Genomic DNA, 71461 nt, shown 5'->3' with positions numbered 1-71461 from the left:
ACCATATATAGTGTTGGATATATCTATCAGAGTAGATATATATCTATATCAGAGTAGAACAGAAGAGACAAATTCTCAGTTGCTTTTTATATATGAGTTTACTAACTATAAAGGGAGGGTTACATGGAGATAAAATAAATCCTTTCTTTCTGAAGTTGTCTACCTCGTGTCTCCTCTCTAGTGTCGTGTCTGCTCAAAGAAAGAAACAGAGTTAACTTTATAACTTCAGATGTACGTGCTCGCTAACATGAAAGCAATGTCTATATCACTGACCAATAGCTAATCAATAGAACAGGTCATAAACAGGGACTTCAGCTACTTGTTCACGTATGAACAGTTAACCCTTTTATAACTAAGTTGTGACAGGCACTTGCAAAATCCCAACACTTAGTGCCCTTGGACCCTCTTCCCCATGAGGCCCCCCATTTTTGATCCTTTTACATGTGTTCATCTTAGCTGGAGGCGAGCCATGAAGGATGGAGTCTACATCAAACTGATATCAAAATGACAGTGAATCACACTGAGGGTATGAAAGGAATGTCAAGGCAAGTACTCCATCAGTCATTGGAAAGCCCATCTCCAATGGCAGAGAACTGGAGGGCTTTTTCCCCAAGGAACCTGGAGCCTCCATCCTGATAATTCCATCTAATCCAACATGCTGAATATCCCAAAGAATGTACAACAGACCGATCCCATCTGTGTCCCTTGGGTGTTAATGGTTGGGAAGAAAGGTTTGAGGTCTGGCACTAGCCATCAGCACTAGCAATAGCTAACCCAAAATAATATTTCCAGTACTGCACTGCAAGTAAGGAAAACTCACCCCCACTATACTGACAGAGACTTTATTTTCAGACTAGCCCATCACCCACCTCCTAGCCTTTGTTAAGGACCATCAAGCAGTGCCCTTTCCTTCGTTAAACCCGGCCAAACTGGTATTCTGGGCAGGAGCATAACTGTTTCTGCACTACCAGGTAACTTTTCAGTGATTTCAGCTCCTGCTCCAGCTCTCGATAGCGCAGGGAAATGACCGGGGCTCAGACACAGCGAGTAAAATAGCAAAATTCTTTATTGAGATTCCAACCTAAGTGTCAGCACCTCCGTTTCACAGCAACTGCGCTGCCTAGCAGCTTTACAAGGCATTTTAAACACTTTTCTCCCACCAGGAAAACCGGGAGACCACAGTACAACCCACCACCATTCATTAACAAAAAGAAGAACCAATCACATTCCAGAGGGCAGTCCCTTCTTGAATTTCGCGGCAGATCCAGAGCGAGGCGCTGACGTAGGCACGGTCAAATCCAAGGCGGGAAAGACACAAAGGATTAGCTGGGTGAAGCGATCAGGAAAACGAAACCTAAGGGTGCAGCACCCCTTATCTGCTAGGTGATGAGATCAGGGCAGGCTGATGTCCGTCTTCCGGGGTTTCCTTTGTTGCAGAACTGGTCTCAGTTTGTGAATGAAAAGGGGATTACTAAGGTGGGGCAGGGCTGGGCTTTCGCCAGCATTTCTGCTTTGAGAGAGGGGAGTGTACACAAATACAGAACAAATCCTATCTTCTACATAATACAAACATTATTTCTATCTATAATTACAGAAAAATAAAATACAGTTTCATTTTATTTGTAAACAAAGATCAGAAATTGATTTCTTTATTTCTGACACCGCTATCATAATCACCCAGGTTGATATAATTATGCCCATTTTTGGAGTTTCTTCCTCCTCCCACTCCCCTTAAACACATCCCTTCCAGCAGTATTCAAAGTTTCTAGTTGGAAACCAATTCCATCACAGCAGAGACACTGTCCTTTTCTCAGTACAATTACAGGTGCATAAAAGCCACCTTTCAACTCACCTACCCAACCCAACCTTTGTAGTCAATTTAGGATCTGTCAAGTTACCCCAGCTTCTTGGTTGGCCTCTCTGCTTCTCTACCTGCTTTGCTGTGCTTTCTCCCACCTGGTCAGTCTCACTATTCACTAGCTCAGGGGTCAGCAACCTTTACCACCCAAAGAGCCATTTGGACCCGTTTTCCATGGCCCCGAAGATCAACCAAGCCGAAGAGGCGGCTCCACACGGAGCCACCTCCAGTTTGGCCCCTCCACTCACCTTTCCTTCCAGTGCTGCTCTGGAGGGACACGCCCACGCTACCCTCTGACCTCCAGGCCACGTGGAGCCACAGTATAAGGCTGAAAGAGCCGCATGCGGCTCCAGAGCTGTGGGTTGCAGACCCCTGCACTAGCTGCTGCTTCTCTGTCAAGGAACAGGCTTGTATGTTTTCAGTCTCTCCCCCCGCACGCCCCCCCTTCTTTTAGTTTTCCTCTATAGGCAGGTAACTTGTTAGAGAAAGCTTCAATTATTTTATTAGTACTTTTCTTTTTCCATTCTGTAAACTGCCACTTTACTCTGCAAACTGTTTCAACTTTTTAAACTCATTTCTTTTCTGTAGAGTAAATGAAAATCTCTTTTTACTTTGAAAAGCTTATTTCCCCCTCATTCTTTCAAGTGTTGGTCTGAATCTCATCCTCATTATGCACAGGGTTACGAACTTGAATATACATTTTTACCCCCAAATAGATGTGATTTGTAAGTGAGGGCACGCTTCTGCTAGTTACAGGGCCTGCACATTCATAGCAATTTGAGTAACACCCTGCAGTAACTGCAAGACTGTTGAAGCTGTGCTGCAAATGCAGTGTCACAGTCAGGGGAGTTGGCTTCTGTTTCCTGCACAGTCCATTTCACCTACACTGTTGCCAGGCCAATGAGAGAAAAATACTTCCTTCCTCATCTCACATTTCTTGTGATAGCAGCAATGTTGCTGTACTCTGCAACCCTGTAAGAGCAATATGTATGCGCTGCAGAGCATCTTGTGACCTTTCTGCAGATTGGAATTCCAGTTGGCATTTGCCCTCCAGTGACAGGAGGGTGCGTTCTCTCGAAAGCCAAACATAGAAGAATTACAGAAATCCTGAGATTGTTTATAAGTATATGATAGCTGCAACTGTCATTGAAGAGTAGAAGTACTTTCTTAAACCTTTTCCTTACAGCTGTTTGAAACAAAATATGTCAGGTGGGGCACGAACAAAAGACTTCACCTAGCATTTCTTTTTTGGTTATTAGGTCTGACTTATGGTGACCCCTGGTGGAGTTTTCAAGGCAAGAGACACTCAGAAGTGGTTTGCCATTGCCTGTCTCCATATCACAACCCTGGTATTTCTTGGAGGGGTCTCCTATCCAAATACTTGCCATGATTGACCTTGCTTTGCTTCTGAGATCTGATGTGATCAGACTAGCCCAGGGGTAGGGAACCTGCGGCTCTCCAGGTGTTCAGGAACTACAATTCCCATCAGCCCCTACCAGCATGGCCAATTTGGGGGGGGGGGGGGGTGTGGGGGGGGGGGGGTGGGGGGGGGGGGGGGTGGGGGGGGGGGGGGGTGGGGGGGGGGGGGGGTGGGGGGGGGGGGGGGTGGGGGGGGGGGGGGGTGGGGGGGGGGGGGGGTGGGGGGGGGGGGGGGTGGGGGGGGGGGGGGGTGGGGGGGGGGGGGGGTGGGGGGGGGGGGGGGTGGGGGGGGGGGGGGGTGGGGGGGGGGGGGGGTGGGGGGGGGGGGGGGTGGGGGGGGGGGGGGGTGGGGGGGGGGGGGGGTGGGGGGGGGGGGGGGTGGGGGGGGGGGGGGGTGGGGGGGGGGGGGGGTGGGGGGGGGGGGGGGTGGGGGGGGGGGGGGGTGGGGGGGGGGGGGGGTGGGGGGGGGGGGGGGTGGGGGGGGGGGGGGGTGGGGGGGGGGGGGGGTGGGGGGGGGGGGGGGTGGGGGGGGGGGGGGGTGGGGGGGGGGGGGGGTGGGGGGGGGGGGGGGTGGGGGGGGGGGGGGGTGGGGGGGGGGGGGGGTGGGGGGGGGGGGGGGTGGGGGGGGGGGGGGGTGGGGGGGGGGGGGGGTGGGGGGGGGGGGGGGTGGGGGGGGGGGGGGGTGGGGGGGGGGGGGGGTGGGGGGGGGGGGGGGTGGGGGGGGGGGGGGGTGGGGGGGGGGGGGGGTGGGGGGGGGGGGGGGTGGGGGGGGGGGGGGGTGGGGGGGGGGGGGGGTGGGGGGGGGGGGGGGTGGGGGGGGGGGGGGGTGGGGGGGGGGGGGGGTGGGGGGGGGGGGGGGTGGGGGGGGGGGGGGGTGGGGGGGGGGGGGGGTGGGGGGGGGGGGGGGTGGGGGGGGGGGGGGGTGGGGGGGGGGGGGGGTGGGGGGGGGGGGGGGTGGGGGGGGGGGGGGGTGGGGGGGGGGGGGGGTGGGGGGGGGGGGGGGTGGGGGGGGGGGGGGGTGGGGGGGGGGGGGGGTGGGGGGGGGGGGGGGTGGGGGGGGGGGGGGGTGGGGGGGGGGGGGGGTGGGGGGGGGGGGGGGTGGGGGGGGGGGGGGGTGGGGGGGGGGGGGGGTGGGGGGGGGGGGGGGTGGGGGGGGGGGGGGGTGGGGGGGGGGGGGGGTGGGGGGGGGGGGGGGTGGGGGGGGGGGGGGGTGGGGGGGGGGGGGGGTGGGGGGGGGGGGGGGTGGGGGGGGGGGGGGGTGGGGGGGGGGGGGGGTGGGGGGGGGGGGGGGTGGGGGGGGGGGGGGGTGGGGGGGGGGGGGGGTGGGGGGGGGGGGGGGTGGGGGGGGGGGGGGGTGGGGGGGGGGGGGGGTGGGGGGGGGGGGGGGTGGGGGGGGGGGGGGGTGGGGGGGGGGGGGGGTGGGGGGGGGGGGGGGTGGGGGGGGGGGGGGGTGGGGGGGGGGGGGGGTGGGGGGGGGGGGGGGTGGGGGGGGGGGGGGGTGGGGGGGGGGGGGGGTGGGGGGGGGGGGGGGTGGGGGGGGGGGGGGGTGGGGGGGGGGGGGGGTGGGGGGGGGGGGGGGTGGGGGGGGGGGGGGGTGGGGGGGGGGGGGGGTGGGGGGGGGGGGGGGTGGGGGGGGGGGGGGGTGGGGGGGGGGGGGGGTGGGGGGGGGGGGGGGTGGGGGGGGGGGGGGGTGGGGGGGGGGGGGGGTGGGGGGGGGGGGGGGTGGGGGGGGGGGGGGGTGGGGGGGGGGGGGGGTGGGGGGGGGGGGGGGTGGGGGGGGGGGGGGGTGGGGGGGGGGGGGGGTGGGGGGGGGGGGGGGTGGGGGGGGGGGGGGGTGGGGGGGGGGGGGGGTGGGGGGGGGGGGGGGTGGGGGGGGGGGGGGGTGGGGGGGGGGGGGGGTGGGGGGGGGGGGGGGTGGGGGGGGGGGGGGGTGGGGGGGGGGGGGGGTGGGGGGGGGGGGGGGTGGGGGGGGGGGGGGGTGGGGGGGGGGGGGGGTGGGGGGGGGGGGGGGTGGGGGGGGGGGGGGGTGGGGGGGGGGGGGGGTGGGGGGGGGGGGGGGTGGGGGGGGGGGGGGGTGGGGGGGGGGGGGGGTGGGGGGGGGGGGGGGTGGGGGGGGGGGGGGGTGGGGGGGGGGGGGGGTGGGGGGGGGGGGGGGTGGGGGGGGGGGGGGGTGGGGGGGGGGGGGGGTGGGGGGGGGGGGGGGTGGGGGGGGGGGGGGGTGGGGGGGGGGGGGGGTGGGGGGGGGGGGGGGTGGGGGGGGGGGGGGGTGGGGGGGGGGGGGGGTGGGGGGGGGGGGGGGTGGGGGGGGGGGGGGGTGGGGGGGGGGGGGGGTGGGGGGGGGGGGGGGTGGGGGGGGGGGGGGGTGGGGGGGGGGGGGGGTGGGGGGGGGGGGGGGTGGGGGGGGGGGGGGGTGGGGGGGGGGGGGGGTGGGGGGGGGGGGGGGTGGGGGGGGGGGGGGGTGGGGGGGGGGGGGGGTGGGGGGGGGGGGGGGTGGGGGGGGGGGGGGGTGGGGGGGGGGGGGGGTGGGGGGGGGGGGGGGTGGGGGGGGGGGGGGGTGGGGGGGGGGGGGGGTGGGGGGGGGGGGGGGTGGGGGGGGGGGGGGGTGGGGGGGGGGGGGGGTGGGGGGGGGGGGGGGTGGGGGGGGGGGGGGGTGGGGGGGGGGGGGGGTGGGGGGGGGGGGGGGTGGGGGGGGGGGGGGGTGGGGGGGGGGGGGGGTGGGGGGGGGGGGGGGTGGGGGGGGGGGGGGGTGGGGGGGGGGGGGGGTGGGGGGGGGGGGGGGTGGGGGGGGGGGGGGGTGGGGGGGGGGGGGGGTGGGGGGGGGGGGGGGTGGGGGGGGGGGGGGGTGGGGGGGGGGGGGGGTGGGGGGGGGGGGGGGTGGGGGGGGGGGGGGGTGGGGGGGGGGGGGGGTGGGGGGGGGGGGGGGTGGGGGGGGGGGGGGGTGGGGGGGGGGGGGGGTGGGGGGGGGGGGGGGTGGGGGGGGGGGGGGGTGGGGGGGGGGGGGGGTGGGGGGGGGGGGGGGTGGGGGGGGGGGGGGGTGGGGGGGGGGGGGGGTGGGGGGGGGGGGGGGTGGGGGGGGGGGGGGGTGGGGGGGGGGGGGGGTGGGGGGGGGGGGGGGTGGGGGGGGGGGGGGGTGGGGGGGGGGGGGGGTGGGGGGGGGGGGGGGTGGGGGGGGGGGGGGGTGGGGGGGGGGGGGGGTGGGGGGGGGGGGGGGTGGGGGGGGGGGGGGGTGGGGGGGGGGGGGGGTGGGGGGGGGGGGGGGTGGGGGGGGGGGGGGGTGGGGGGGGGGGGGGGTGGGGGGGGGGGGGGGTGGGGGGGGGGGGGGGTGGGGGGGGGGGGGGGTGGGGGGGGGGGGGGGTGGGGGGGGGGGGGGGTGGGGGGGGGGGGGGGTGGGGGGGGGGGGGGGTGGGGGGGGGGGGGGGTGGGGGGGGGGGGGGGTGGGGGGGGGGGGGGGTGGGGGGGGGGGGGGGTGGGGGGGGGGGGGGGTGGGGGGGGGGGGGGGTGGGGGGGGGGGGGGGTGGGGGGGGGGGGGGGTGGGGGGGGGGGGGGGTGGGGGGGGGGGGGGGTGGGGGGGGGGGGGGGTGGGGGGGGGGGGGGGTGGGGGGGGGGGGGGGTGGGGGGGGGGGGGGGTGGGGGGGGGGGGGGGTGGGGGGGGGGGGGGGTGGGGGGGGGGGGGGGTGGGGGGGGGGGGGGGTGGGGGGGGGGGGGGGTGGGGGGGGGGGGGGGTGGGGGGGGGGGGGGGTGGGGGGGGGGGGGGGTGGGGGGGGGGGGGGGTGGGGGGGGGGGGGGGTGGGGGGGGGGGGGGGTGGGGGGGGGGGGGGGTGGGGGGGGGGGGGGGTGGGGGGGGGGGGGGGTGGGGGGGGGGGGGGGTGGGGGGGGGGGGGGGTGGGGGGGGGGGGGGGTGGGGGGGGGGGGGGGTGGGGGGGGGGGGGGGTGGGGGGGGGGGGGGGTGGGGGGGGGGGGGGGTGGGGGGGGGGGGGGGTGGGGGGGGGGGGGGGTGGGGGGGGGGGGGGGTGGGGGGGGGGGGGGGTGGGGGGGGGGGGGGGTGGGGGGGGGGGGGGGTGGGGGGGGGGGGGGGTGGGGGGGGGGGGGGGTGGGGGGGGGGGGGGGTGGGGGGGGGGGGGGGTGGGGGGGGGGGGGGGTGGGGGGGGGGGGGGGTGGGGGGGGGGGGGGGTGGGGGGGGGGGGGGGTGGGGGGGGGGGGGGGTGGGGGGGGGGGGGGGTGGGGGGGGGGGGGGGTGGGGGGGGGGGGGGGTGGGGGGGGGGGGGGGTGGGGGGGGGGGGGGGTGGGGGGGGGGGGGGGTGGGGGGGGGGGGGGGTGGGGGGGGGGGGGGGTGGGGGGGGGGGGGGGTGGGGGGGGGGGGGGGTGGGGGGGGGGGGGGGTGGGGGGGGGGGGGGGTGGGGGGGGGGGGGGGTGGGGGGGGGGGGGGGTGGGGGGGGGGGGGGGTGGGGGGGGGGGGGGGTGGGGGGGGGGGGGGGTGGGGGGGGGGGGGGGTGGGGGGGGGGGGGGGTGGGGGGGGGGGGGGGTGGGGGGGGGGGGGGGTGGGGGGGGGGGGGGGTGGGGGGGGGGGGGGGTGGGGGGGGGGGGGGGTGGGGGGGGGGGGGGGTGGGGGGGGGGGGGGGTGGGGGGGGGGGGGGGTGGGGGGGGGGGGGGGTGGGGGGGGGGGGGGGTGGGGGGGGGGGGGGGTGGGGGGGGGGGGGGGTGGGGGGGGGGGGGGGTGGGGGGGGGGGGGGGTGGGGGGGGGGGGGGGTGGGGGGGGGGGGGGGTGGGGGGGGGGGGGGGTGGGGGGGGGGGGGGGTGGGGGGGGGGGGGGGTGGGGGGGGGGGGGGGTGGGGGGGGGGGGGGGTGGGGGGGGGGGGGGGTGGGGGGGGGGGGGGGTGGGGGGGGGGGGGGGTGGGGGGGGGGGGGGGTGGGGGGGGGGGGGGGTGGGGGGGGGGGGGGGTGGGGGGGGGGGGGGGTGGGGGGGGGGGGGGGTGGGGGGGGGGGGGGGTGGGGGGGGGGGGGGGTGGGGGGGGGGGGGGGTGGGGGGGGGGGGGGGTGGGGGGGGGGGGGGGTGGGGGGGGGGGGGGGTGGGGGGGGGGGGGGGTGGGGGGGGGGGGGGGTGGGGGGGGGGGGGGGTGGGGGGGGGGGGGGGTGGGGGGGGGGGGGGGTGGGGGGGGGGGGGGGTGGGGGGGGGGGGGGGTGGGGGGGGGGGGGGGTGGGGGGGGGGGGGGGTGGGGGGGGGGGGGGGTGGGGGGGGGGGGGGGTGGGGGGGGGGGGGGGTGGGGGGGGGGGGGGGTGGGGGGGGGGGGGGGTGGGGGGGGGGGGGGGTGGGGGGGGGGGGGGGTGGGGGGGGGGGGGGGTGGGGGGGGGGGGGGGTGGGGGGGGGGGGGGGTGGGGGGGGGGGGGGGTGGGGGGGGGGGGGGGTGGGGGGGGGGGGGGGTGGGGGGGGGGGGGGGTGGGGGGGGGGGGGGGTGGGGGGGGGGGGGGGTGGGGGGGGGGGGGGGTGGGGGGGGGGGGGGGTGGGGGGGGGGGGGGGTGGGGGGGGGGGGGGGTGGGGGGGGGGGGGGGTGGGGGGGGGGGGGGGTGGGGGGGGGGGGGGGTGGGGGGGGGGGGGGGTGGGGGGGGGGGGGGGTGGGGGGGGGGGGGGGTGGGGGGGGGGGGGGGTGGGGGGGGGGGGGGGTGGGGGGGGGGGGGGGTGGGGGGGGGGGGGGGTGGGGGGGGGGGGGGGTGGGGGGGGGGGGGGGTGGGGGGGGGGGGGGGTGGGGGGGGGGGGGGGTGGGGGGGGGGGGGGGTGGGGGGGGGGGGGGGTGGGGGGGGGGGGGGGTGGGGGGGGGGGGGGGTGGGGGGGGGGGGGGGTGGGGGGGGGGGGGGGTGGGGGGGGGGGGGGGTGGGGGGGGGGGGGGGTGGGGGGGGGGGGGGGTGGGGGGGGGGGGGGGTGGGGGGGGGGGGGGGTGGGGGGGGGGGGGGGTGGGGGGGGGGGGGGGTGGGGGGGGGGGGGGGTGGGGGGGGGGGGGGGTGGGGGGGGGGGGGGGTGGGGGGGGGGGGGGGTGGGGGGGGGGGGGGGTGGGGGGGGGGGGGGGTGGGGGGGGGGGGGGGTGGGGGGGGGGGGGGGTGGGGGGGGGGGGGGGTGGGGGGGGGGGGGGGTGGGGGGGGGGGGGGGTGGGGGGGGGGGGGGGTGGGGGGGGGGGGGGGTGGGGGGGGGGGGGGGTGGGGGGGGGGGGGGGTGGGGGGGGGGGGGGGTGGGGGGGGGGGGGGGTGGGGGGGGGGGGGGGTGGGGGGGGGGGGGGGTGGGGGGGGGGGGGGGTGGGGGGGGGGGGGGGTGGGGGGGGGGGGGGGTGGGGGGGGGGGGGGGTGGGGGGGGGGGGGGGTGGGGGGGGGGGGGGGTGGGGGGGGGGGGGGGTGGGGGGGGGGGGGGGTGGGGGGGGGGGGGGGTGGGGGGGGGGGGGGGTGGGGGGGGGGGGGGGTGGGGGGGGGGGGGGGTGGGGGGGGGGGGGGGTGGGGGGGGGGGGGGGTGGGGGGGGGGGGGGGTGGGGGGGGGGGGGGGTGGGGGGGGGGGGGGGTGGGGGGGGGGGGGGGTGGGGGGGGGGGGGGGTGGGGGGGGGGGGGGGTGGGGGGGGGGGGGGGTGGGGGGGGGGGGGGGTGGGGGGGGGGGGGGGTGGGGGGGGGGGGGGGTGGGGGGGGGGGGGGGTGGGGGGGGGGGGGGGTGGGGGGGGGGGGGGGTGGGGGGGGGGGGGGGTGGGGGGGGGGGGGGGTGGGGGGGGGGGGGGGTGGGGGGGGGGGGGGGTGGGGGGGGGGGGGGGTGGGGGGGGGGGGGGGTGGGGGGGGGGGGGGGTGGGGGGGGGGGGGGGTGGGGGGGGGGGGGGGTGGGGGGGGGGGGGGGTGGGGGGGGGGGGGGGTGGGGGGGGGGGGGGGTGGGGGGGGGGGGGGGTGGGGGGGGGGGGGGGTGGGGGGGGGGGGGGGTGGGGGGGGGGGGGGGTGGGGGGGGGGGGGGGTGGGGGGGGGGGGGGGTGGGGGGGGGGGGGGGTGGGGGGGGGGGGGGGTGGGGGGGGGGGGGGGTGGGGGGGGGGGGGGGTGGGGGGGGGGGGGGGTGGGGGGGGGGGGGGGTGGGGGGGGGGGGGGGTGGGGGGGGGGGGGGGTGGGGGGGGGGGGGGGTGGGGGGGGGGGGGGGTGGGGGGGGGGGGGGGTGGGGGGGGGGGGGGGTGGGGGGGGGGGGGGGTGGGGGGGGGGGGGGGTGGGGGGGGGGGGGGGTGGGGGGGGGGGGGGGTGGGGGGGGGGGGGGGTGGGGGGGGGGGGGGGTGGGGGGGGGGGGGGGTGGGGGGGGGGGGGGGTGGGGGGGGGGGGGGGTGGGGGGGGGGGGGGGTGGGGGGGGGGGGGGGTGGGGGGGGGGGGGGGTGGGGGGGGGGGGGGGTGGGGGGGGGGGGGGGTGGGGGGGGGGGGGGGTGGGGGGGGGGGGGGGTGGGGGGGGGGGGGGGTGGGGGGGGGGGGGGGTGGGGGGGGGGGGGGGTGGGGGGGGGGGGGGGTGGGGGGGGGGGGGGGTGGGGGGGGGGGGGGGTGGGGGGGGGGGGGGGTGGGGGGGGGGGGGGGTGGGGGGGGGGGGGGGTGGGGGGGGGGGGGGGTGGGGGGGGGGGGGGGTGGGGGGGGGGGGGGGTGGGGGGGGGGGGGGGTGGGGGGGGGGGGGGGTGGGGGGGGGGGGGGGTGGGGGGGGGGGGGGGTGGGGGGGGGGGGGGGTGGGGGGGGGGGGGGGTGGGGGGGGGGGGGGGTGGGGGGGGGGGGGGGTGGGGGGGGGGGGGGGTGGGGGGGGGGGGGGGTGGGGGGGGGGGGGGGTGGGGGGGGGGGGGGGTGGGGGGGGGGGGGGGTGGGGGGGGGGGGGGGTGGGGGGGGGGGGGGGTGGGGGGGGGGGGGGGTGGGGGGGGGGGGGGGTGGGGGGGGGGGGGGGTGGGGGGGGGGGGGGGTGGGGGGGGGGGGGGGTGGGGGGGGGGGGGGGTGGGGGGGGGGGGGGGTGGGGGGGGGGGGGGGTGGGGGGGGGGGGGGGTGGGGGGGGGGGGGGGTGGGGGGGGGGGGGGGTGGGGGGGGGGGGGGGTGGGGGGGGGGGGGGGTGGGGGGGGGGGGGGGTGGGGGGGGGGGGGGGTGGGGGGGGGGGGGGGTGGGGGGGGGGGGGGGTGGGGGGGGGGGGGGGTGGGGGGGGGGGGGGGTGGGGGGGGGGGGGGGTGGGGGGGGGGGGGGGTGGGGGGGGGGGGGGGTGGGGGGGGGGGGGGGTGGGGGGGGGGGGGGGTGGGGGGGGGGGGGGGTGGGGGGGGGGGGGGGTGGGGGGGGGGGGGGGTGGGGGGGGGGGGGGGTGGGGGGGGGGGGGGGTGGGGGGGGGGGGGGGTGGGGGGGGGGGGGGGTGGGGGGGGGGGGGGGTGGGGGGGGGGGGGGGTGGGGGGGGGGGGGGGTGGGGGGGGGGGGGGGTGGGGGGGGGGGGGGGTGGGGGGGGGGGGGGGTGGGGGGGGGGGGGGGTGGGGGGGGGGGGGGGTGGGGGGGGGGGGGGGTGGGGGGGGGGGGGGGTGGGGGGGGGGGGGGGTGGGGGGGGGGGGGGGTGGGGGGGGGGGGGGGTGGGGGGGGGGGGGGGTGGGGGGGGGGGGGGGTGGGGGGGGGGGGGGGTGGGGGGGGGGGGGGGTGGGGGGGGGGGGGGGTGGGGGGGGGGGGGGGTGGGGGGGGGGGGGGGTGGGGGGGGGGGGGGGTGGGGGGGGGGGGGGGTGGGGGGGGGGGGGGGTGGGGGGGGGGGGGGGTGGGGGGGGGGGGGGGTGGGGGGGGGGGGGGGTGGGGGGGGGGGGGGGTGGGGGGGGGGGGGGGTGGGGGGGGGGGGGGGTGGGGGGGGGGGGGGGTGGGGGGGGGGGGGGGTGGGGGGGGGGGGGGGTGGGGGGGGGGGGGGGTGGGGGGGGGGGGGGGTGGGGGGGGGGGGGGGTGGGGGGGGGGGGGGGTGGGGGGGGGGGGGGGTGGGGGGGGGGGGGGGTGGGGGGGGGGGGGGGTGGGGGGGGGGGGGGGTGGGGGGGGGGGGGGGTGGGGGGGGGGGGGGGTGGGGGGGGGGGGGGGTGGGGGGGGGGGGGGGTGGGGGGGGGGGGGGGTGGGGGGGGGGGGGGGTGGGGGGGGGGGGGGGTGGGGGGGGGGGGGGGTGGGGGGGGGGGGGGGTGGGGGGGGGGGGGGGTGGGGGGGGGGGGGGGTGGGGGGGGGGGGGGGTGGGGGGGGGGGGGGGTGGGGGGGGGGGGGGGTGGGGGGGGGGGGGGGTGGGGGGGGGGGGGGGTGGGGGGGGGGGGGGGTGGGGGGGGGGGGGGGTGGGGGGGGGGGGGGGTGGGGGGGGGGGGGGGTGGGGGGGGGGGGGGGTGGGGGGGGGGGGGGGTGGGGGGGGGGGGGGGTGGGGGGGGGGGGGGGTGGGGGGGGGGGGGGGTGGGGGGGGGGGGGGGTGGGGGGGGGGGGGGGTGGGGGGGGGGGGGGGTGGGGGGGGGGGGGGGTGGGGGGGGGGGGGGGTGGGGGGGGGGGGGGGTGGGGGGGGGGGGGGGTGGGGGGGGGGGGGGGTGGGGGGGGGGGGGGGTGGGGGGGGGGGGGGGTGGGGGGGGGGGGGGGTGGGGGGGGGGGGGGGTGGGGGGGGGGGGGGGTGGGGGGGGGGGGGGGTGGGGGGGGGGGGGGGTGGGGGGGGGGGGGGGTGGGGGGGGGGGGGGGTGGGGGGGGGGGGGGGTGGGGGGGGGGGGGGGTGGGGGGGGGGGGGGGTGGGGGGGGGGGGGGGTGGGGGGGGGGGGGGGTGGGGGGGGGGGGGGGTGGGGGGGGGGGGGGGTGGGGGGGGGGGGGGGTGGGGGGGGGGGGGGGTGGGGGGGGGGGGGGGTGGGGGGGGGGGGGGGTGGGGGGGGGGGGGGGTGGGGGGGGGGGGGGGTGGGGGGGGGGGGGGGTGGGGGGGGGGGGGGGTGGGGGGGGGGGGGGGTGGGGGGGGGGGGGGGTGGGGGGGGGGGGGGGTGGGGGGAGGGGGGGGTGGGGGGGGGGGGGGGTGGGGGGGGGGGGGGGTGGGGGGGGGGGTGGGGCGGGCGGTGGGGGGGGCGGGGGGGGGCGGGGGAAACCCTGGGGGGCGGGGGGGGGGGTGGGGGGGGGGGGGGGCCTGCCAGCATGCTGGCAGGGGCTGATGGGAATTGTAGTCCATAACATATGGAGTGCCAAAGGTTCACCACCACGGGATGCTGAGAGTAGATAATTGGCCCAAGGATCATCCAGAGCAGGGATTTGAATTTTGGTCTTCTCAATTCTAGTCCAATACTAGTCCAATACTAGTCCAATTTTAGTCCAATACTAGATCACGCTGGCAGACCATTAACCATGATTCTACTTGATAATCTTGATAGTCTTCTTGATTCTGGGGTTGAGGCAAATGAGTTGTTTCTCGTTCCTTTAAAAAAATTGCCAAACCAAACACTAGCCAAAGAAAAATGGATTTTAAAAAAATCAGAAAATGTTATTAAAATTAAAAGCCATGAAGCCTTACATTTCTCTTCTTTCTTCTCTTCTTCCCATCCACTAATCTGCCCTGACCTTCAATCTCAACTTAATTGATTATTTATTTAATTCATATATACCCTGCCTTTCTTTTAGGCAGGGTATATATGAATTAAATAAATTAAATAAATAATCAATTAAGTTGAGATTTATGCCAATAAAGGCTTGTTACTTACTATATCCTGCCTTTCTCTCCAGAGGAGACCCTCAGCCACTTATATCATACTTCCCCCCTCCATTTTCTTCTAACAGTAACACAGTGTGAGGTAGGATTCGATGAAAGTTAACGGCTGGCCCAAGGTTACCCATTTATGACAGAGTGGAGATTCAGACGTGGGTGTTCTGGATCCTAGTCCAACGCCCTTATCATTATACCATACTGGCATTTGAGGCCATTTATTTCTTAAAACTACTGGTTCTGCTCTGTAAATTGGGTGTTCTCCCCCAATGTACTTTGTTATCCTAGAATGTTTGGCAAAAAGCTTTTCACAGGTTTGTGGCTTGTCTGTTCATGGCCCCATATTCAGGATTTAAATGTCTACAGAAAACACCATGTTGAGAATGAGGTATATTGTCAAGTGGGAAAGCTTACAAGGTTATTTTGTTTTCCTATGAATCAACTTCCCCGCTGTTTCACGGTTCTTTTCTGGCAGCCACCATATCCTCTCCACTTTCCCTGCTTCCTCTTCTCCTTCCCACTCACCAACCCGCCTTTCTTTTATTGTTCTGCCATCTTCAGCTTTATTTATACTGTATTTGCTTCATTTATACTCCACCTTTCTCCCCAAACCTGCTTACATCGTTGCTTCCATTTTATCCTCAATACAATCCTGTGAGGTAGGTTTGGCCAAAAGAGAGTGTCTGACCTGGGGCACACAGCAAGCTTCTTTGGCAGAGTGGCAATTCCAACATGGGTCCTTCAAATCTCAGCCTGGTACTCTAACCACTATATCACATTGGCTTGAAGGTTTGAAGACTGGCAATATGGTTGTAATTGCCTGCCAACCGACATAATGGCCATTAGTAACTTAGAGGCCTTCCATTTCTCAATGGTATACATTCTGTATCTAGTGTCATGGTATGTTTTGTTGTTGTTGTTGGTTTTTTATTCCAGATGTCTTCAGCTTTGTAGCTTCTGCTCTTGGCTCCATTCTCTGAATTTAAGAAGAAGAGCTTGGATTTAAACCCTACTTTTGTCTCCTGTAAGGAGTCTCAAAGCGATTTACAAACTCCTTCCCTTCTCCCCACATCAGAAACCTTGTGTGGTGGGTGAGGCTGAGAGAATTCTGAAGAACTGTGAGTAGCCCGAGGTCACCCAGCAGGCTTCATGTGGAAGAGTGGGGAAACAAGACCAGATTAGAGTCTACCTATTCTTAACCACTACACTAAATTCCTTAAGTTCATCAGTTTAATGTGTAAGTGTTACAGAAACTCATTTTTTCCATTCTTTTATACTAGTCTAGACCGGGGTCTGCAACCTGCGGCTCTCCAGATGTTCATGAACTACAATTCCCATCAGCCCCTGCCAGCATGACCAATTGGCCAATTGATGGGAATTGTAGTCCATGAACATCTGGAGAGCCACAGGTTGCAGACTCATGGTCTAGACTATAAGGTATTATAAGGGGAAAACAGTGTTGTAGCTTGAATGGTCACCCTCTCAGAGTCTAGAGATAGAGCCTGACTTGGTTACATATGTGGTCCTTCTCTCCTTGCTCCTTAATTCAGTATTATGATGCAGACATGTTTTGTTTGGTAAGCAAAAGCAATTAAGAATTGACCTTTATTGCCAATAGAAAACCTTGGAGTCTGTTGTAGAACAATTTGGACTGTTCATTGTCATGCTATTAGCAGGGAGAACACATAATTTACAACCTTTCATGAACAAATGCAAGGGAAATTGGAACTAGAATATGCTATCTTTTAATCTTTTTATGTTTTCTGCCTTTGATCCTCCTTGTTTCTTGACTGTCAGCAGCATGATCCCTGATCTCTTACTCATCCCTTACACATACCTCTGCTACAATTCCCTTAAATTACTTATCTGAACTTACAAAGTATGATGGTAGGTTCAGTCTCCACGTGAAAAAAGAATACCGTGCACCAAAACTTTATCTGGCTAGTTAAAGTTACTCCCATCCTGCTTGGGGGGTGACCCTGTCAAGATTATTCAGCCTTATCTGGAATGATATGGATTGAGTTAAGAGGAAGAAATGGTGTGGGAAACTCTAAAGGTTATGTGTGAACAGTCAGAGCACAGCGTGGAAATATTGGTTACAATGGGGGAGGACTCATATAAGAGAGTAATCAGATTTTGTCAGCCACAGAGTTGCATAGTAAAAGAAGAAGGGGAGGAGGAGTTTGGATTAATCCCCCGCTTTTTTCATCAGAAGTCTCAAAGCAGTTTACAAACTCTTCCCTTTTTCTCTCCACAATAGACACGCTGTGAGGGCGGTGGGGCTGAGTTCAAAGAGAACTGTGACTAGCCCAAGGTCACCCAGCAGGCTTCATGTGTGGGAGCAGGAAAAGAAATCCAGTTCGTCAGATTAGAGTCTGCCACTCGTGGAGGAGTGGAGAATCAAACCCAGTTCTCCAGATAAGAGTCTACCACTCTTAACCACTACACCACGCTGGAGCATACAGTATGGATAAACAAAAAGCAGGGGAGCTGTTTGGAAAAAAATCCACATAAACAGGTACTTCTTGGTGGACTTTCAGTAGATCTGTGGCCTACCCTGCCAGTTGCCTCCTCCCATAGCTATTTTTCCCTCCTTCATGCTGCTGCAAACTTCCAATAGGAATATTTTGCCAGTGTTTTGGGAGGGGGGGGGGCAGTTGAGGAGTGGCAATTCTATGTAGCAAGTTCCTAGAGCAGCTGTTGTGGAGGAGTTTCAAGCGGCCTCCACCCTACTTCCTTGTGTGAAGATGTCCTTGAAGATAGTTGGGATAAAGAAAGTTGAAATCAACAAAAGGACCTGTGATCCTCTCTGACTTGATATCGCAGGTGCAAAGTATTTCTTTTTTAACTTGTATCATTTTTCTTCCTGAGCTACAGTAGTGGGAGAATGTCCCAGTGCTTCTGCTCCTTAGACGGCAGAGCTCCTTAGACCCAAAAGCCCTCAGGGTATGGATGACAAGTAGTAACAGCAAAATGATAGTGGCCAGAGGGAGCTAATAAGTTCCCGTGAGAACATTGTCAGAACAGCTTAGAATCTTTCAATAACCGTATTAATGTCTTTTGTTTTCCTGTTTTGTAATATCTTTTCCATTACTTTTCTTCTGTCCTTGAATTCATTCCTTTGGAATTGCCATTGGGGCCTTATTGGGTGCCTGATTTTATTAGACCTAAGAAGTGGTTTCTTCAGCTGTGTGTAGAAAATGGACTGTGTGCCTTTTACTTGCACTGGCCTGAAAGGAATGATAAGCTTTTTTTTTTCTGGTCACCGCCAGCTTACTAGCGTATTCCAAGTTAGTTCCTAAAGACTGACACAGCACTTCATAGCAAGGCAGGCAGGCCAAGTGCCAGGAGCTTGCCCGTGTCCCTGAATGCTCTCGCTCAAATTACCATAATTAGAGATCACATGGGAAGCAAGGTCTGTTGCAAACTGTGTTTCAGGTGTTTCCGCCCTTGGAAATAGAACTGTTTGTTGGAAGTGCTGGCTTCCAAAGTAGCTTTTGGGGGTGGGGGGATGTGCCAGAAAAAACCCTGCGTAGTTTGATATTAACACTTGGAAATTTGGATTAAGGGTATGCTTTCTAAGAGTCTCTGCCTTCTAGCATCCTGCTTAGTTCATTAGCATTTTGATCTTGAACGTATTTATTTGCAAATCAATAGCACAGGTTTCCTGGCTAAATGGTTTTGATCAGGGAATTTCTATCCTCTGTGGAGAACAGGATGATGAACCATGGACAATTTCAATAGAGAACCTGCTGTCAGATTTGGGGGGAGGGGAGGTGGGTTACCATGGGATGGAATATCACATGTATCCCACTTTTGCTTCTGAGTGCACAAATATAGTGCACTCAGTCTACACAGAGAATAATTATATGAACAGAGACAGTATTTAGTTTCTTGGTTAGCTGGACTTATTCTGGAGTCTTCTACTATTATCTCTGTTACTGATTATTTATACAATTATGTCTAATACTTAAGTCCTGGCCACCATGTGCATAGTGGAAGCTGCCAACCAGGACAGGCACAGCGCTCTCTCAGGATTCTACAAATGTATTTATTTTACAAAATGTATACTCTGCTTTTCTGCCTTGATAAGGAGTCACCAAGGCAGCTAACAACTTAAAAGCACACATAATAAAAATCACATCTTAAAAACATTAAAACCAACCAAAAAATACATCATTAAAACTAGAGGTGAAATGAAGATACTAAAACCTAAAACAACATTTCAAACACTGGTCGGAAAAGAAGGATCGCTGAGGGAATGCCAAATGAAACAGAAAAGTCTTCACTTGCTGGCAGAAGATGGCACTAGAAAGGGGCAGGCAAACTTTCCTGAGGAGAAAGTTCCAGAACTCTGTTGCCATGACCAAAAAGGTCATTTTCTGAGTTGCCAGCTGCTTAATCTTAGTAGGCAGGGGCACCCAAAGCAGGGCTTTGGAAGATGGTAGCAGTGGTTGGATATGTTCATAACAGAGTAAGCAGTCCTTCAGATATGTTAGTTCCAAACCACATAGGGCTTTAAAAGTCAACTCCAGCACTTTTTGTGCCTAGAAATTGGGAGCCAATATAGATAGGCCTGGGATGATACGGACACGGCCCCTACAAGTCATTCCAGTTAATATCGTGGCTGCAGCGTTCTGTACCAATTGAACTTTCCAAACACCTTTCAAGAGCAGCCCCATGGAAAATCCAGGGGGGCATGCCAACTGCTGGGAGTGCACATGCACAGACCCTCTCCTGACGTGATGCAGGGGTCACGTTGAGTGATGAGGTTGCTAAGGCAACCAAAGTGGCAGTTGTAGCACGATTCCCTCTCTCACGTGTTAGGCTCCATTCGAGTTGCCTTAGCAACCTCCTCAAACGGCAAGGCATCACCGTTGCATGAGTAGGAAAGGGAAGGGATTATAAGAAGAAATATGCATCCAGGTGACCTGTACTAAGAGAGGCAGCAAAGAGAAACATTTAGGGGGGAAGGCAATGTCAGAAAAAGAATGGGCAGGAGAGAATCTGGAAATGTGTTCTAGCAAGTGGGGAGAGGAATGACATCATTTGATGGGTGATTTTTGGGGAGAAGGGGTATGGTGAAATTATCATGTGGTAGGAGAGCGAAGCAGAATTAAAGGGAGGGGAAAGCAGCAACAAAAACACCATAAAGTTGTTACTGGTACTGAGAGGTTAAACAGAAGACAAGAGGGTGGCACCTTGGACATTTGTGGGAAAGCCAAAGCAAGGTAGGAAGGAAAGGATATGTTTCAGAATGGACAAAGAGGGAATAGAAGACAAAATCAAGTGAGAGAGTTTTTTTTAAAAAAAACTTACTTCCAATCAGCTCCAACTTGAAGCCAATTCACACTCCTTACATCTTGTGTTGAACTTGAGCTAAAAGAGTAGAGAGCTAGAAGCTGTCCTCTTTGTTTTGTTGCAGTTCCCTACTGGTATCACTTTTAACTGGCAAATTTGTTTGTACTCTTTATTACATTACATTGGTGACCAAATTTCAACAGAGGTGCTATAAGTGAAACAAACTGTGGGAGTTTAATGGGGACAGGAGGGCCTGTGGGCCCAGTTGAGACATGAGAATAAGGGCTTGTCTGGTTATTATATTATTATCCTGCACTTTCAGTATTATACTGCCCAGCAGACTAGAAGTGAAACTTTCCCAAGGTACTGGAGGCTGCATATATGTATCAGAATGGCCTTATTTCAAACTTTTGATTTTACTGGTAGCATACTTGCCAAATGGTTGTATGCAACTACATAATAGTGCTGCTATTCCTTACTGATGGGTAGCTGAGGCTGAGAGATAGCCCATGGCTATCCAACAATCTCCAATTAGATTTGTTTTTGTTTGCAAGAATGTTCCTGCAATTTGTTCCTGCCTCAAAAGAACTAGAATGTGAAGCAGACCTATCCTGCATGTCAGACCTATACTGACATACTGCAAGGAACTCTCCTTTTTTCCATACGAGTTCAATCAAGATTATGAATGACTTTGCAAATTAAAAACACTATAGAGTTATTTTAGAGTGGTAATAGTATGGCTTTTGTTTATTTTGTTAATAGTACGTGGATATTATACTGTCACTGTTTTCTGTGTTCCTTTATCTGATGTAAACATTTTCTCTGTCTGCTGGTGGGGTTTTATCAGTGTAACTGAAACTGCCCTTTGGGAAGAATGGGAGAGGCTTGCTCCATTAAAATACAGTTTTAGTAGTATGTCCTTGTGAACTATCCAAATAGCACAGTTGTGTCATCAGCAAACAAAGGTATTTTTAAAAAGTCTGTAACCAGGTGATGGGCAATATGAGGACATCATTGGTTATGTTCCCATGTGACAAACATGAGAGAAGATTCTCAAGGCACAATACTGCCCCCGTCTTTCTGGGCATTGAATCCATGACCAGTTTCAGCATGGTATAGCAGGTAAAATATCTCAAACCAAATTCCATCTTTGTCTGATGTAGATATCCATTGGGTATGCTGGCATTCTGCAAACTATGTAAAACTGAATTATTCAGGAGGGCATTCTTACACAGGTAATAGGCTATACTATAATGGAGTGGTTCAGGAAGATGGTTTGTAGAAGGGGGAGGAGTGTGAAATATACCATTGTGTATAGTATGTACAATCTGTTGCTGTATGTATTATACTACTATGTAATTTATGTATCATTTAACTTGTATTTATACTTATGGTTTGTTTCAGCACTGTCTCATTTTCTACTGTCCTAATCTTATTGCATTGTTTATTACATATCCACCATTTTGACAGTATTAACTTTCACTGTGTCATCTACCTTGAGTCTAGTGAGAAAGGTGGGCTATAAATAATACGTGTGTTCGGGGATGGCTGCTGCCAGCATCCAGGACTTTTCCAGCCACTGCCCAAACCCTCTCCAACCAGCCCCACCCATCCAGCATGCCGCCAAGCCCCCCCCCCCCCATTCATCATAAGCATTGGGGCAGCAGAGGATAATGATGTCGCACCCAAGGATGCCACTGCGGCCTGGCCCCTGAAGATGGAGCAGCAAGGACCAACGGGAAGCTGGGGTGAGTCGACATCCAGGCCCTCCAACAGAAGGCAAGTTGCGACATCTCTGCAACAAAGCAAGGAGGGGCAGAAGGGTCTCACCCCTCCTACACCTAAGAAGGGAGGTGGGGTTGTGAGCTGGGTAGCCAGTCAGGGCCCTGGCAGGGTCAGACAGACAACCCATGGCCTTATGGCAATGAGGGGGAGGGGCAGAGGGAGCCAGGATTGGGAGGGGGAAAGCATAAAAGTCAGGAGGAAGACACAGGAGGGGGGGCAGTAGTAATCATGTAGGAGAGATGGAGAAAAGACCGTGAAATATAGTGAGAGAGATAGACAGTGAGAAAGCAAGGGAAAGAGGAGGAGGAGAGCAAGAAGAGGGAAAGGGGGCAACCCTCGCAGACAGCACCAGTGTGACCAATCCCCAGCTTGCTCAGGACAACAGGGCCAACTGCCTGTCAAAGGCTAACATTCAGAGCCAGTCCATTGGGTTCAGCCCTGTGGCTCCGTAGGCTGACAAGCTGTACCACCTGCTCCCCAGCCAATGGGAGTGAGGACAGACCAAAGACCGCCCAGGAAAAGGAAGGAAGGATGGCATAGGCCAGGAGAGGGGAGAGCTCCACAACGTAATTACAATGGAACCTCGGTTTTCGTTGGTAATCTGTCCGAAAAGAATCGATGAAAACTGAAACCGGTGAAAACCAAGGCAAACTTTTCCACAGGAATCAGTGTAAATCAAATTAATCCGTTCTAGGCACTCCAAAAAACATACCAAAAACACATTTTTGGGTGAATAAACATAGTGTTTAATGCTGAAAACAGTAACAGACAACCCTAACCCTAACACTAAGACCAGCTTCAGAGCCAGTGGACCAATGTCGCACCGGAAAGCTGTCCAAAAAGGTCTGTTTCTGACACTTCTTTAAGATTTGTCTGAAATGGGGCAAGACATTGTCATTAAACAAGTTGCAGCCATGGCCTGCAATAGCTTTGTCTGGGTGATTTTTCTCCACAAACCCCTGCACCTTACTGCAAATCAATGAAAACCGAAGCAAATCGATGAAAACAGAGACAAAATTTCCAATGAAAAAATCGATGAAAACCGAAACCGATGAAAACCAAAGGCAATGAAAACCGAGGTTCCACTGTATATGTAATAGTATGTAAATCAGTATGTAATAAATTCATTGCTAATTCAAAGATAAATTTAAAAATATCCATTAAACTAAATAAAAGAATGTAGGAAAAGGCTTTCTGGATGTAGGAAGAATGTAGAAAGATATTTTTGCTAGGCAAATATTTTTCTGTCCAGTGAAAGAAAGTAATCTGTAGATTGCAGATGCCCTTCCCCTCTCCTCTTTCCCTCCTCAGTAGGTTTGAAGATATTGATGTAGTGAGGTATTGGCTATGTTTGATATCCTCAATTTTAAAGTGCTCATCTTTTGGGGATTGTGGCATTTTATATCACTTTTATTGGTTTCTATGGTACGGTGATGTCCATGAGGGACAATTTCCTTCTTGTAAGCTGCCCTGAGGCCAGAAGACAAATAAATAAATATACTGATGTCTGCAATTGGGAGTCATTTTTTTGTTTCAAGTACATAAATATTTTTAAATGCTCAGCTAGGATGTGAAACAACTGCAAATAGCTTTTTTTGAATATGTATCTAAACTACTCTAATTATGCTCTTGAAAGGTGAGAAGTCATGTACATTTTTGGCACAAATTCTATATCAGAAAATATTCCCTGTTCAGTGGCAGGAAAAGTTAGTTCTTGAGGCTAAAACATCTATTTTCAGGAATGTCTTAACAGGCAACAATTTTGTGTGCTGCAGAACAATTCTGAAGATGTTTGGGAGCTCCTCTTTCTTTAAGTGTCATGATCAGAGAAATGAAAGTTGTAAACCCTTTGAGTTGAGGCTGGCTGGTATAAAAAGAGAGATAAATGAACGCAACATTCCAGAGGAGTAGCAGATTAATTAGCAGCTATACTCTGGCACCTCAAATACCAATAGTTTTTCATTCTAGCAGAAACTTGCATGGATTTTGTTGGATTTCGTCCTGCTAGGCACATGTACACAGTTGTTTTTGAAGGAAAAACATTGTAAACAGCAGCATTAAAGGGCTGTGAAAAGCGAGAAAGTGCATGGTGAGTTTTAATTATGTAAAATTCAAAGGTAATCAAGAAAAGTGATCACTTGTCATGTAAGTCATCTAGTTGTTTGTGATACTGTTACGACATTAGACATAAAAAGCTGGGTCAGGTACAAAACATTGCCCTTTTTTTGGCCTGAGATGTCATAGTGTTAATGATTAAATGAGCCATTGGGTGATTGGTGCCAAGAGGACTGGGAAAAATACTAAATGTTGTTGACTTAAAAGATCGCAGCATTGCAAGGATCTTGTAACAGAAACTGAGGAAGAAGATTCAGGGTGCTGATTAAGGGTCTTTTATCTCAGATTTCTTAAGTTTTATGAACTTTCGCTCCATTTGGAGCTGCTTCCAGTTTGTGAGATGCATAACTGAGATGGGGAGGAGACAAGCAACAGATGGGAAAGGAGAAGTGATTGGGATTAGGAAAGCAGTATTGGGGGCAATAAAACATTCCTGCCCTAATCTCATCAGATATCAAAAGTTGCATCAGCCCTGAATGTGATGGTCAGCTACTTGGATGGGAGACCATCAAGAAAGGCTGGGGTTGCTATGCAGAGGTGACAGACCACATGAACGTCTCCTAACTTGACTGAATGGCACTGTCCACCACCAATAAAGCCCTTCTCTCACTGCTGCTCTATATTCCCCCCTCCAAATCTGTATTTTAGTTTAATCAAAAAAAGTTAGATCTTTAAAACTCTGTGACTGCATAGTTTGCCTCAAAGTTTAAAGGTGGTTGGTTGGTTGGTTCTTACATGGATTAGACAAGGAAAATGTGACCCCTAGTGGACATATTGAGAATAATGTTGGTAACATGTTTTGCGAAAGTGAGTAAATATTCTGCAAGAATAGCCAGGAGTAACTTATTTGCTGGAAATGACCAGTGATTGGGGTTTTGGAAGAAGAATTCTAGAGCATGCTGCAAAACAGTACTCAAGCTCAATTAATGTTAATTTAACATACAAAACAATTGTTTGGGCCAGTGGTGGGAATTTAAATAATTTAACAACTGATTGTTTACAAGCACCATTTTAACAACCGGTTCTGCCGAGTGGTGCAAACCTGCTGAATCCCACCCACCGGTCAAAAAGATGGGCTATAAATTTTGTAAATAAATAATTTAAGTTTTTCAAAGGATCACATGCCTACAGCCTGTACACACATACTCCAAGGGCTGGCACCCCTGTAGGTTGGAATGAAAATAGAGTTCCAAGAAGCTCACATAAATATCCTCTTTTTTTTTTTTTACTACGTACTGAGCTATTAGTGAAATGTTATGTTTTAGTGGCACAGGATGGATATGGAACTGCCAAAAGCCAAGGGAACTGCAGATGGTGTGCTGCATTCACTTTTGCCATTAGTGGGTTGTCTGATCCTATTTAGTGAGGAAACTTGATTCAGGACTCAAATGTTGCTGAGTATATGACCTTCTTCACAGAGCTGTCTCAAACCTGGACAATTAAAACCTGAAGTTTCAGATGACCATCTCAAAACTTGAATTTACAGAACAGGATTTCCTTTAGAGCCAGCGAGGCGTAGTGGTTAAGAGCAGGGGAACTTTGGAGAGCCAGGTTTGATTCCCCGCTCCTCGGTTACCAGATAGACCCTGAGTGGGTGGGTGACTCTGTTTTAAGGCAGTGATGCCATTGTGAGTGCCTAGCAGTGCAGTGTCAAAATGGAGAGCCCATTCTTTGCATTGGCTCAGTGTACTTGTAAGGACACAGCAAAAACTTGTCTGGACATGTCCTTGCTCACATCTTCCATGCAAAGTGCCTATCTCACACCCTTCCTGGAAGGATGAAGAGAGCACACATCCTGCCCTGGAGAGTGTTTCAGCCCTGAAGAGACAAAAGACTTGTTAATGTGTTTACCCCAGGGTTCCTGCCTAGAGTTGTATTAAGTTAATACTTCCTCCTCTGACTGATCCTCATTTACATTGTCACTGTTCTATAGTTGTAATTCCATCAGCTACCTTTCCCCTTTCAGGCACTCCTAAGCTTCAACCATCAATCCCTTTGGATGGGGCTCAGAGATGGTTTGCCACTGCCTTCCTCTGTGCAATCCTGGCATTCCTTGTATGTTTCCCATCCAATTACTAACCAAGGCTGATCCTGTTTACCCTTTCTGAGATCTCAGAGGAGTTATGGCTAGGCCAGGCCAGTGGCGTAGAGCCAGCGGGGCAGGGGGGCATGACGCCCTGGGCAGAGCCGAGGCCGGGGCATGGAGGGGGTGTTTTGGGGGTGGGCAGTGCTGCAGCAGGGGCGCCGGGCATGCACGTGCCCTGGGCGCAGTTTCCCCTTGCTCCACCTCTAGGCCAGGCCATCCAAGTCAGAGCTTTGGGCTTAAATTCTTTTAATAAAATAGACTTTGTGAAGAGGAATGGGCTGTTAACTGGGTGACATCATGGCGGTGGGGGTGGAACCAGTCAGGTGGCTGAAATTTAGGAAGTCCTTGGCATGAACACAGCCATTTTTATAAACAATCTCACTCCAGGAATTGACAGAAAGATGCCCTGAATCTATCAGCAGATGATGTCATGGGTCTTACTTACTTTCCTCTCCCCCCACCAGCATACATTTCCAGGAAAGCTGATTCAGAGGGTCAAAGAATATAGCTTATGTGGGTTAGAATCATGACAGATTTTCCTCTCCCGTTGCTATTACAGCTTTGCTGATGAAAGGAAGGAGCAATTTTGTTCCCTCCCCTCTGCAGCCTCCTGGTTGGTGTGGTGTTCAATGCATGCTGATTCATAAGCCTAGCAGTCAACTTTCTCAAAATTGGAAATGGTGGTGAGGGGGGGGATCCAACTCATAAAGCAGTACTACTAGTTTGATGTGTTTTTAAAATTATCCTTTCCCAAGCATAATTAACAGCAACTGAAACTGACTAGTTCTGACTCAGATAGCCTGGTCTCATCAGATCTCAGAAGATAAGCAGAATCAACTCTGGCTAGTATTTCGATGGGCGACCGGCAAGAAATTCCAGGGCTGGTACCCAGAGGCAGGCAATGGCAACTCACCTCTGAGCATCTCTTGCCTTGAAATCCCTGCAGGGGACCCCAAAGCCAACTTGACAGCAAAAAAGAGAGTGTTAGATGGAAATGGTTGACTCTATAAAGCAGGGGTCTGCAACCTACGGCTCTCCAGATGTTCATGGACTACAATTCCCATCAGCCCCTGCCAACATGGCCAAGTGGCAGGGCTGATGGGAATTGTAGTCCATGAACATCTGGAGAGCCGTAGGTTGCAGACCCCTGCTATAAAGCTTGCTAGCCCCCACACAATGAAGTTCAACATCTATTTCTATTTGAAACGTAGGACAGTTTGTGCTGGCCAGTATGATCTATGCATATTCACTTTAGAAAACCCACTGAGTTCGATTGTACTTGCTCCCTGATAAACTACTATCTTAAAAATATAACTGCTAAATGTAGGAGATGTGAAATTTCCATAATAATTTCTTCATCACCAAATAGTTCTGCATTTTAGCTGGTTCCAGGTGTTCATCAAGACGCTAGTTGTAGTTTAGATGCACTGAGCACTGCTTAGTAATTGTGTAGCACACATTCTGTTGCGCACAACTGTAGATTTCCAGGCAAACTGCTAAGTACAGAAGTGTACACAAGACGCGGCTCCGTTATAGTTAAGTTGCTATATAGAAATCATTCAGTTTTATATTTGAATTATTCCAAAACTGATATTACAATATTGTAAACAGAAAAGATAGGTTTTAGCATATAAATTCAAATACATACCAAGTTCAAACTTCAGTTTTTATGGCAAACTGTCAAATACAATACAGACATTTCCAAGGTGACTGTACCATTTACAACAGAGTTGGTTAAAACTCACAACAGTTCTAAAAACCTTACAGCAGAGTCCTGGGCACCTTCAGAGAGGATTGGGGATGGATATGACAGCTGTTTCCCCCTTTTCATGCATGACAGAACCCCGACAAATCCCACATCAAAAGTGCTGGAAATCTAACAGATTCTTCTGACTGGGGAAAACTGGATCAGTTTGTGGGTTTCCACATATATTTTGTGCTTTAATGCTCACAGCTGTACTCTGCCCTCAAGATTATTAGATTTAGCCACAGGAACCATTTACGTTAGTGAACGGTCCCTGGTAAAAACAGTACCGGTTATTTCAGAATGATCAAGTTGAAGGGATTATTATTCCCTGGCCCCTTCCTCTAGCCATGCACATTTAGCCCCATGAACAGAAAGAACTTCCTGCCAGTAGGTACCAGCACAAGAGGCATTTGCGCTTGGACAGCCCGTTCCACGTCACCAAATTAGTTCCGAATACTAATCACCGTTTTCAAATTAACTCCGGCTTGGTGCATTTCAAAGAAGCGCTTCCAAGGCTAGTACGGTTAGTAAAATAAATTAAAACAAGAATCAAAGGGTAGGATAATTCTAAACAATGAGTAAAAGCTCCAATACTTCCCTTGCTAAGTCTAGTGAATGCAGTTCCAATAGTTTAAGTGCACACTCTCAGCGTATTCAGACAAAAACCAATCTGAACCCTGGAGGTGGAAGTAGCCCTTCTGCCAAAGATGTGATGCTGTACAGAACCGCTTATCATTCATTAACTTTTATAGAAAAGTAGAGACTCTAATGCACAAGTTAAGCCTGTGTTCAATAGCTTTGCTTTCCTGCAGCTAAGAGCACATGGAACATAAAATGCATACAACACTTGAGAAAGCAGTCCTTGCAGCTTTTCCGTCCTGTATACATGTTACATCCCTTATGTAGGCTCTTTTGGTGTCTGCCAGCTCACAAGTACGACAATTTTGGAGTTAGAACTGTTAAATTAAGATGCTGACACACAATTTGCACTTTGATTTTTTAGATCAGTGATTTTAAATTCATTTCATGATCTAGTGTTCTGCCCAAATTCTGAAGTCTCTGAACAGTTACTTGTACCTTCTTGTACTTAAACTATTTTTGCTGCCTAACCCCTCTTCCCTGTGTTAGCCTGAAAAAAAAATTAAAACCTACACAATTTTTTATTGCAATCATACAGGGATGGGTACAGCAAGGGTGAAATACAACAAATACTATGATGCAATTTTACATTTATTAAACTACAGTTCAAAGCACAAATTTACACATTCTAAATACACTAAACATAACTAATGAAGTCACACTTGTTTCCCACTGACATTTCATATATCTGGGGGAAAGACAACTTTACAAGACTTTCTAACAGAAATCCTTAGTATAAAAACTGTACTTGTATGTAAACTGTTTAACAGAACCCAAGTGATGGGTTTCCATCTCGACTAAGTCATCCATTTTGTTGCATATTTTATTTAAATGCTGAGGGATTGAATTATCTGATGAGTTTAAATTGTAATGGTATTATTAAAACCCACACTCCCCCAGTGAATTGTAGTTGTAGCTGGTTTTGCCTGGTCCCAAATGATTTCAAGGGTTAAAATCGTTCATTCAAGATTGTTTCCTTTTTTTCTTCCAAACTGGAATGTTGTGACCAGACAAGACTACAGACATGCAACTGCAAGGCTAAATGAAGCATTAATGCCTGTTTAAGCTGCAATAGAAAAGGTGTCTTCAGGGCTCAGCTGAATGCAAGAAGGCACAAAGAAGAAATTCTTCATCAGTGTGTCAGAGGCGAAGCCAGCATCTTGCATCTCACACCTTCGAAAAACAAAACACACCACAGTTCAGCCCCACATCAGAATAAAACAGAATAATCATACATTGTAAACTCTGAGGTCTGCTCTGCTGTTCAAGCAAATGCAGTCATTCATGGCTGAAATCAGCAACCCAATTCCTGCAACCAAAGCTGTGTTAGACAAATTTAACTGAACGCGAGTTCTGTCTAGTTCAGGGGTCTGCAACCTACGGCTCTCCAGATGTTCCTGGACTACAATTCCCATCAGCCCTGCCACTTGGCCATGCTGGCAGGGGCTGATGGGAATTGTAGTCCATGAACATCTGGAGAGCCATAGGTTGCAGACCCCTGGTCTAGTTCTTCTGTTAAAATCTGTAAAAAAAATCTAAAATATGGAAGGGGGGGGGTAATGATTTTGCTAACACCCACAAGAAATTTGAAACACCTAACTTGGTGATGTCAACCTCCGGGTGGGACCTGGTGATCTCTCCTAATAAGAACTGCTTTGGGGGGGGGGGGGAGACCATGGCATTATACCCCACTGAGGTCCTGCCCCTCCCAACCCGCCTCCCCAAGCTTCACCCCCAAAGTCTCCAGGTATTTCCTAACCCAGAGCTAGATATCCTAACCCTAACCGTGTAATCCTGAGTTCAAAGGAAGCTTAAATCCTGCTCCTTTTTTGCACCTTACCCTTGTGGATTTTTCTCCCATGTTCACTTCTGCATTAAATGGTTAAAGTACTATGTAATGCATGGAGGAGGGGGAAGTGAGGTTCAGGGCTCCCTTTCCCCCCTCATATTGACCTCCCATCCCCCCAATTTACCTCTCCCTTGCTTTGCAAGTAAAAAAAGCATACTTGGTTTTAAAACAGAGAAACTTTCTCTTATCAGGAATTTCCTCAGGCAAAAGAACCAATCTCAGAATTTAATTCCAGTTCAATAGGGAGACAAAATTACAGCCAACAAGAATTTCCCACTTAAACCAAGCAACAGATAGAAAGAAAGCAAGAAGTATCGCTGCTTTTTAATTACAGGATTGCCAGGAGCAAGCCAACCTCTAGCTTGAGGCATCTGCCCACTGGCCTTCTGGACAAAGAAAGCTTAAAATTCTACCCAAACTGAAGAGAAAGAAAATGGTGCCTTGCCAGCACTACTCTTTCTGGCACATGGACAACCCCCGTGGCCCCAGCTAGAGCCAAATGATCAGGTGACTATTTTAAATATAGATTTACAAGCTTGTTAAAGTTATGTTCTGAATATGGGCCAGCCAGCTGAAGCGTTCTCCCAAAGAAACTTAAGTAGACTGCCTGTTTATGTGCTTTAAGTAATTTAAGTAATGCCCAAGTACAAAATAATATAAACTTACCAGTCACTAAATGACATTATGTAATAAACTGGTGGCCTTTGTAAGTCATTGAAAGTAGACCGTTCACCCAAGGCACCAGATCCCATACTGTCAAATAGTAGCCAGTCACCAATATTCAGCTCAGGAAGAAGACAATTTTCTACTATTTGATCCAGCTCATCACAGGATGGACCCCAAAGGCTGCTTGCAAACAGAGGCTCATCTTCCTTGTATTTCTACACACACACACACATATGAAAAAAACAACAACAGAACAGACCTGGCAATTACATTTAGGTTTAGCATACCATTACAGAGGTGAAACAGAATTTATTTTAAGACATAATTTCTAAACTGCAAGATTTGAGTCCAGTTGCACCATGAAGAGAGCCAGCGTGGCGTAGTGGTTCAGAGCTGGTGCACTCTTATCTGGAGAACCAGGTTTGATTCCCCGCTCTGCCACTTGAGCTGTGGAGGCTTATCTGGGGAATTCAGATTAGCTTGTGCACTCCAACACATGCCAGCTGGGTGACCTTGGGCTAGTCACAGTTCTTCTGAGCTCTCTCAGCCCCACCTACCTCACAGGGTGTTTGTTGTGAGGGGAGAAGGGAAAGGACCCTTCGAGTCTCCTTCAGGAGAGAAAGGGGGGATATAAATCCAATTCTTTTTCTTCAACTAGATTTCCAGGGGATAAGTTTTCCAGAATCAAACTTTCCTTTGATAGATAAATTTGGACGTGTGAAAGCTTATACCCTGGAAATCTTGTTCGTCTTTAAGGTGCTACAACACTTGAATCTTGCTCTTCTACTGCAGACTACAATGGCTATCCATCTGAAAAAATCCCTGAACTGCTTACTTCATGAGTAGCCCAAGCACACAGTACTACAAAGTAAGCTATTTCAGGACTGTGCCCTTAACTGCTGTACAATATACTAAGGGACTCTCACCTTGTGAACCTCCGGAATAGCATTCAAATTCCCAGATAATTTGCTTGCAAAAGAACCATAAACACCATCATTTATGTAGTATGTGAAGACCGGTTCATCATTCCTGGTTTGTTCCACTGTAAAATATATGTGTGTATATATATATATATATATATATAAATAACAGTTTCACAGTAGATTTCAATGTAATACTTCTAAAAGAAAACAATTTTCAGAAGCATGTATGTAAATGAGCAGTGAAAGGAAGAGACATAATCTGACACGTGTATATAAAGAACCATATAGAAAAGTGGGATGGTCTGTAACATTTTACAACACACCCCATTAAATAAGAAGCATAAGAACTTAAGCTCCTGGGATGGGGGAGGCGGGAGGAGGAGTAGATGGAATGTTGCCCACCAATGGGTGAGCAGGAGTCACTTCATGAGTCTTGCTCACTGATTGGTGAAGGGTTCATCATCGCAACATTCCACTGCATAGACAACTATAGGTTAGGCCGGGTAACCATGTTATAACATACGAATATTCTATCATTTAACAGCATCTTAAAACAGTGAAAGTGCACCCCCAATGCTGAGCAAGGGCAACCTTTCAACCTTTCCCCTACCTGGTGGAATGAGCTCCCAACTGAGATCAGGGCCCTGCGGGACATTCCGCAGGGCCTGCAATTCCGCAGGGCCTGCAAGACTGAGCATTTCTGCCAGGCTTTTATATCTTGCCAGTCATCCTGATTGGTACATCGCCACCTCCCGTGGGTGCCTATCCTGGGATTTTATCGCCATCTTATTGTTTGCTGTTTAAAATTTTAAATTGTGTAGTTGTGTTACACCTGTTTTATATTATACTGCTTTAATTGATTTCATATTGACGTTGGCCGCCCTAAGCCTTCTTGGGAAGGGCAAGATATAAATCTAAAAAATAAATAAATAAGTGGCATGTTTCTATGAAAACAGGAGTAGAACTCCTGTACTCCAAGTGTCATGACATTTCCTGCCTCCTCACCAGTGCAGAACAGCACAGACTATACAAATGGCAGCCTGTTCAAACAGCGAAGTGGACACATTCAAGCTTTCCAGCAACAGGCAGGCTCTGAGAACCACACTCTGTGCATCACTTCCATAGGTACTTCCGTATTTAAGGAAGTTTGCAAATGATACAACAGCCAACAATTACACAAAGGTGATTCGTAAAAGGATCTGTGGCTTTCTCACTGACAATGACATGAGGCTTACTAAGAAATATCCCAGCGTGACACCTGAAAGGTGAAGCAAGTTGGATAGAAGGATTGGTTTTAGCCAGGATCCAAGACAGTGTGGCATCTGTACAGATTTACATGCACAAAATATTTTGCTTACTTTCAAAGGGGAGACGTTTATCACACTGAGCAGCTTTCTTGGCAACAACGTTAACTGCGAGAGTAAATGCAGATGAAACATAATAGCATCCAGGCTCTGAAACTACGTTTATGCCAGAATCTTCAGGAAAGTACATATCCAGCAGCGGACTGACAATGTGATTAACCTAGAAAACAGAAAAGGAATGTTTCAGCTGAAAGCCTGTCTTTACCTTTGACAACTAGTGAGATATTAAAAATGTGTTTTTTAAACTTTCATACTAGCTATCCGCTGAAAGTTTTCATCCTAGCTATCTGCTGAATTAAAACTCTCTGCAAAATGTAAGTGGCTTATTCTATATAAATGTATTAATTCTTGCCCAGATAGCAGATGAAGGAAGAAGTGGCAACAGAGTTTTAATTTTACCCAAGTAAATTCCTATTTATAAAAGCCTTAAATTGTCAAATATTAAACAGTAACCTTCTTTAAGATATCTTTTAGAAGACATTAACAGATCCTAGCCAACAAATAGGACATTTTCAGAAGCCATGATCACCACCTTATTATCCAAGAACCCATATTGAAATATTTGGAACAGCCAAATCTTCTGTTTAAGTTCTCTGCTGCAGCACCAGCGGCAGGCAACTATAAGGAACTTAGCTAGGGCTTAGATATTGCTGAGATGATGGAACTACTACCAGTAAGAGGACTGTCAGAATCCACGGAGATGGTAAGATGTTGTTTGTAAGTTTATAGTTTGTGATACGCTAAGCAATCTTAGTGAGGTTTTATTATTTTCATGTTTGTCTTGCCTGTGACTGGGTGTTTGTATTTTGCAGCACTATGTAAATCAATACATTTGACTTACAGTTTAAACCTCTGGAATTATTGACTGGATGTAGGTAGTCCTCAGAAACAGAAGAGATTTATTCCTCCAATCTATATAGCGACAAAGACAGATGGGCTGGATGGGAGAAGAGAAGCCCCACCCCACAGAAAGGGCCCAGAAGGGGCCCTGGAGCTCAGGCAAAGAGACAAGGGAGAGCTTTCTTTCCCTCAGCTGGCTGCTGCTGTTGTTGCTGTGCTGCTCTGTGAACGAATCGCTTTGGCACTGGGCACTGGCTCGTTGTCATTCTGGCCATGCGGGGGTGGGGGAATGAGCCCACAATTGCACATCTTGCCTGCGCAGCAAAACTAAAGGAAGGCCGTAGGGCCCACCCCTTCCCAGACTGCAATGTGTGCAGTGTGCCTGTGGCAATGCTGGGAGTCAGGACTATTGCTGCTCACCGCTGCTGAAGGCAAGCAAGATTGCAAGTTAAATATATCCCATCGTCTGCCATGCAAGCTATTCTCAGGTTCGGTGGTGTAAATTCCAAGTTTTCCTAGCTCAACTAGAATTTAGGACCCAGTCAACTTCAAATATACCAGTTCTACTGAAAGGTTCCAGGGCACCATTCATTTGTAGCGCAGCAGGCAATATCTTCAACTTTGATATCAACTCTATATACAATTCTGACATTCTTAGTGATTATGAAAGGCCAAACATGCCAATTCAACAGGGAAATTCAGAAAAAGTGTTCATACCTCTTCCAGGTTCTGTTCATTATCTGTGAAGCCCCCACCAATGTTCAACATATTCATGGTAAAGCCAAATTCCTCCTAAAATAGAAGTGCACAAAGTTTAAACTGTGTCTGATGTCTGCTTTTTTTCCAGTATGTACCTAAACACTGCATAATGCATTCCAATGTAAGCAATTAAAAGGATTTTTAAAAAATACTCTGAAGGAATATTAAACATTAAATTAATACATTTAATTTGTAAAATTAAAATCAGCTCATAGACAAGAAAGTATCCTCTTTTATTCTGATGGTGAATTTGCACAGGGGTACAGATTAATACACAGTAATGTAATGGGAAAAGATCTGAAGGGCCAAGTGTAATTTAGAAAATATTTCTTGGCATTTTAACAGTTAACAGGAGCACTGAAGTGCATGCATGAGAAATGTTTTACTTACAGCCATATCAAATACACAGCGAGCATCAGAAATAGCATGTTTGTAGACCTGAGGTTCCTTGCAGGAGTTTGAAACATGAAATCTGAAAAAACAAACCAACAGTTTTAGTGCTACCAAGGTAATTAGTTAAGTTAAAAGGAAACCTGGCAAATACTGAGAGATCTGAACTAATACTGCTGATCTAAGCAGATGTGCTGGAGGGAGGCGTATAGTGTATGTCAATGTCACAAGAAACCATTTGTTTCCCTTTTTCCTTCTGCTCAGATGTTCAGATAATACTTAAAAAAACTTGTGATTTTATCCCAAAAACACAGCATGTGCCAGTAGCTCATGTAGAGCGCTTCGTTCAAAAGCCTGTCCCCTAAAATACAGATCGGGAGAGAAAGGTAGGGAATATATTTTTGCCAACTAAAGGAGATCTGGATGGAGCTGCTGTTTTTCCTCTGTTACTGGTATATAGCTAGAGGAGCAAGCCAAAAGGCTGTTGGCCCTCTCAACTTGCGTTTGGTTGCCAGAGGCCCTGCAGGAGCTAAGCAACTGAAACCATACTGCACATTTTAAATTGTATTTCTGCAATAGACTTTGAGTCTCTAGATAGGAATGGAGAAATATAAACTATAAATGCCTAAATGTCTCCTTCTCCTGAGGTACAGGACAGATAAAGAGCTAACAAGTGGAGTTTCACAGAAAAGAGGCATTATAATTGAAAGGTAATTCAACTGAATGCTCCAATCCTGATCCTTGTCCAGACAAGAGATCAAAGTTCTTTGCCTCTATTAATCCTTCCAAGACTGCAGAACTTAAATCACAAGAAGTTAAGACAAATCAAAATTATTGCAGGGGGAGGGAACTAAACGGGTGGTGTTAGAGGAAGCTATGCACAAAAGTTTGTTTTAAGTATTAAGTCATTGTTTTTAACTTATAGTAATACACATTAGCTTTTAAGATTACACACACACACACACGGAATATATTATGGTTTGCCACCATAAACCTAAGGTTGTAAATCAAATAAAAATTGTAAAATAAGTTCATTATTCTTTATTTGGAAAAAAATGTTCTATCAGCTGAACTTGAATTTCAATTAGATAAAAGGATCTGTTTTACTGGGCAATGAAACACAAGTACTCTTAGAATTTTAAAAAGTCTACAGTATGTTATGTCATCTATGGAACAAACCTTTTATAAGAATTATCTAATAGGGGAGGTACTCGTTGGTGTGGTGACTTATTGTGGCCCCCACTCTCTCTGCCTGCTTTACTTGGATCTAACACTTGAACAATTATGAGGCAAAGCATTTAACAACATTTCAAACATGAATGTCGCTAGAATAATATCTATGAAGAACAACTATTCTGATTGTCCATTGAAACAGCACTTTTCTAGCACGAACATTACTGATGGTAAATGTAATTTGAACTCCACCGACTTCCTATTTCATATTCATCAGAAGAGCACGACATAAAGAAGGATGACGAAGCTACTCACTTAACACCAACGATTTGGACATCCAGCTCCTTCGCACACTCCATGAGATGCCGACAGTTCTTCAGGGTGGTGCCAAACTTCATGATCATCTCTTCACCTCCATTGTCTTCTGTGGCAATATGGAGTAAGAGCCTAAGAGAAGGGGAAGATGATTGGGGCACAGTTGGTTTACACCAGCATCAGCACATGTGAAGCCTGAAGACTGTCAGAAGCATGTTGATTATGTTGCCAACACTCCAACTCCATCGGTGGCCGAGTCAAGGGAACCTAATAAAAACAATCCTGTATAGAGAGAAAACTAGCAATTAGGGCCTAAAACATGGAGTTAGGGAAAAAAACGGATAAGAGGTTAGAAAATGCAGCAGCTAAAGACACTGGGGGAGCAGAAAGTCTGTTGAATGCTGTAATAAAAATACATTACCTATGATGAAACAATTGCCATAAGTTCCTTGAACAACATTCAACTTTTTAAAAATCTTGGTCAAATATGTCTTGCGGCATAACACATGGCTAATTGGACACAAAGTATGTAATGTTTTCTTTGTGCAAGCAACTATTTTTTTCTATCTTTTTCATCCTCACAATTAGTTTCCATATGATGGGAATTTGTGGGTCACATTTCTTCCTGTAGTAACTAAAACTGTTTGGCGGAGTCTTTGCTTAGAGGATAAAAGACTTCCTTCTTTACCAGAAGGTAACAATATTTAACAGGAATGGGTGAGAAAAAGCATGACAAAGTCTTTGGCCTCTAGGATGACAGGTCATTCATTTTAACCTTGTGAATCCAATATGGGTCTTCATGAATAATGCTCCTTCACTGAAACATCTAAACACCTGCATGACATTTAAGGCAAGCTTGCTTTGAAGAGCAGGTACACTCATAAAACTAGCAGAATCCCACAGGCTATGAATGTCTGGCTTTAATTCGCATAGCTAACAAGAATGACTTTTCTCACTGATAGTGGAATGAGGGGGTTTGGCGGGGGAAGAGAATAGAGAAGTTCTACCTTTTCCAAAGCTGCTGCCTACATTTCCAACTGCATAAGGATAGGCCGCAATCATGATGAAACACACAAACTTGTCTGTCATTTCCTTTTGCAAACATTCCTAAAACTTTGGATTACAGTAAATATCACTAGTGTGAGAAAAAGACAGAGAACAGCTGCAGTTTCTTGACCATCCACATGGGAAAAGAGTGCCATTCTTTCAATGAAAATACATAGTTATAGCAGCATTTCTACAGAGAAGTTGAACGTGGAAAAGAAGATGGCCAACTGAAGCACTGGTCTTTCGTTTCTAGAGTAGGGGTGGCCAACCTATGGTGCTCCAGATGTTAATGGACTACAATTCCCATCTGCCCCTGGCAGCAGGGCCAACTGATGTGAATTGTAGTCCATGAACATCGGGAGCACCATAGGTTGGCCACCCCTGTTCTAGAGGAACAGCTACTCTCAAAAGCTAGTAAGCAATCCAGGGGTCAAAATATACCCTTTGTATTGCACTAGTTCAAAGGAGCACGTACTTACCAAGAACCAGATGGATACCAGGTAACCCATCACGACATTCTTATTCCTCTTTCCACGCTGAATCTACCCCAATAATCTAGAAGGAAGTTTGACATGCCCTGCTGGTACACAGCAGTACTAGAGTGGCATGCAGTTTACTGGCTGGTGTTCCAGACATCTACTGTGTTTTGTTCCCCCTGAAACAGTCTGGATCGGTTTAAGAGACTTTTTAGGCAATTCTCAGAGATAGTGAGCTGAACAGGTAATGTCATTCATGCTATTGTGATGCCAAAATCCCAGGCATGCTTTGCTAAGGAATTAATAGTGTCTTGCTCACATGAAATAGCTTCTCAGTCAAAGAGGTTTTAAGATCTTTTGATAAAACAACACTGATGAAAGTTTACAGAACCTTCAGATGTTAGAGACTACAGCTATTGATGCCAGAGCACGCTGTAAAAAGTCTGGGGTTTCCACATTAAAGAGCAACATGTTAAATATTTAAATGAGAACGCTGTACAAAACGACTTCAGAAACTTATCCTTTCACAAATTGCAATCCATTATAATCATGTCGGTAGTCAATATTAAATTCCAAGAACAGCAAGTGAAACAAATACATTTATTTTACTTACTTAGCGTTTGGATGGTTCCTAGCAATTTTCTTTAGTTCCAATTCACTGTCACATGACAAAAGGTTTACTCCAATTTTCGCTGCATATTTTATCTGAGAAGCTTGCTTGCAAGGATTAGTGAATATGATATTTTTGGAAGAAATGCCCAAATCTTGAATCAATGCCATTTCCGTCTAAAATAGGAAAAAAGCAAACTGTTTACAAAAAACAGCTAAAGCTGTAAAATAAACGTAGAGAAACAGTCCACCAAATATAGCCTGTGATAACAAAAACTACATGCAGGATTTGTTACCAAAAACAATTTAAGATAGTTCAATTCTGTAAGCCTTTTAAAAATACATATACAGGACTTGTAAAATGCCAACATCTCCCCCTTGAGCGAAAAACAGCGTAATTAAACTCAAAGACAGGGGCTTCTAGTGGTTACTGAAAGATGCCCACAGTCCATAGTACCAGCGGTGAAGCCACCAGGGGGTGGGGGGTGCGCAACGCACTGGGCGCACCATTTCTAGTCACGTGGGGGGCAAAAAAATCCCCCCCGCGCCCCCCGGCACCGCCCCCCCCGCGGCACCCCACCCCACTTACTTTTAGGAATGGAGCAGGCCAGAAGCCTGCCTGCGTTGCCTGGGCCAGGCAACGCAGGCAGGCTTCCAGCCTTCTTCTCCGGCCTGCTCCTTTCCTAAAAGTAAGGGGTGGGGCGATGAGGCGAAGGGACAAAAGCCAGAGTGTGCACCGGGCACACTCTGGTCTAGCTACGCCTCTGCATAGTACTGGAATAGGCACTAGGAGCTTTTACATACCGGTAGTTAATGTACAACACACATAATGCAAGCTGTATTGGCAAAAGGGCATTCTTAGCAAATTTAAAGATCACTGTGGAATAATAGTTCCTAAGTAAGGTAGATCCAAATCTTCTAGTACAAGAGCCTAAAAGTCAGATAAAAGCTTCAAAAGGACAAGAGTAAGCCAGTTCAAACACTGGCCTGTTTGATGTAACATGTGGCACACAATACCACACATCAGGAATAAACTCACTCTGTGTAATCCACAATAAATTCCAGTAAGAAAGGCAAACTAAATAAAGAGTCACCTCCCTATAGAAATGTTATCAATACATATTCCATAAAGATATTATGGAAGTTCAGTGGATGAGCAGAAACAAAATACTCACTTTACTTGAACATGCAAACCCAGTTCCAAGAGCTGCCAGAATCTCAAGTACACCCGGAGTAGAGTTACATTTTACATTGTAAAATGGTTTGACTCGTGTCATGACGTTCTGCCAATGGATGTGCTGCTTGGTCAACTTCCCCAGATCACCAACAAAAAAAGCATTTTTGCCAGTCTACAAAACACAAATTTTATATACATAAACATCTATATAAAGTTGACTATTTTTAAGCTACAAGAGGCATGATAAATAGTTGACAGTTATGGAGGACATATTTCTAACTTTGACCACTGGTGTCCCTGAAAACATTTATATATTTACACCATTTAAAAATATTAAATGAACTATGAAAGTAGGCACTGAAAACTGAATACTTACAAGGGTATGTTCATAAATGCAGTTGTCGATGACATCTCCAGGAGTCACTCCTTCATCCAATAAGCTGATGGAGTAGTTTGCATCCTCAAGAAATCCTTTCATCTCAGCCGTATTCCGCAAAGCCGACAGTCATAAACCAAGAAACACAAGGGACGGGCCGCAAAGCCTTAGAGCTGGGTCCTTAAATTATGCAACAAACTGTTTGACAGAAGAGATAACAAAAACCTCAGTTGCTATAAACAGAGCACAATATTTTTCTCTGACACCCATGCACCGAAGCCTACCCACAGTACAGATAAACCACCAGTGTTCTTTAGCAAAAAAGAAGTGGTGAACAGGCTTAAGAACATAATAGCTCTGCTGGATCAGACCAGTGGTCCATATAGTCTAGCATCCTGACTCACACAGTTGCCATCTAGGACTTGAAACTAGATGTTCCACAAACATATACTGTCTTTTGGGATGACACCGTGTTATATTACAGACAGAAAACTACTAAATACGGCAAGCTAACAGCAGAAGCACAATTTATTACTTAATATTCCCACAATACACTGGCTCTTTTCATGCTGATAGTTTTCTGTTATGACAGAATATTCAAGATGTATAGTCTGCTGTGATCCAGTCCCAGAAGGACATTCATGTAACTGTGATCAACATACACAGCAATCTTTACATTCCAGTGGAAGAAGCTTTGCTACTGACAAACCAACATTTAAGAAAATTTGTTCTAATTTCTTACAGGTTTTCCTTTGCAATGAATATTTGGGATAAAAGAATTGTGATCACAATGTGACGTGACTGCAGTATATGCATTAGTGGCTTTTTGAATATAGCTATGATAGTGCCATCTAAACCAAGTTACACCTTTCTAAGTCTGTAGAAGTAAATGTGCTTAGAAGGGTGTTACTCTGCTTAGGATGGCATTGTAAGGACTTTCCTATCTTGCTCAATGAACGTTCTGAAATAAAATCAAACATGCTTGCCCTGCCCGGCATGCTGGTCCAGTGTTATTTTGAAAGAACTTCTTCAGAATTGACATTTTCCAGGCCTATTACCATTATCTTAAAACTAGCTATTTCCATATCAACAGCTCTTTTATTTTCAAATACTTTCTATACTACAATCACATGGCAGTTAAATACAAGAGGGCAACCAAAAAGGTCTGGAATCCATGTCCTTTGAGGAGAGACTTAGGGAGCTGGGTATGTTTAGTTTGGTGAAGAGAAGGTAAAGAGGTGACATGTTAGTCATGTTTAGATATCTGAAGGATGTCATGTTTTCTCTTGCTCCACAGACTAGGACCAGGAGGAATGGGTTCAAAGCGAACATCAGGAAAAACTCCCTGACAGTAACGGCTGTTCAACAGTGGAATGCACTTCCTCAGAGTGTGGTGGAGTCTCCTTCTTTTTAAAGAGAGGCTCAATGGCCACCTGTCGGTAGTGCTCTGATTGTGTGTTCCTGCATTGCAGAAGGTTGGACTTGATGGCCCTTGGGGTCTCTTCCAACTTTATGATTCTATATGTACCTGTATTTTTTAATTAAGCATTTATTAACGTTCAAGCACTTCACATGCATTTGCTTTCCAGAGCCCCAATAAAAAATCCCGGTGCTATCCTTTTAAGTCCTCAATGACTTTGGACTAGGGTACGAGAACCTGCCTAATTAAAAAACTTGAGGTTGGCCTTTTCAACATGACGACAGCAGCAGCCCCCAAAGCTCTAAAACAGTGGTGGCGAACCTTTGGCACTCCAGATGTTATGGACTGCAATTCCCATCAGCCCTGCCAGCCCCTGCCAGCAAAGGTTCGCCACCATGGCTCTAGATCAGGGGTAGGGAACCTGCGGCTCTCCAGATGTTCAGGAACTACAATTCCCATCAGCCCCTACCAGCATGGCCAATTGGCCATGCTGACAGAGGCTGATGGGAATTGTAGTTCCTGAACATCTGGAGAGCCGCAGGTTCCCTACCCCTGCTCTAGAACATTCTCCCTCTTTGTCCTTGGAAGATTCAAATGGCCCTCTGGAAGCCCTGCCTGCTCTCTGGTAGAAGAGCAGCTTTCATGCAGCAAAAACAGGCGCTGCCCATGGCTGAGAAGCATTCATTCCCTGCCTTTCCTCCCTTTTCTTGTGCAAGAACAGGGAGTAGAGCAACAGGGAGCACTTCTTTGTTAGCTCTCAGCCAGGGTATCCCTTGCTCAGCCGCTGTGCAAGCCAGTGATGCACGCCCCTCCACCACCGCCAAACCAGCACACTTGTTAACTCAGCTTTTATTGTATTTAATACAAAATTGACTCTTTACTGTTGACGATAATGAAAATATATTTAGAAGAAGAGAAGAAGAGTTCGGATTTATATCCCCCCTTTCTCTCCTGCAGGAGACTCAAAGGGGCTTACAATCTCCTTGCCCTTCCCCCCTCACAACAAACACCCTGTGAGGTAGGTGAGGCTGAGAGAGCTCTGAGAAGCTGTGACTAGCCCAAGGTCACCCAGCTGGCATGTGTGAGAGTGTACAGGCTAATCTGATTCCCCAGATAAGCCTCCACAGCTCAGGCGGCAGAGCTGGGAATCAAACCCGGTTCCTCCAGATTAGATACATGAGCTCTTAACCTCCTATGCCACTGCTGCTCCCAGTTATTTAGCTAGTTATTTAAGAATTTAAGAAAGGTAAGAACATAAGGAAGAGCCTGCTGGATCAGACCAGAGTCCATCTAGTCCAGCACTCTGCTACTCGCAGTGGCCCATCAGATGCCTTTGGGAGCTCACATGCAGGATGTGAAAGCAGTGGCCTTCTGCTGCTGCTGCTCCCGAGCACCATAGTCCCTTGTGTAAGCACCACGCCACAGTATGCCATCACATCACTACCTGTGCTAGGCAGACCATGTTTATGGGTTGATTTGCCACTGCCTTCCCTAGTTGTCTCTACTTTACCCCCAGCAAGCTGGGTATTTATATTACTAACCTTGGAAGGAGTCAGCTTTGAGCCAGATACCTGAACCCAGGTCATAAGCAGAGTTTTTGATTGCAGTACTGCAATTTACTACTCTGCCCAATGGTGCTCACTATTACTTAAGTAAGTTAATTGATTCCTTTGTGTAAAAATCTATCTAGCTTACAACTCTAGAGTCCACTGACCAGAAGAAAGCCAGAGAAACTTCAAGTTTTTCAACCACCGTGTTCCTAATCTGCTGATTGAAGTGCACGCAAAATGTTATGAAACCCTGTTCCCTCTCCGGTTAAGCCTCATATGCATTTAACTTTCCACTGCTCTTTTAAACTTCTTCCACTGTAAGACTGCCTTGACTGTTTTCAAGGAAAGGCGAGAAGTTCTTAAAAATAAGAGGCAGAGCTATCTGAGCCCATCCTCCAAAAGGGAAGAAAGTACAAGCGCTGATGAGACTGGTTGACTCAGAAGGATGACTGAAGCAACAAGGAGGAACAAGGGCCAATAGGGAGCTCAGAGGAGAACCACTGAAGCAGTTGGTTTCATAGCCAGCAGCTGAAGCTAGAAACAGGAGCCAGAAAGTGATTTAATGGGAATTTTAATTAACACTATTCCACACACTCTAATTATGTTTAATTGACTTTTTCCTCAATAAATCATTTTATAACAGAACATTAGGGCATTGCTTAGCTCATACACACACACACACAACCTGGGCGTTGTTAAGGATCTTCCAAGCTTAGGCACACCCAAGGTGCAAGCAGATTTGTTAGCGAACGGTTCTATAAAGTGGCTTCAGGCTCAATTGACAGGGAATGATGACTAAAATATTTGTGCTCACTAATTTGGAGAACAGATCTTGCCATGGAGGAAAACCTGAATCCCTAGACACTCTTCAGACATTAAGAGAAAGGCTGTGCCATTCATTATAAATAAACTTTCTAATTGACTGCTGTTCTAAAGGTAGTGGGTTACACAGACGAAGTTGAGTAGTTTCCTAGACTTGTCTCAGTCTTCGGAGTTCTGCTTTGAACTTTGTTCAGATAAGAGACTATCTCTGATAATATGAAGATAGCAAATAAACTCATCACGTGAGCAGCTGCACATACAGATGTGTTTACTGCATTCTCCTCAATTTGTCAGCTAAATCTTGACTCTCAAAACAGCAAATAGTGCTTAAAATCCAGCAAAAGTACCAATTACTTCTAGGCACTGAGTGGACTTTTGCTCCAGCACAACAGGCTGACATAACAAGAAAGCTTAGGCAAGAACAAGGACAAAGAATTGTGAAGAAGAGTCAAACAGTAGCAGAAACTAATCTCTTTTCTTCTGAATAAGTTCTTTGTACTTTGAACTTGGGTACATCTCAGCATGACCTCAAGAAAGGAACACTGCCAGATGAAAACTTCAAATGAGAATTAAGTACTCTAGGGCTGTATTCAGATGACAAATAGACTGACGTTCACCCATGATCAGAATAAGCTTGTGTTATTCTCAGACTTGTACATTTCCTCTCATTTGTGGGGGCAGAGATAGAAGCCTTCCTGGTTTAAGAATCCTTTGATCTAATCTCAGGTTGTTGTGATGTCTGGATTTGTTGCTTGTTAATAGCTTAACTGTTTTGCAACCCTTATTTGTTGAAGCATTCAAATTTGGATATCAGAACTAATGATAATGAGAGCAAAGTTTTCTTAAACCCAGTGTCCCTGTGTGTCTGACTAACCAGCAAACCCTGACCTTCCCTCCTTTCTCTCCAGCCATCCATGCTTCGGAATGCATTTCTAAACCTTAAACCAGTCTTTAGTCTTTGCTCCATGCACAAAGGGAGGAGGAAGGGACTGCACAAAACTCAGAATATTAGACTCAGTCTTGTTACAAATGCTGGAGTTTATTCATGGTATCTGAATACAGTTCAGATTTGTGCTGCCTGAAATATGGATTTTTAAAGGAAAGGTGCCCGTTGCTTTTATAACCACAGATGGAAATCACAAACGCAGAGTTAGCACAGGCAGCTGAGCTCGAGCAAATCCCAACAACTGCAGGCTATCACATGATTGTGCAATCCAGTTTCTGGGGTCAGTAAGAGCATTTACAATGCCTTCCACATGCCAACGGTTTCAATTAGTCACATCAGCCCCAATGGAGGATGCATAGCACATGAAATCCTAGATGCCAAATACGTCAGGGTTGTCAGAGTTCTGCTATCTATATTGGTGAGAAGTGTCAGAGCACTGCAGCATAGTTATGTTTCCCATTCCTTTGAAATGCATCACTTTTCTGTATTCAAGTGAAAAATGACTTGCAATGTGTCCACTGAGCAGTAAAAACAGAAACTAGGTTCAGATGTAATTGCAAACTATGGTCTAATTACTTTAGTGGGGAACTGTTGGCTGTTACACTCAAACTGACAGATTATTACCTGCCCTTTCCCTGTAAACCAGAATTCCAAATTCTGACTTAATCCTAGTTTGGAGGGAGAAACCAAAGCATAATTGGCCAGTTAAGACACAACAGACAGAAAACAAATTCTGATTTCACACGAGGGAAGGTAGAATCTGAGACCAAGCATGCCCCTGAATTGTTCACTTCATGGTAAACTATCATTTGCCACTACATCAGAATCTGCTCATAGTCTTTGAGCTAAGAATTCAATGTATTTTCAAAATCAGAATGGATAGAAATAAATACACAAGCAGAAAAAAGTATTTGCTAGGGTGTTGGGTGTTAAAGAAAATTCCAATCTGATCAGATATTTAGAAATTTGGATTACTGAGCATCTTGATTCCTTGATCAGAGAAAATCATATTAAGCTACAAACTAATTTAACTACAACTTGGGGAGGGGGGTCAGCTGTTTCATTTTAATGGCTAAGTAAAACAGCAATTAACATGTATGCTTCACTTAAAATTCTTTTTGGAAATTAAGATCTATTCATTATGCAGTAGTTAATGGCTGCCTGAAGCAATGACAGAATTTTATGTTAAAGTTCATATGGCAGAGAAAACCCTCTTGGGTTGCTTCCAAGTTAATAGGAAACCACTGGAAAGTTTGAGAGTCACCCTATATTAAACTTTATTATAAAGCAATTAAGTTAGCATCATTTAAAGAGTGGTCCCTTATGGGAAAAGATACTCTACCTATTAATTCAGATTTACCTTAATATAAAGAAAGCAACTGGCAATGTGATACCCTTCCCCTTAAAGTGGGCTTATAAATTTGGTATTAACTGGCCTAACACCTTGGACCCTGTCTTTAATAAACTAAATAAACTTTAATAAACTAATAAACTAATTTTAGACATTTCAAGGCTAGGAAATATACAGATGTGGCTTATTCACAGTGTTTTCATGATTAATCATTGAATAAAACAGGAAGTTGTATCTGTTTATGGGAGGTATAAACCATCCTTTCCAGGTTTTTTTCTCAAATTTGCCCTATTTGCACTCATATAAATACAGTAAGTTCAGAAACTTATTGAACCCCTATTCTCTAATGGCGTGTTAAAAAGAGTAAGAACATAAGAAAAAGTAGCGTAACTACTTTTGATATTATACAGTTAAGACAATTAAAATTATATTAAAAACCTATTAAAAGTTGGAAAATGTTTAAGGAACGGTTCTACTGATATCTGAAATTGATTTGGTGTAATATTCACCCCTCAGTAATCTCACTAGCACTAAAAGAAAACTTTTGATATATTGTACGATTGCTATCTTATGCCACACAGACTGGTCCACATATATGCAACATATTTTGGAATCTGTTGGTTCCTCCAGGAGGGGAGACTTGCATCATTTTTTTGTTACGCACTAATATTTATCAGTACCAGCTAAAAATTGCTCGGGTTATTTTGAAACTGATGGGATATAAGATTTACGAATTTGATCACTGCACTATTTTAAAAATGTATCAAACAATACAGATTTGGAAATGCGTCTTGCTTAATTACATCTAGGCAATGAGGGAGTCCCAGGAGATCATTGCAGTAAATGACTAAACTGACATAGAAGAGAAGAAGTTAACACTCAAGACCAGTTGGGTGGATTCATAGGACAATTATCTATATTTGATATTTTCCTTCACATTTTCTTTCAGGCAAAGTAGAGCTCTTTATATATGATTATGGTGGAATAAGTTGTTAAATTTACATTTACATGGATTATGCATTTTCCTTTTTTCACATATCGCTGTTTGCATTAATAAAATTTCTAAAAAAGAACTCATATGGTTAACTTTTAGAAATAGCATCAATTTAAGGACAAAAAAGTTCAGTGCTTTTATATAACCCTCATTTAAACAGAGTAGAATAAATTAAAAATGTTATCCATTTCATGGCACCTTTTGATTTCAACCTTGCTATGGATTTTCAATTTATTCTCCTTTTCTCAAATTCCAGAAATTTCACTCAGATGCAGCTCTTAATACTCAGCAGAGATTTCATATTATGATGCCTGGCCTTTCTTTGCTTGAAGATTGTTTATTATCTAACAGGACAGGTTTTCTTGACTGGTCAGCTTTCATTTCAAAACTGTTTACTTCAAACTAACTTCATGCCAAGAAAAAAAAGACTGAAAACCACAATACATAGTAGCAGTCATCTGATAACAGATAAATTCTGTTGACCGCAACGTCCTGCTACAGTGACTAACATGAAATAAAATAGAAAAACTAATTTCCATTCATCTATAATTTCAACTTTTGTTTATATCTTGCACACACTTTTTTACCCACACTTTTCCCATAACTTTTTTGTGTGTGTACAACTTAGGATACTACACTCTGAAAAATAGCATTTTACACCTTGGAAGCTAAACACAAGGAAAAAGATGTGATTTGGTAATAATCATGTATGTAATCTGATTCATATCTTGCCTAAACAGTCTCTCTCTCTCTCAAAATCAGCACATTCATGTAGGCTGCGAATACAGCAGTTTTCCTTGAAGCTGTATAGGGTACAGCTGTTGATTCGGGGGAAAATCTTTACATGAAATGTCAGCTGATACTACTGCTGACACCAAGGTGATCCCAACATGCTGATTTGCACTAGGATTAAGACGTCACCCACACCTCTACTTTCATCTTAAACAACGAAAAGGAAATAATCCACCAAATTCCAGAAGGTAGAACTAAGCCAGACAACAAATGAAAGTTCTTGGATATGATTACTAATTCTTTGCTTAGGCAACTAGATCTCTCTAGTACAAAGCCATAACATTGGAGGGGAGAACAAGAGATACTTACATGGACAAGTTAGGAGATGGAACCCTACTATCATCAGCTAGGTTCCCAAGGTGGCTCAGCGTTGAAGTCGAACTGTTCTCGATAAAGCACTTCTCCTAAACCCTCTGGATAGTTGTAAACCTTGTCAGAGAGTTTGCCCTGCAGAGAAAATACATACATAACCAATCAGTGCATGCAACAGCAGGAAGGAAATCCAGTCCACACAGCTTTGCATCCAAATATGTTCATACTGGTACATAAACTCAGATTTTAAAGGGGGAAAACTGTATATCCACAGACTACAAGCACTCAACATCAGTTGCCTAAGACTTGTCTTTCAGAAAAAGTAATGTTACTCCATATTCAATGTATAGTCACACTTGTAGATCAGCATATGGCCTCAATGCAGTTGCACGTACAATCTTCTTGTTTCCCTTGTAGCAGTCTTTCCTGCCCAAAAGCATTTTTGAGGGGGAAAAATCTCAACAGTATCTGCGGGCTGCTATGATGACCTAGGGATTAAAAAAAACCCCTCAAAACCCATCCATGTGTCCACCAGAGCAAGACTATCTGCATCACAGTACAATCCAGTACATTCAGTATTCAGTATTCATGTGAAGAAGTCAATTTTAATAGTTTATAAGACATGCACATAAAACAACCCCATTAAACTCAGAGGACGCTTATCCAGGGAATGCAAGAAAAAAGATACTTCACGTTGGAAGACATTTTGAAGAGGGAGCTAGTTCACAATGCACTAGGCAGGACCTACACAGATGTAGCATCTTCCATTCGCAGGAAGAAGAAGAAGAGTTTGGATTTATATCCCCCCTTTCTATTCTGCAGGAGACTCAAAGGGGCTTACAATCTCCTTGCCCTTCCCCCCTCACAACAAACACCCTGTGAGGTAGGTGGGGCTGAGAGAGCTCCGGGAAGCCGTGACTAGCCCAAGGTCACCCAGCTGGCGTGTGTGGGAGTGTACAGGCTAATCTGAATTCCCCAGATAAGCCTCCACAGCTCAGGCAGCAGAGCTGGGAATCAAACCCGGTTCCTCCAGATTAGATACACAAGCTCTTAACCTCCTATGCCACTGCTGCTCTGTAGATCCTCCTACTTACATTTCTGTGATCAAAGAATGCCAGCCAATAGCTGTTTCACTATTAATATAATCCGAAAACTTGCTTGAAAGATTGGAGCAGCCAAGTCATTATCAAGCATTTACCAAAGGCAATTATTTTCAAACCATGCTCTAGACCAGGGGTCTTCAAGCTATGGCCCTCCAGATGTTCATGGACTACAATTCCCATCAGCCCCTGCCAGCATGGCCAAGTGGTAGGACTCATGGGAATTGTAGTCTATGAACATCTGGAGGGCCATAGTTTGAAGACCCCTGCTCTAGACCAGTGGTTTCCAGCCATTCCTTACCCTAAGTCCCACCAATTTCCCTATTTAAAAACCTAGGTCTCACCATGGTAGGAACAAAAAAAAAAAATCTATGATGATAAACTGTGGAACATGCTTGCATTTTAAGGCAGAATGAAAGGATAAGTTGAGCACACCTGCTGACTACCTGAAGTTCATCAAAAACTAGCAAGTTCAGATTAAAATTGCAAAAAAAGATTGAATTATTACAACCGGAGTTCTGCTATATGTATACGGTACAAAACTGGCCAACAGACATGGTTTTAAGTTCCAAGTGAGAGGATGTTAAGTTAAGCTACACAACTTCACGCCACTATGGTGGCTAGGAAGAAAACAGATAACATGAGCTTCTTCTATTCTAACTTCTGGCTGTTCGAAATGAACTATTTTCAAGGAAGAAATACTGATCCAGGAACAGAAAGAAATACTGATTAATGTAAATACAACTATAAATGCTTTGAGTCAGATTCATTTATACTTTTATGTTTTTATTATGCTGCAGAGGATCTTAAAGCTACTTGGTATATTGTTTACTTTTATCAGCAATCCTAATGCCCTTCTAAGAACTATATCGAGAATGCTTGGAAGGAAAGACAGATAATGGTTACTTAACAGGATGCTAGAGAGCAAAGAACAGAATTATAGTTCTGCGTGATGGCACTCACATTCCATGTCCCCAAAGGGGCAGGACATAGAAGGGCAGGAAACTCTTATTACCTCTCAGTAAAAGGAACACTGAAGTAAATTTAGTGTTCTGATCTCACTCAGAGTCGGAATGCATCTTGACGGATAGGTATTGCTATTGGACATCTCATATGAATGGGACTCCCAAGCTATCCCCACACGCCTGAGTGTCTTGCTAAGTGACCTTCTAGAGCAGCCACCTGATCATCGTATCAGTCAACTGGAGAATATCCAATTTATAACAGATTAACATTCAAGGTGATGTCGTTCATTACCATACATACCTCTTCAATAGGAAAGCAAGGGCTGAAGGCTGCTGAAATAATTTCACACCTAATGGACTGTGCTGAAATACACACAGGGGATTGCACACATTGCACAAAGCAGGTTAATGAGATGCACCTTTACGCACTTCATCAATTATGACCTACAGCCCTTCTTGCCCCAGGTCATCACATGAAAGGTCATGAAGATATGCTGATGGCTGCAGTTCTACTGATATAAATTTTAAGAATTTTGTGAGCATACAGGATATGCCACTCCTTCTCCAGGGGACATAGAGGCTTAGGACAAAAAACGAGGACAGAAGTCATTTTTGTTTGGAATGAAATACTCACTATTCATTTTGGTAGAAACAGAAAGTTTTGGGGGCCACTTCATTGCTGTCAAATATGCACAGATGAGATGTTTGGGAAAAGATCCAGGTCTGACTCTCTAGGGCAAGGTGGTGTATCACTGCTGTAGGGTCTGATGCTACTATGATTGAGGGATTGGAGCACCTTCCTTATAATGAGAGGCTGCAGCGTTTAGGACTCTTTAGTTTGGAGAGGAGACGTCTGAGGGGGGGATATGATTGAAGTCTATAAAATTATGCATGGGGTAGAAAAAGTTGACAGAGAGACATTTTTCTCTCTTTCTCACAATACTAGAACCAGGGGGCATACATTGAAAATGCTGGGGGGAAGAATTAGGACTAATAAAAGGAAACACTTCTTCACGCAACGTGTGATTGGTGTTTGGAATATGATGCCACAGGAGGTGGTGATGGCCACTAAACTGGATAGTTTTAAAAGGGGGCTTGGACAGATTTATGGAGGAGAAGTCGATCTATGGCTACCAATCTTGATCCTTCTTGATCTGAGATTGCAAATGCCTTAACAGACCAGGTGCTCAGGAGCAGCAGCAGCAGCAGAAGGCCATTGCTTTCACATCCTGCAATGTGAGATCCCAAAGGCATCCTTCACATCCTGCAATGTGAGATCCCAAAGGCACCTAGTGGGCCACTGCGAGTAGCAGAGAGCTGGACTAGATGGACTCTGGTCTGATGTTCTTACTGCCCCCAGGAAAAGCCTTTTCCACATCAGGTTCATCAGAGGTACTTTCCACAGTGGCTCAAAGAGGAACCTTGAAACACCACTTTAATTTGTTACGTTGGAAAACTGGACAGCGGGTTGGCCCTACAGAGAGTCCCCGCTCAGAGAACATTTTGTGGGGGATGTCAAGTGAGTAGACTTGCATCCTTTGGGCAGAAGATGCTTACTTGGGCAGCCATCTGCTTCTACCCTTATTTGGTCACAAGACCCTGATCCAATTCAAGGTCACAGCAGACAAGTTGCAGATCTCTGGCAGGTTACCTGTGACTCTTCACCACTTCCCTTGAAACACTGCGCAAGCAACATTATATCTCAATTTCCAGATGATCAGTTTGAGCACAGATGGACTCCACATGTAAATAGCTCTTGGGACCCAACGCTGTTCTTCACAGAAGTCTCCAGGGACAGCTAACTGTCAAGAGCCGGAAAGCAACGGCCTCCCAGCCACAATAAGAGGTCACACAAATTACACAAGCTCTTTCTAGTTCATGTTTCCTGAACAAATGAAGACTAAGTGGAAATAAGGGAAGTAGGAAGAAATCCTTGTAGCCAAGGGGCATCGAAACATCCATTGAGCATGTATATCTAGTGAAAAATCTGTCTATTGTGATTTGCTATGAAAGTGCCTATCTCTGGTGTCCCAGAGGACTATATGGTCAGCATATAGATTGCTGCTGTAGAGACCGCCGCACTTGTTAACATTGTTGTGACCCAACCAGTTCTACCTGAATATTGTGCACACTACTGATGTGTTCTACAGTTGTCTAGGGCAGATGTGTTTCCACCCATGCCACCAGACTGGTAGTTTCCTCTTGTAGGGACCTGAGCCTAGACCCGCCCTGTTAATTGAATAAAGCCTTTGCAACAGTCTGTGTGTCTTTTAACAGGAACTGCAGATACTCTGGGATAAAGTTATTACTGCCAACTTGATTAACTTGGCTCCACAAAATTTATACCGTAGCTGCTTTCTTTTGCAGACTCCATAAGGAGACTCCTTGGCATGGGATGCCTCAGACTACAGGGCTCACGTCTGTGCTCACGAGAACTTATGGATGATCTTTCCTTCCGAAAACTGATTTCTGTTCAGACTGCTCTAGATCCCAATGTGCAAATAGACACACAAGGTTTCCTTTAGACTGAGTTTTGCTGAAATGGGAAGAATGCCCATTGCGGGTGGACTTTCTATACAAAAGTATAGATCTTCATAGGCAGAAAACATCAAATTCACATTGTACAAGGCTGTTACTTGTGCCACTGCCACTCCCAACTTTTGTTCCTTTCCCAGAAATAAGAACATTTCCTACAGCATACAGATGATCGCCCTCAGGACACAGAGGTCTTGGGAAGGAATCGTGTTACTTTTTAACATATTAATAATATCTGTCCTGAAATGGAAGCTAGAGGTGCTTGCAAAGGTTGAAAAACTATTCTTGTGACAGTATAGACTCCTGTCCTGATCATAAGGACAAATCTGATGGTTTCTGAAATCCACTGCTGTTTTTCAAGTCAGGATGAAGCTGGCAAAGGGAGAAATCTACAAGGTCAGTTTGGAACAGTATCTTCCACCCAACAATCCACTGAGGTTGTTTCCTACTTGGGATGAAGCCCCAAAGCTACCCCCTCCTCAGCATTTTCCTTTTCTGTTTCTACCCTCCCAGACAGGCATCTGTGCTGAGGGGAGTGTCTTATTGTATATGTTTTCCCATTCTAGGTGGGGTGTCTGAAGTACTGAAAATATGGAAGGGCACTGTACAATCAAAAGTAAGAACATGGTTGCATTGCATGTATTGCTCATTCCCTCTCAGAAGAACACTATGACTGCATGGTTTTATTTTATCTCCTTTTATCCGCAACAACATAATCAAGGGAACTTATGAATACTAGCCCCTAGCCAGAAAGTGGGAACATGCAAGGTTAGTCTTGGATATGTTGCCCAATTAAAAAAAAAACACTTGCAGTGCATCGCCATCAACAACTGCTCCTGCTGCAACAGCAAGTCTGATAATCAAGGCTCACATCTGCTATGAAGACCTACACCTCAAGTCCAAGTACCCAATTCAACTGTTCAGTCTCCTGTCCACAGCTTTCTTGCCCAGATGGTCACTCCTCTGACTAAAGGAGTAACAGGCAACTGAAAGTCAAATGCTGTCACTGCCTCATGAAGGCAAACTTCTGCAAGCCACTTTGGAAGGTACCACCGTCCCTGGGATGAGGGTATTTACTAGAACACCTACAACCGGCATCTGAATATGATCAAGGATGGCTTAGGTAAGACATAGAAGCCTAGCCCCAAGTCATTTCATAAAGGCATTGTCCATTCCTCTTTAATGAGGGAAGAGGGATTAAAAGAATTTAGGAAACTGAATCACCTTCCTTATTGCTTTCACCCTGAGGAGCCCTTACTTGGTCCCATTGGTCTTAAACAGAGACATTGGTCTTAAACCCTTGTGGAAGTTCCACAAATCAGAAACCTCCACCTGTAGAATTGACTAGTGGATGGATGTTGGTTTCCAGCTGACAAGGCAGCCTTAGTATGGCAAGACTTACCCATGGCTTTGGATGTCTGGGCCTTACAGCTGAGCAATGGCTGGCAGACCAAATAAAACAAAAATCAAGTGGCACACTGAAGACCTACAAAGTTTACTTCACCATAAGTTTTCCAAAGTTAGACCTCACTTCCCCAGAGTAAACCATTTCAAATGAGCTCATGTATAAGGAACTGGAACAGAAATGGTTTTTATATTTAATGGAACGTCTCAGGCTCTGGCCTCTCATGGGATTGGGTTTACATAGAAATATACCAAAAGTCTATGAGCTAGTGCTTTCCAATAAAGTTTATTATGAAGAAACACGACCAGGATTCCAGGATAATAGTACAACATAATTAGAACCCGTTAATATAACTAAAGTGTGGCTTATACTTAACTGATACCAACTACATTGAACTAAAAATTCCAGGTCTCTATTTAGACCTAGCTATGATGTGGTGTTTAGTGTTTTGCTGAGTTCTAATTTAGCACTTCTGCGCAGGACTCTTCCTTTAAAGTTTGCTTGTAAAAAAGTGACTTTAAGATCCACAGCAGCGGATCTGGGAAAATTAAAATGTTCCCCCACCAGCTTCTGCATGTTGCGTTTTCTGGCATCAGATTTGTGTTAATCAGTTATGCCACCATAGAAGGGCACTAGAGGCAAATGATGGGACATATATATTGGATGAGCTGCTTCTTGGGTCTTCTTGGGTCAGTATTATATATTGGGAGGAATTGAGGAGGATTTTTGTTGCTTCCTACTACTGCCCTACTGACCTGGATAGCTCCAGGCTGGTCTGATCTCCTCAGATCTCAGAAGCTAAGCAGAGTTGGATGGGCAACCTCCAAAAACTACCAGGGTGGTGACATGGAGGCAGGCAATGGCAAGCCACCACTACATGTCCCTTGCCTTGAAAATCCTATGGGGTTGTCATACGTCAGTTGTGACTTAATGGCACAGACACACAGCTGCTCATTGCTGGGCTACTGCCTGATCAGCCATTTATTTGATCTAGTTCTAGTAGTAAAAAAAAAAACAGGGAAGAAGGCCACCCAGAGCTACATGAAGGGACATCCAGTGAGGGAGAGAAACTAATCTCAGAGTATATTTCTTTACCTCTTGCTGTCTCTTATCTTGCTCCTGACACACCCACCTGGATTGTGTGAGAAGATGGTGCATAAAGCGGCAAACTGCATATGATTCTACTTGATATAACCGAGTTAGATCACTGGTTCATCTTATCTAACAGTACTCCCTATTTTTACGAACAACAGATCCCCAAAGCCTCAGGAAGATGCCTTTCCCAGCACCTGCTGCCAAGGATACTGTTTACTGCAGATGTCAAAGATGATACCTGGAACCTTCTGTATGCAAAGTATGAGCTCACAACTGACTTACTAGGGGAAGACCTTCTAGGAAATTTTATGTAGTACTAAAAAAAAAATCTGTGGAATACCTTTTTTTTTTGCAAGGAATAAAATACTTTAATATTATCATTTTACTCACAATGTGTAACATGATTTTTGTGTCCAAATCAACAATATTAAATAATGTTAATTTCTGTATCTGCAGCAGACATACACAATATATTTTCAAGCATGCAATTAATTCTTTCCACAATTAAGACTTGTATATTATAACTTACTATTGAATAGTTCAGTATCTTTTACATTATTAAGTAGAACTATATCCAGATATGCTGCTAACCCAATTGTGACTACATGAGACTGTTACTATCTAACATTTTATTCATCACAAAATTTGTATTTTTGATTTTTTCCCTCTCATATAGGATATTTGCATACAGGATATTCACTTGTAGAAACAATGCAATCTTAAAACAGAATATCATCATTATTAATCCACAGATTTAGAAGATTGTGGACTTGTTTAGGACTGGACTACAATTCATTTATACCTTTAAGTTCCATAAAATTGTACTATTTGACATATTTATGTGCCAAATTATACATTATGTATTTTCTGTAATTAAAAACAGTAAATGGGTTTAGGCTTGCTAAAAAAAAATCCCATGGCTTCAAAATATCCCAAAAAAATCCTATCTAAAACTGGGAGAGGGCAATTGCAACACTGTTATTTCTTGGAATTATTAATATATAATCCTCTTCCTACCTATGTGCTGTTTGGGCACACACTTTTTTTATTTTTGATAAGTGTTCTTTCACTTATGGGAGTTATATATACATAGCCATCTGTTTCATTTATAAATAATGACTGGATTCTAGATTGCTAGCTAAGATTGGACTGGCATGATCCTGAAAGTACACAAATACTATGTGAAGCCAATAAAACTTTATTTGTTCTTTATGTATTAAAACAATGGTTACCAACTAAAGGTAATATTCTTATAATGTATTCTATATAAGGTGTCACTGTCTTATGGCTCTAAGCAATTTTGGTATCAAGCAAACATTCAATTTTCTAAATTAACAGGTTAAAGGACATTCTTTGTGCATTTTCCCCCTGGTACAGCAGGAGTCAGTAGAAAGCCCAACATTTTAAAAACAATTCAACAGGTAAGTATTTTTATTATATAACTGAAACTTCTGTCTTGCAGAACTACACTCACTGTTTATACTTGCTTGAGAGTAAGCCCTATTAAACTCAACAAAATTCCGACTCCTAAATAAGTATTCAGAGAAAGGCTGGACATCTGCACTAAAGTAATCAATTAAAACATTACCTTCCATTGTAGTTCTGCACCTTAAGTAAACAATTTCCAATAAGTCTTCATATTTTTGCCAAAGAGATACTGTAATTGAAACTTCTGCCCTTTGATCCAATATGCACCACTTAAATAAATGCGTACAAAGTGCACCATAAGATCTACATTCCAGCTGTTCAGGTATGACTGCCCAGCCATCATAAGCCACAATTTAAGTTACAACATCCCCTCGTGCACCCAGAACAGCTCGGATGTTCTATTTTTAAGACAAAGCCTCAACATGTTGTCTAAACTATAATCTGTGAGCAACATACTGGAAGTCTGTGTCATGAAACTGCCAGGCACAATGGCAGTAGGTTTAACCCACTTACTAAACAAATATACGTCAAATTCCAGAAGATGTGTCAAGAAGAATCACACTGAAAGCAAACATTGTCCCCTTATCCCAAACACTATCTGCTCTCCTAACTAAAGCTTTCCTTTTTGCAGCTCCAGAACCCTTCTGTTGCTATCACTGGGATTATATTTTATATGCAATTAAACTGGTTTCATGAGGGGAGAAAATACAAATGTAAGGTCCTTCATCTCAAGCCATGTTTAATGCAGCAGTTCCTTACTACTGGCTATCAAAGATAACCTCTGTGGAATGAAAGTACCAGGAATTCAATATTCCGTTTGGATCACAGACCAACCAACCAAAGTAGCCAATCAATTGCTCAGCTTCCTCAAACAGCAAACGGGAATCTCAAAGAAAAGAAACGCATCCCATTGTGTGCCACTAACCAGGCCCCTAGTTTATTTAAGGAGCAATCTTCACTCTCTCCAGCCTTCCCCATCCTCCACACGCACACACCACATCTGCTGGCGAGTGTTAAGAGCAGCTCAGAACTACTGGCTGCCCAAAAGGCAGAGGAGACAAGCGCCCGCTGTGGGCAAGAGTAGCTTTCTCTTACCACACTGTAACTGGGCAGACAAGGAAAGGGGGGAGGGAGAGAGGGCTGGCATGGCATGCACTCGCCACACTCAGAGAGGCGCATGGGGTGGGGGATGCCTGTCGCAAGCCGCGACAGCAACAGAAGCATTGTTCACACCGTGGCAGGAAGGAAAGAACTAGACAGGACCAGTCCAGACTGGAACAGACCCTCCTCCCTCCTCTTCCACTACCATTATTCAATACAAAACTCCATTAAGATGCCACCGCCCACAGAGCTAGAGTGAAGGGGAGCACTTTTCTCCATCCCAGGCAAGAACAGCAGCTGGTAACTTACACACACATATAGGGGAATTGGGAATTATCTCAATTTTTGCTGTCAGCATGACAATATGCTTGAAAACTGCCAGTCTCTGTTTTTGCTTGGAACTGGGTGTCATGACAGTGCCAAATAAAAATGTCAGTGCCCCAACAAATCAGACCTCACAAATGACAGCATGATTTACTTTTATTCCCCACCCTGAAAAGTGCTACCAGTAGAAGCAGGCCCAATTTTAAGGGGGGGGGGGGTTATACTTTCTTCAGCTTTTTATTGGCACCAAAATATTGGAAGACCTACAGTTCAAAAAGCCCTTTCATTCCTCTTACACACCTTGACTCAATGCTTACCTAGTCTTCTAAACTATGCAATTGTGATGTCTAGCAAAGACACTCGTAGCATGTTCAATTTTTAAAAGCCTAATATGCTTCAAGATTACATCTGCCTCTCAATTAAATTCTGATTTCTCTCGATAGCTCTGCATGAAGTACTGAAAGAATGTTAAAAACTACTTTGGGATCCCACTGGGGAAGAAAATGGAATTAAAATACACTAAATACATAAAAAGAACAACTATTTCTTAAGTGTCCTATTCACAACCAAGCAGACCCAAGACTGGCAAAAGGTGTCATCTTCTCATGAACTTAATTAATGCTGGAGGGAAACAGGGAATCTAAACCACAATATTATGATTACTCAACAAAGGGGTGGCAACAGTTCCCTAAGAACATGGTCAAGGGTGTGATCTTGTATATGTGGCATAGGACAGCCAAACGGTTGCTTTTATCTCTTCTATCATTTTTTCCCAAAGAAAAGGAAGAATGTCATACTTGTATCCTGCTGACATGGGTTCCCCATCCCCTATTTTACCTTCATGTAATGATATAAGGAAGGCAAGAATGGAGAAATAAGGACTTTCAAGTACTTCTGAACTAATGTCTTCACTGAGTGGGGACTTGAATTTGTGCTGCCCCACATTTAAAACAACATGCTACCCTTTGATCTACAACCACACTATCAGTTAGAAACACTCACACTCAGCGTAGACTTTTTCTAGTCTTCAAAGTGTGGTTGGGAACTAAGCAGAGATCCTAATTTACAATGGTGACTGACTGCGCTAAACCAGGGAATTTTTTTTTCACTCTGGGTAATTAAAATTGTGTATATTGTGAAAGAGGCCAATGACAACTAGGAAAGAGATAGGTTTTTACTCCAGGCAGACTGCAATAATTAAACAGAGACAGAAGGTCTTGCTTTACCACATTCCTTGGAATGAAACTATTAAATGTTAGTCCAACCATCAGGGGAAAGGCAGATGTATGAATTGTTATGATATGCTTGACTGGGGAAGGGGGAGCTGCGCTGCTGCCACATTAGGTAGTCAAGCCCCACCATCAAGACCTCTCTGGCAGTGGCACAAGCAACGCACACAGGATCTTCAAGGCTAGCCATGGCAAGTGAAGATGACCCACATTTCCACTCCCTCTGCTGATACCAAATGTCCTTCCTACAAAATCTGGCAAAACTTGAAAACTGAAAAGTTTGCCATAGCAAAGCAAAAGTCCAGTGGGACCTAAGAATATAGTGGGATAAATGTTTTTATTCATTCAAATGTCACCAGGCTTGAGGGGGAGGGGCCATATTGTTTTTGCAACAGCCACCTGTTTCAGTACAGGGGTACCTGGAGACAGCAATGGCAGAATCATCAAGCGTTCTTTGTTGGAACCATTCCTCCCAACACAAAAATGGACAGCCCTATGAGAGTGCCAGACAACACAATTCTACCACACACCCAAACTAAGGGAAGGAGTCTGGGAAGAGAGCTGCTGCCTTCTCAGCTATGTCACCAACACTCCTCCTCTCTCACGCAGGTACAAGACCAGGCCTTGGCTGCCTGAAGCCATTTGCCTCTCCAGGGAGACTTCCTTTCCCTGGGGAAAGGGAGGTCAGGGAAGACCCGGCAGACATACGCCGTTCTCCCTCGAGGCTGGCAGCTGACAAGTGTCGGGCAGCGCAACGAGATGGCTTCCAGTCGCGAGGCCTGTTTTCTCCATGGGATTAAAAAGGGATCCCCAGACAGGTCAGGAGGCTTCCCTGCCTCCCCCTGCAAGCTGTCGCCCTTCTCCTCTCCACGACTGCGCCTTAACTGCCGCGGCTTCTCGCTGCTCACTGACCCAGTTCTGAGGCAGCCACCCAGGCGGCGGCGGCAGAAGCAGCAGCAGCAGCAGCCTCCCACTCCCCTCCACGGGAATCCGCCATGTTAGAGCAGCAGCCGCCGAGCCCCTCGTCCCTGTTCTCGCCGGGAAGCCGCGGCGATCCCCGCTCCATCCCACTCCCCACCCGGGTCGCCTCCCCGCCACATCGCCTCCGACACACGAAGGCGCGGGACGGCCCTGGGTCGCGGCAGCCCCTTCTCCTCCTCCTCGCACACGCGAGCGTCCGCCATGTTAGGACTGAAGCGACTACTGCCCCTCTCCTTCCCTTTCTTGCCTCGCAGGCACACACGCACCGGTGACTTGCTCGGGGCTCCTTCCCCGGTCAAAAGAGAGCGGAAGCAGACCCGCAGTGCTGGGGAGCCTGGCACTCTCGGCCGCGCACAAGCCCACCATTCTGGGGTTGGCCGCTGTAGGGGCAGGCGAGAGGGCTGCTGCCTCGGAGGCTCCCCCAGCCTCCCACTAGGTTGGCGACGCTGCCTTCCCCCCCCTGGGGACGGCCTCAAACACCTCCGGGGGAGGATGTCAAGGAGCATCTTGCCCACACACGCACCCGGCAGCAGCATCCAGACTGGGGGGTGAAGGAATCCACCACATCTCTACACTAGACCGTGTGCTTCTTTATGCACAGCTTTTGTGGCGCTCCTGTGTTGCTTAATGGCGCTGCCCCGTGGCTTGAGACTGCGTCTCTCCCAGCACCCGCCGTCGCCCTGATCTCGGTGTCTGGAGACGGCCCCCAGGCACCTGCACCTGCCATTGCCCCCATCAACGGCGCTCAGGATCCTTTCCATTCTCTGGAAAGAGGCCTTTCCCTTGTCTACAACGACTGGGGCCATCCAATGCGCTGAACGGCGAGATCTGCCCCCTTTCGCCTCCCTTCTGAAGACGCTGCCCTCCAACGATCATTGTCATGTCAATGGAAAGGGTACTCACGTGAGACAACGGCCCGAAAGATTTGGTAAATCGTCTTCTCTTTTTAGGCGGAATTTTTAAAGAGGGATGTGGAACCTACAGCAGAAATACGGGAGGCAGCGGCGCCTTCCAGGGCCATAGGCTGCGGGCTGCACCGGGGAAAGAGCGCGACGTCGCGCCGGAGCTGCGGTACACAGGCACGAGAAAGGAAAAGAACCGCGCGGAAGAGAGGCGTAACAAGCGGGGAGAAAAAGCAGCAGCAGCAGCAGCGGCAGCCGGGTGGCCAGAGAGGCGGCGGCGGCGGCGACAAGCACACGGGCACCGACCAAGCGAGAGAAAATGGCAAAAGGAGAGGAGGAAGCGCGGCTGGGCCGGCATTTATAGGAAGGGCTCGGCCCGAGGAGGGGCCCGGCGCCACGCGTCACAAGCGTGCAAGGAAGGAGGTGCCTGGCCGGCCGTTTGCAGGCTTCCTTGCTTGCAGCCGGACCAAAGGCGCCCTCTCCTTGCGCGCTCGCTTCCTCCCTAACGCGCGTGTAAATGCCTCGGGGCTACATGCGGATTGCGCATGGGCGAGGAGCACCGCTCACACGGGTCTGGAAGCAGAGCCCGGCTTTCTTATCCCAAAAATCTTCGGCGTGAGAAAGCCGATTTGACTGTCATTTCCTGACGGGAGCCGGTTTAGAAAATCATGGCTGAGTAAGCTCCCTCCTCGAATAGGTGAAACAATAACGAAAAGAGCGGCTCTGACAGTCTTGACAGGCTACACCCCTTCTTCGCCGGGGTGCAGCTGGAAATTGACCACCCAGTGCCTGAGCTTGTCAGAGCTGGGAAGTTGAAGCAGGGTCAGCCCACGGTTAGGGCTCGGCTCGGAGACCACCAAAGAAGAACCATGCGGAGGAAAGCAATGGCAAAATCGCTTCTGCTCATCTCACGCCTTAAAAACCACATGGCCCCATGAGTCAATTGCGACTTGACGGCACTTGACGGCATTAAGGCTGCTGAGTGCCTTGATTTACTCTTCTCTGTGTTGTTTTTTATTTGTAGCCGACGACACAAACTAAGGCTTTTGCTCGAACAAAAGCTTGTTAATCTGTAAAATGATGTCTTGAGACTCCTCTTTATTTTTTATTGAGGCTTTTTGCCAGTAACTGTCCCAGGAAGCTGAAACCCAGTAGGTGCAGTTTCTCTTCAGATTGGTTGTTGTGGGTTTTCCGGGCTGTGTGGCCGTGGTCCGGTAGATCTTGTTCCTAAGGTTTCGCCTGCATCTGTGGTTGGCATCTTCAGAGGTGTATCACAGAGAGAAGTCTGTTACACACTGTGCTGTTGTTTTTCTGTGCTGTATTGGTGCTCTACCTATTGAATTTCTGCCTCATATGTTTGTTTTGTAAGAACAATAGTGCCTTTCTTTATGCAAATAAGTGCCTGAAATATTGCAAACGATTCCGGTGTGTACTAGTGCAGAGAATTGGCCATGCAGTTGCTGCCGTTTAAATTTTGCTATCAAACACCTGGAAGCTGCTTAGTCTGCCTTTACGAGAAAGCAACATTCCTGTTTGTATAGCAAGTAAAAAGAAAAGAGTTTCTGTCTTAGGTTGAGGAAGGTGGCAATTTTACACAAATTTGGGATTGGAGACAAGAGCTTGTAGATAACAGTATAAATTTCAAGTTGGTTTGAGCCCCTGAAATATACCTTTTTAGGCCCCTTCCGCACAGGCAGAATAATCCACTTTCAGTGCACTTTGCAGTTCAATTTTACTGTGCAAATAGCAAAATCCACTTGCAAACAATTGTGAACTTGGGTTGAAAGTGCATTATTTTGCATGTGTGGAAGGGACCTTAGACTTTAAATGCAAAGAAAGGTTCTCGTACAGGGTAATTAAAATCTGAAGTAAATCAGATACCAAATTGGGATTCTGGGGTATTGGGATATGTGCAGTGGCTCTCTTCTTTAGCATGTCTGTGTGACTCTTCCCTAAAACTGTTAGACACACAGGAAAAAATAGGGCCTCCTTCCAAGATGGCATGCCTTCTCCCACTGTTACTAACTTAATTTCTAGTTACTTCATCTTTGCACATTGTAATGAAACTGAAATAGGAAAACAACAATAAATATTTCTAAATGGAAATTTTAGACCTCAGTAACTTCTGTCCTACAATCAACCCAAGTTTAAAGTCTACACAACCAGTCCATTTTCTGGATACCACTGTCCAGGTGTGTGGTAGACACAAACACTACCTTATACCAAAGCCCCACCAAGTTCTACACAGTTTAACATGTTTCCACCTACCTCTCAGTGTATGCCACACAATCAATTGTCTACAACCAAGCACTATGTTGCAACAACCACATTTGCTCCAAATTCTTTGTTTAGGAATTTGTGTGTAAAGGATTTACAAAAGGCCAATGAAATGACAAAACAGATTGACAGAGCCAGACTGTACCTAGAAATTAGATATCTATGATAGGCCCAAAAGGGATACATTAGAATGCAATTGTTTGTCACATATGATATCTGAAATAAATCCATAATATCATAATCAATGGTTCTGGATAATATTTCTCTCATACAAGCCTTGGGTGGCAGGCATTTTTTTTACTTCCTAGTATAGAGATCCTGGGACCATATCTTGCAACAAAGATGTTATCTTGGTTGTTATTTTTGCCCCTTTATACATTCAGGCAATAATATTCTGTCCTACAGAATATTACCAGCTCCCCTGATCTGCATAGCCCAGGCTAGCCCAGTCTTATCAGATCTCAGAAACTTAAGTAGAGTTGGCCCAGGTTAACATTTGGATGAGAAACCACCAAGGAAGTCCACGGTTGCCATGCAGAGGCAAACAGTTATTATTATTATTATTTATTATATTTATAAACCGCCCTCCCCCGAAGTTGCCAACCACTCGTGCATGTCTTCTTTCCTTGAAAATCCTACAGGATCACTATAAGTCAGCAGCGACTTAACAGCAATTTTCACTACCATCAGTTACTCTAGCTTTACTATTGTGGGTACCTCCACTTGTTCATCTTCCAGTGTGATCTATATCATCATGTGTCAAAAATGCCCTGCTCATCGCAAGGATAAATAGATAAGCCCAGTGGTGGGATTCAGCCAGTTCGCACCACTTTGGCAGAACCGGTTGTTAAAATGGTGCTTGTAAACAACCAGTTGTTAAAATTATTTGAATCCTACTACTGGATAAGCCCTTATGTAAAAGAATAATAATTGAAAATCACAGTATTCAGAAAACAGTGGTAAAACATTTCAATCTCTCTGGCACCCTTTCTGTCCTGTCAGTCACAGTATTCCTACTTAAAAAAAACTTCAGACAGACTTCAGAAAGGGTGCCAGAATGAAATACTTCAGAATGAAATAGCTGAATTGGGATTCATTAAAGGGTTGGATCCCACTGATAATTTCCACAATACAATGAGGGGGAGAACAAATTTACCTCCCAATGTTGAAGACTCTCTGTCCCCCAGAAGCAGGATTTCAGGGGCATTTAGGTCTGCAAGAGGAGTAAGGTGAAGGAGAAGTCAAGATTTTTCATATTATTTATTAACTTGGCTTGAAAAGCGTTTAAGGACTTCTTATCCATTAAAGGTGTTTACTGTGTTAGCAAAACCTGGAATCCTCACCCATGACAGTATTAATTAGCACAGTTTGTGTATGGTCTCTCTATTTTTCTCAATTTGATTTGAGTTTCACATTATTACATTTCATCCTGCAGTGTCTGCATTTCAAGGCCTCTTTACTCTGAGGGTTGTTTATTTTTAATAAATCTTAGGTCAAATGATTACAAAGTGAGGATCCACTTATTCCATCTGAAGAACTGGACCATGAATTTTTATAGTGGAATCAAAGGTATAAATATTGAAGGTGCCACAAAACCCGTTTATTTCCCTCATTCAACACTCTCATTTCCTGAGTGGGTACCATTTCCTGAGTGGGTACCATTTCTTGAGTGGGTACCATTGATTGCTCTCAGGCTCTTTGTTTTTTTTAGTATTAACATCCATACTGAAGGCTACAGCATCTACAACCTCTATTATAAACCACCTCAAACCAAAGATGGTATATACATGTATTAACAAATAAATAACTGCTTAGAACTTTGCAGCCACTGTCACAATAATGGAGCTGTGTCAGGTAATGCCTGGTCCCATATGTATAGCTAGTTGCTCATACTCTGGATTTGGTACCTTGTGCAGGTGTGATTCATCTAATCTGGGTGATGAATGAGATTAAGATGACTGTCGTGGCCAGATTATTACTGATGCAGTTTAGACTTCTGGAAATTCAAAATTCCTCCCTCCCCCTAGTGAATAATGGATCTTGAAGGCTTCCAGACATCTTAATGGAAATTTCCTGTTGAAACAACTGGTAGTTGTGCTGATGGGCTGGTAGACCTCTGGAATCAGGAAACTGCAGGTTCAATAGACACAATTGCTCCTAAATGGCCATGGAAGAAAGCAGTTTCACCTTCTCCTCTAACATCTGTGCCACCGATTGCTTCTTTGGAGGCAGCACGGCAGCACCATCCCTGCATATGGCTCCACTGCCCCTCCCCATTGGATTGGGCTGTAACTATTGTATTGAATATTTCTCTGAGTCTCACACTTTTCTTGTTCATATGGATTGATGCAAGCAGACAATAAAGACAAGATACTGGGATCTAAAATTTATTACTTGCATTTTTGATCTCTGTCTCTCGTGACTGGTGAAATCTGCCAGAGAAAAACTAGTTCAATGGATGCTGCCAATTATTATCAACACATCGGAGGATAACTCAGAACCTGGCTTCAGAAGAGGACTTTCACTGGAAAAACCATTCTTGAGCCTGGGTTGGAATAACTGCTGTTTAGCCTTACATTTGGCATTCTTGACTAAATTTTTGGAATGTGTGGGGCTGCAAAATAATTTTAGGACTTCTTGGTTGAAACTGATTTATCTGGATTTCTTTCAGCATGGCTTCAGGCTTGGTGATGGTGCAGAAACCACTTTGCTCATCCTGAGAAAGGAACTACACCAGATGCAGACAGCGAATGTGGCCCTATTGTCTCTCTTGATGCTTTCTCAGGCCTTTAGTAACTTTAGTTCTAAAGGTATAGTGGTATCTTTCTTGGTTGCATGGCATGGATGGTATGGTCTTGCATGGTTTTGATCTTTATTGGAACATTTAATTATTTGTTTGTTTATTAGATTTTATAGGCCGCCTCATCCCCAAAGGGCTCAAAATAATATTTAGTTAATGTTAGGGGAGAAGGAGAAACTGCGGCTCACAACAATCCCAAACAACCACATAATAATTCAGTTAATCCAATAGGATACATAAACCATCTAAAAACAATAATAAATTAAATTAAAATTCAATGCAGCGAATAACTTTATCACAACAGTACAATGCATGATTGGATTGGAGGCACCTGATCTAAAAGGCCAGGAGGGGCTGGCAACGCCGAAAGATGGAAGCAGCAGGCGCTGCCAAAGAAGGTAAATGTGGCGGCGGGCATTACGAGGGGGCAGCCAATCCGTGGCCAGCCTCTTCAAAGGCCCAGTGGAACAGCTCAGTCTTACAGGCCCTGCGGAACTCTCCATTTGAATCTCTGCTCTACCACGGAAGCTAGCTGGGTAACCTTGAGCCAGTTACTCATATTCAACCTAATATAATTCATGGGGGTGTTAGGAAGATAAAATGGAGAAGGAAATAATATTGTAAACTGCTTTGAGTCCCCATTGAGGAGAAAAGTGGAGTATAAATGAAGTAAATAGGCATATTCCAGAAGCGATAACTGTCCTACCCACTAGCTGTGGGTTACAGGGTACTGCAAGATTTCATCTTGTTCCTATTTAATCTCCACGTGAAGCTGGTGGGAGAAATAATCTGGAGATATGACGATGATATGCAGCTCTAGTTCTCCTTTCTGTTTAAATCCAAGGCAACATTAGAAATAGTAATTCAGTGTTTAGAAGTAATTAAAAACTGGATGACACTTAATCCAGACAAAATGTAAGTGGTATGGGTTGGGAATAAATCTTATAGCACAATGAAACCTGTTATAAATAAGATTGTATTCCTCCCTAAAAGATCAGGCTTATATTTGGGTGCTGTGTGGTTTCCGGGCTGTATGGCCGTGTTCTACTTCCAGTGGGATAATGAATACTATGAACAAAAAGATGGGGTAGCCATGGGTAGCCCTCTTAGCCCTTAATAGCTAATTTTTATATGGAACATTTTGAGAAACAAGCCCTAAAAACAGCACCAAAAAAGCCCACCATGTGACTCCGTTATGTGGATGACACATTCACCGTTTGGAGCCACGGAGAAGAAGAACTAAACAAGTTCCTGGACCATATCAACAAGATCCACCCAAACATCCAATTTACTATGGAGAAAGAAAATGAAGGAAAACTGCCATTTTTAGATGTTTTAGTCATCCACAAACCAAACCAGCAATTGGGACACACAGTATACAGAAAACCTACTCACACAGACAGATATCTACACAAAAACTCCAATCACCATCCAGGGCAAAAAAGGAGCACCATAAAAACTTTGGTACATCGGCAAACAGAATCTGTGAACCTCACCTCCTACAAGATGAATTGAATCACCTAAACAGGGCTCTACAGGCTAATGGTTACTCTAATACAGAAATCAGAAGGGCCGCAAGACCAAGAACAAGCCACATGAACAAAGATAAAGAGCCATCTAGAGGGAAGGTGTTCTTACCATACATCAAGGGAACCACTGATCGCATAGGAAAACTGATGAAGAAGCACAACCTACAAACAATCTACAGACCCTCTAAGAAAATTCAACAGATGCTACGTTCAGCAAAGGATAAGAGGGATCCTTTAGCTCAGGGGTAGGGAACCTGCGGCTCTCCAGATGTTCAGGAACTACAATTCCCAGCAGCCCCTGCCAGCATGGCCAATTGGCCATGCTGACAGGGGCTGCTGGGAATTGTAGTTCCTGAACATCTGGAGAGCCGCAGGTTCCCTACCCCTGCTTTAGCTACTGCAGGAGTCTATCGCATACCATGCAGCTGTGGACAAGTCTACATAGGAACCACCAAACGCAGCGCACAGACACGTATCAAAGAACACGAAAGGCACTGCAGACTATTTCAACCAGAAAAATCAGCAATAGCAGAACACATGATAAACCAACCTGGACATAGAATATTATTTGAAAAAACAGAAATTCTGGACCACTCTGAAAGCCACTATGTCAGACTACACAGAGAAGCAATTGAAATCCATAAGCACATGGACAATTTTAACAGAAAGGAAGAAACTATGAAAATGAACAGAACCTGGCTGCCAGTGTTGAAAAATACTAGGGTCAAGACTGTGTCAAACCAGATCCACACTAACACAGGATGACCATAGACAAAAGAAACAAAGGCCAGGATACTTCTATTCAGATGCTCCCACCAGTGACCTTGCTATCTACAGGGTTACTCCCAGGCTATAGTCTTCATTGTTACTCATACTTCCATTCAGATGCCCTCAACTATTGACCTGGTTGCCGCCTTTGTTATTCACAGACAAGGTTTCCCCACCCACCCTGGACACTCCAACAGATATATACTCCACTTGCTTTCCCAACATCAGATCCTCTGAAGATGCCAGCCACAGATGCAGGTGAAACGTCAGGAGAGAATGCTGCTAGAACACGGCCATACAGCCCGGAAACCACACAGCACCCAAGTGATTCCGGCCGTGAAAGCCTTCGACAATACGATCAGGCTTATAGTTTGGGGACTTTCCTTTGATAAATAGCTGATAGAGGTTGCTAGGGATGCCTTCAACCAACCTCACCTGGTTGGCCACCTACATCTGTTAGTCAGAAATCTGCTGCTGTCACAAATACTTCAGTCACATAGAGAAAAAAATTACTGTACTGCCTTTGAAGATTGTTTGGCGAGTTCAGGTTGTTCAAAATATGATTGCCCGAGCCCTAACTGAGATTTACTACTGTGAACATACAAATGCAGTGTTTTCCCAGCTAAACTGTTCCTGGACTCCATTCAAGGTCTAGTTTGACCTTTTAACATTCTGTTTTTGGTCCAAGTTACTTGAGAGGTCACCTCCACCCATGTCAACTTGCCCGAGCCTTGATGTCTGTAGTTCCTGTCTCATCAGATTAGGTTGGCAGAGGGTCTTTTCAGCAGTCATCCCCGCTCTGTTGAACTCCCTTAAGGCTTACACTACTTACACTATTCCCTCAGACCTCCTGGAGCAGACTAAGCATATTTTTATCGTGTTACTTATATTTATTATATGTGTTTTTATCCTCCTGTTCTGAGGGCTGCTCACTTCTCTAATTTTAAGGGATTGGGTTGCTATTTAGAAGTTTCATTTATTTTATTATGTTGGCTCTTTTTTGTTTTGTAGACCCCCTTGGGTTCTTCTAGTAGGCAGAAAGGTAGACATAGAAATGAACTGAACAAATAATGTTCTGGAACAGCTGGGCCAAGACTGTAGGGGTCCAAGACTGGTTTTTGTCATTCTGTTCAGCATTTCTTCAATCCCTTTTACTCTACAGCAAGACCTGCACACCTAATTGCTCATGTGTGTGTAGCAATCACACCAGCCAGTTTTGTTTATGTTTTATGTTCTTTCTCACAGAGACTGCTGGGGATGGACTCAGATAAAATTGCTTTTTCAGCACAAGTAACCCAAAGGTGAGCCCTGGAATGAGTCATATGACTTAACGTCCCTTTATCAGCATGTGATGCAGAAGAAACAACGTGTCCGCTCCTGACTAATTTAACAGTATAATGGAAGCACCACAGAAGAGGACAAGTATGCCACACCTAGCAGGAATTTATGCCAAAGTTTAAATTAAAAAAAAACCTGAATGATAATGCTGTAATTTTGACATTCAACTACTACTTTTCATCTTTTATGTCAAACGAACCTCACAGTTAGGGATTCAGGGTGGGGTGTTTTTTTTTCAGGTTTGGCACAGCCAGATGGCTACACTAAACATTGCATGGCTATATAGGGATAAGTTTCTCCTCAGAGGCTGCAGTCAGGAGAAGAGGAATTATGTGTGGTTTTATTGCCTTTTTCCTTCCTGTCATTTATCTGATCAAAATCATGGAACAATTTGTTTTCCTATGGGGGAAAATGTACAGGGCTGCTATACTGCTTCATCTTTTCTCTTGTGCAAATAAAAGCATCCAGGAGGGGAGAATTTTCAGGAGACAAGTGGCACAAACAAAAGGGATTAAGCAACCTATCCCTTTGCCCCACGCAGACACACTATTTCTCTCAGTCTTCATCAACTTTCCATCTGAGAAAAAATAATTAGGAAACTGATTCATGCAACTACTATGTAACATTCAGTTTGATTCTCTGTTTTTGCTCTTCAGTGCTGAAAAACAATGTATTTCTTTGTTTGCTTCCCCCCCTGTGTTGATGGGGAGATTATAACGTTATTAAAAAGAAGTTATGCAAGCAAGCATGTTTTATTGACTGACCACATGCTAAACTTTTGCCAGTGTTGACAGAACTGACAGTAGGAGAGAAAGACAGTGAGGACAAACAAGTGTTATGACCTCCTCCTGTGATAGCGGAGGGTCATCTTGGCACAGCCCATAGAATACATTTGTACACAGTGAATTGTTTTAAACATCCCACGTGAAGCCTGCAACTCTGACATAATGAATGCAAGATCAGAACAAAATGCTAGGACTGGTGTTTTGATTGGCTCAATTTTTATAAAGGAGAGTATGCGATGTTGGAGGCCATAGCAAAATTTCTGTGTATTGTTATTTCAATGCGTTCTTAACCATCCCTTCCTACCAGTATTATTGTTCTGTTGCTTCTTATGCCAATAAAGGTTATGAAATCAAATGAAAAAATATATAAAGGAGAGTACATATTTATATAATGCCGGGGGGAGGGTAGATTACCAGACACATGATTACAAAACACCCATATTGGATTGCAACTGTGAAGTTAGGATTGTTCCATACTTTCCAGAACTAAGATTAATTTCAATTCAGAAACTATAATAAAATGTAGGCATGTAAATCAAAACTGGTACTCTTTGTTCCACCTGCTGTAAAGTATGGCAGGAGTGGGTAAAATCAAGCATACCAACATCCCATAAACCAAAACGAGTACTTAAGTTATAATCACAGTTCACAAAAACTCGTAAAATCCTGATAACATTACTTTTCTTTTCTTTTTAAGATGTGTTTTCTTTTTCTCATGCCTGCAAATACAAGTTTGTGCTTCTTCTCTGTGCAATTTTTCCCAATCCAAAACAGGTCTGAGGGCTCTGTTCAGGGAAACACACATGTTCCCTTAGGTCCCTTCCACACATACAGAATAATGTGCTTTCAATCCACTTTCACAATTGTTTGCAAGTGGATTGTGGTATTTCACACAGTAAAATCCAGCTGCAAAGTGCATTGGCAGTGGATTGAAAGTGCATTATTCTGCATGCGCAGAAGGGGCCTTGGATATAGGTGGGTTTCCTGAAAAGGCCTAATCATATCCCAATGAAACTGTTTCAGCCTAGAAAAATGGCACAGGAGGAAGGCCTCTTATCCACATATACCATAGTCCTCATTCTAGTTGGAAGAACTGAGGAGAACTCACAACCCACTGTGCTCCATC

General features: G+C 49.3%; 1 protein-coding gene across 2 annotated transcripts; it reads right to left on the bottom strand.

The window, feature by feature from the left end:
• Positions 1-26772: 26772 nt before the first annotated feature.
• Positions 26773-61193, bottom strand: AZIN1 (antizyme inhibitor 1). Of its 2 annotated transcripts, none has more exons than XM_048507753.1 (12): positions 60840-61193; positions 47771-47908; positions 39587-39784; positions 39209-39382; positions 38038-38210; positions 35902-36033; positions 34414-34495; positions 33982-34056; positions 32419-32584; positions 31064-31179; positions 30138-30352; positions 26773-28795 (listed from the first exon to the last, which is right to left on the bottom strand). In XM_048507753.1, exons 3-12 carry the CDS (start codon positions 39686-39688, stop codon positions 28684-28686), a joined length of 1347 nt encoding a protein of 448 aa, XP_048363710.1. In that variant the 5' UTR covers positions 39689-39784; positions 47771-47908; positions 60840-61193; the 3' UTR covers positions 26773-28683. The 2 variants fall into 2 exon arrangements, with proteins under 2 accessions (XP_048363710.1, XP_048363712.1); XM_048507755.1 differs by lacking the exon at positions 60840-61193 and adding an exon at positions 60203-60341.
• Between the last annotated feature and the right edge of the window lie 10268 nt (positions 61194-71461).

Source organism: Sphaerodactylus townsendi, linkage group LG09 (genome assembly GCF_021028975.2).
Source record: "Sphaerodactylus townsendi isolate TG3544 linkage group LG09, MPM_Stown_v2.3, whole genome shotgun sequence".
Lineage (NCBI taxonomy): Eukaryota > Metazoa > Chordata > Lepidosauria > Squamata > Sphaerodactylidae > Sphaerodactylus > Sphaerodactylus townsendi.
Note: the sequence above shows the minus strand (reverse complement) of the source record. Positions and strands in the feature narration are given on the sequence as shown.

Coding starts and splice junctions, on each gene's coding strand:
- AZIN1 (XM_048507753.1), bottom strand. CDS start 39,688: ATGAAAGGATTTCTTGAGGATGCAAACTACTCCATCAGCTTATTGGAT. Junction 38,211..39,208: donor GGTTTGCATGTTCAAGTAAA/GTGAGTATTTTG, acceptor TTCCTATTTTAG/ACGGAAATGGCATTGATTCA. Junction 34,057..34,413: donor GCTGTGTATTTGATATGGCT/GTAAGTAAAACA, acceptor CTTCTATTTTAG/GAGGAATTTGGCTTTACCAT.